The 60,948-nt window shown below is 41.1% G+C and overlaps 1 protein-coding gene across 1 annotated transcript; it reads right to left on the reverse strand.

Moving 5' to 3' along the window:
• Positions 1-21,272: 21,272 nt before the first annotated feature.
• LOC145395185 (SID1 transmembrane family member 1-like) lies at positions 21,273-46,612 on the reverse strand. Its single transcript, XM_080268874.1, has 15 exons — positions 46,008-46,612; positions 44,583-44,719; positions 43,248-43,418; positions 42,748-42,892; positions 35,885-35,968; positions 35,427-35,656; positions 34,856-34,974; positions 32,632-32,746; positions 30,652-30,799; positions 30,027-30,224; positions 28,545-28,662; positions 27,403-27,642; positions 26,338-26,573; positions 25,554-25,778; positions 21,273-21,536 (listed from the first exon to the last, which is right to left on the reverse strand). The coding sequence occupies exons 1-15, from the start codon at positions 46,587-46,589 to the stop codon at positions 21,474-21,476; spliced, it is 2,811 nt and encodes a 936-aa protein (XP_080125000.1). The 5' UTR covers positions 46,590-46,612; the 3' UTR covers positions 21,273-21,473.
• Between the last annotated feature and the right edge of the window lie 14,336 nt (positions 46,613-60,948).

Below are 60,948 nucleotides of genomic sequence, written 5' to 3' on the forward strand. Positions count from 1 at the left end.
ACAAATTGTACCTGTTTCTGAGTTGACGATTCATTTGTTATGATTTGAAGATAGAAACGGAGTCGATGGTTCTTTTTTTATGATTAGAAGATAGGTGGTATTCTAAGTCTATGGGACACTTCTTAATGCCTATTCCTCGGCGATCTTTTTTGTACATTACACTTCCATATCCTGTGCTTTATTGATGCAAACTATGTTGATATAAAAACAACGTATACTGTACAAGAAAATATGGAAGTGTAATGTGCTCAGTAAATCGCCAAACAAAAGGTCGTAAGAAGCCTTCTGTGCCACCTAGAATACGCGCCGAAGAACTGAGTCGATGGTCCTTTTGTTACGATTTGAAGATAGAAAAAGAAGGCAGTTTGCAGTAGTTTGCCCTCGATTGTTTTCTCCAGGGCAATTATGATAACAATAACGCCATGTCTTTCCATTCTCATCTGCACTGGTCTTAAACAACTGATTAACCTTAGTTCTGCCCAGTAACTTTTTGAATCAGGTGACTTTTTAAAATTCAAGTTTTTGCCGCAACCAGATGTTATTCAGCTTGGGAGAACACCGCGGTAATGAAGGGCTTAGTGAAGGCTTTATCTAACCCTTGCTGTTAGGAAAGTCACTCCTGAGTTGAATAAAATCGTCTGGACTTAGCAAAAAGGTTATTTTAAAAAGGGCATTGTTTTGAAAGGGTTAATTCAACTCTCACCTACCCACCCCCCACTGCCTGGGTTCTGCTCTCACCCTACTCCCTGGGCCCGGATTCGTAAACAAATTTATGGTCAGTTCTTTGCTGTTACTGTGGTCTTTGTTCTCGCAGGAAGAACATGGAGAATGCAGATGTCCACGTCCCTTGTTCTTCATGCAAAAAGTATGTTCAGAGGAAAGTAATGACTTTGTTTTCGTTATTCAGGAAAGACAAGGAGGGAAAGGTGCAGAAGTTTCCCTTGTTTCGTTTCCATCCTGTAAAACGAAGCCTGAGAGTTACGACACCTTAATTAGCGAGACCTTAATTTACGACATCTTAACTTACTCCTTTATGTACGACACCCATATTTACACCTTAATTTGCGACACCCTAACTTACACCTTAATTTACAACATGGAATAGGGCGTAAGTTTGTCTTTATCCAGGGCCTGGGTTCTGACTGTATTAGTTATCAGGTTTTACAATCTTAGCGTCGTATCCTAAGTGGCTGTTGGAGATTTCGTGTCACCCCTTCCATGGCGGTTTATTTTCTGCACATTACACCTCAGTACCGACTTGTATGTTACTGATGCAAACTATGTCGATATTTCAAAGATATAAATAACATACCGGGCAATACTGAGGTGCTGTAGGCAAAATAAATCGCCAAAGAAGAGGGTTTACGACGTCTACTATTGCACCGAGGATACGACCTTTATTCAGATGCCAAATGTTCTCGTAATAAATAGTATCCCATTATTAGATCCTTCCAAGGATGTTGAATTTGTACATTGTATGTACCATATCACCTCAAAAATCAAAGGACATATTTTTATATAATGAATTAAAACCTATGAGCAACCATGTTACGGCTGTAAGGGCACAAATGGGATCAGACATATCACTGACCACCGGATGCTACTGGAGATTTCGTCACTCCTCCTCCGTGGCGATTTATTTAGCACATTACACCTCTCTATCTTCTTTTATGTTACCGATATCAATATTAAGGCGATAAATATAGCATACAAGAGAATGTGAAGGTGTAATACATAAAATAAGTCGCTAAAGAAGAGCAGCTACGAAGTTTCCAAAAATGGCGCCGAGATGGAATGGGAGATTTCGCAACGACTCATCCTCGGCGATTTACGCAGCACATTACACCTTCCCATCCTCTTTTACGTTACTGATATCAATATTAAAACGATAAATGTAACGTACAAGACCATTTCAATGTGTAATACGTAAATAAATCGCTAAAGAAGAGGAGTTACGAGTCTTCCAAATGGCGCGTAGAGTCCGGTAGTCAGTAAGTTGGCCTGTTACAATTGACATTTTCTTCTTCAGCTAAGGGCCCTGATGCCTTCACGTAAGGTACTCATTTCTCAATATGTGATACTGTGTAATTTCTCTGATATTTGTGAATAAACTTTTATCTTTTAGTAAGTTTTGTGTATTATTTATAACCATCACCACTGCTGCTATTATTACTACTGCTATTACAATTACTACTACTACCACCACTAGCACTACTACTACTACCGCTGCTGCTGCTACTACACTACTGCTACTACTACTACTACTACAATTACTGCTACCACCAATAGTTATGATAATAATAATAATAATATAATTACACATCATTACTACTACTGCAACCAGTAGTAGTAGTATTACCATTACTACTACTAGGCTACTATTGCTACTCCTACTACTGCTACCATTGCTACCACTTTTTATATGATATTAGTCACGAAGAAGTGCTATGGATATGATGTAGAGCTGCAGTAGTGTCTTTTTCTGCCACTGAGCTACGTGAAATAAGAGTGACAAAAACCTGGGCCAAGTTAATGTGAAAGGAGTGGATGGAAAGTGTCAGCAGCCAACTCCTGACCGTCTTCCTTTGCTGATCTTTTTATTCGGTGTTTCATTAATACTGTGAGTAGCTTAGCCTCTCATGGATGTGTTCCTCCAACCATTTATATTAATCTACATGCATAATGTCATCGTCATCAGCATCATCACTCATCGTCGTCATCATGAGCATCATCGTCATTATCGCCATCATCATCCCTCACCACCATTAGCATCACCATCGCCATCATCATCATTATCATCATCATCATTCCGACCTCCTTTCCTACCTTAGGATGAGGAGAGAGAGAGAGAGAGAGAGAGAGAGAGAGAGAGAGAGAGAGAGCAGAACTTTCAAATCTGCGCAATTAAATGAACCACACACATTTTTAAATAGGCAAAGAATGATCGAATTGGCACTTTTAATAGCAAAATGGAGCTTGTTTCATCATACGCCTTCATGCAACTCTCATTATATCAGTTTAAGTCCAAAGATTGTTTTTAATTTGACTTGCAATGAAAAAATATGGACTTCACGCGAATTAGCTCTGCCTTTGGTGAAAAAAATGATGTTAATTGCAAAATATGTATTGTGCCATTGTATTGCATCATGCAAAGCACCCCATGCAACAAGTGTTTGGAAAAATGTGTGTGTGTGTGTGTGTGTGTGTGTGTGTGTGTGTGTGTGAGAGAGAGAGAGAGAGAGAGAGAGAGAGAGAGAGAGAGATGCAATAACCCCAGATCCAGAGTGCAACGGGGTCAAACGAAAGCTATTTTATGAAAAAGAGGAGAGAGAAACCCGTAGAGTTTACAAGCAGGTGTTAGCCCTATTCTACCTATGCCACCTCCAGGTCGAGTCAGACGTGGTTCCCCGTGATAGGTAAGATCTCGATTAATTACGGGTTTAACATAGAGACCAATACTTCCCTTGTTCAGTTCTGATATTCTCGTTTTCAGACAATCATCCATTACTTATTTCCCTTTGAAGGTTATGTAGTTTTCGAGATTTCTCAGTTTTCTGTTTTCAGGTCAGAATTTAAAAAGAAGGGATCAGATGAATACAGTGTATGTTAAGGTTTACAACACTCATAGTTTCCATTTATCAAATTTATCCCTTCTGTTACTAAACTATTATTATCAGGGTGAGACATGCAGTGTTGTCAGCTGCATAAAGCCTAGGGTGATGCAGCCGATTTTTTGGATCTGTCGGTCAGTGGGGTGTTTTTACTAAAGCATCACAAGTTGTAGGGTAACTGTGAGTTGCCAAAACCAAGAATAGAACATTTACCACTAGGATAGAAATGATGAAGGCTGCCATAAAAATAAGGAAAAACATTAAAATTTCAGTCAGTCCTTATTTACCAGAATGCTTCACGCTGTGACGGATTTCTTTTTTTCTTTTTCTTTTTTTTTTATTCGTATTATTATCATTATGTATTCGTGGTCTCGCCTTCATAATCTCTTTCTGGTGATTATACATGGTGGACTCTGTCAGATATGCTATCACCAAACAAAATAAAGGTCTGATGTAATCCAAACACATCGGTAAAATCCAAACCCTATTTCATAATGACCCCTTTCAAAATGTAGGTGGCCGAGACAGCTGGGAAGCATTCAGTTACATGTAAGTTAAAATTCCCCGAGACACCTCTGGGAGTTCACACTTCCGAAAGCAAGGCAAAATCGTAGCTAATGATTTCTAAGCACACCGCCACCATGCCTATGATAACTGTTTCTGAAGGGAACGTCAATTCTTTTACGCCATCTTCGAAAAGCTAAAATGTATACAAAACGCTTTGGCAAGACTTTTATTGTTTTACATAATTAAATTAATAATCTGACATTTTTCCGAGCCGCAGGGTAATGAGATTATGTAGGGCAATTTCGCTGTGTATAGAGCTGAACAGCGTGGAGGAGTTGGCAACACTTCACGGCAACACTGGTGACTGCATCCATGGCCGCACGGCTGGACGGAGGGTACGCCATGGCCAGGTGTGACGGGAATATCGCTGCTGCAATGCGAAGACCACTGAGGGTGAGTAGTGCTTTGTTTGTTTTACTTTATTGCCTTTTACTGCACCACATAACACCTTTGAGTAACGGTGTTATGACCTGTGGATGGTAGTGTGATGCTGCCTAGTTACGGTAAGTGGAAAAAATTTTGTGCCAATCGACTTTGGGTGATTGTCTTTTAAGTTTTCTCGGACAAAGTATGGGTTTGGGGAGCTCCCAGCCACAAAGTTTGGAAGTTTATGAGTGATATTAAGATTCGTTATCTGGTAGTTTTTATATGACACCTCAGTTGTGTGAAAATAACATCAGGATATGATTATGAACATTGTAGCGGACGAAGGTTGTTTACAGGGTTAGGTTAGGTTAGGTTCCATGAAGCGTGGTTTGCATGAAAAAATTATGAAATTCCATAATTAATGACAGAAAAAATTGTTACACATCCGCAGCTTTTTAAACATGATTCTCCGATAATCGTGTAATATTGAAACAAATATATACTGTACTAGTCCACAAATGGGAACTCCGAGAATTTCGCCATATATATATATATGTATATATATATATATATATATATCTATATATATATATATATAGATATATATATATAGATATATATATATATTATATATATATATATATATATATATATATATATATATATATATATATATATATACAGTATAAAACAGTAAACTTTTTTCTTTGTATTGTTTTCAGCAGTGTTCTACTTCAGTAGGGCAAACTTCCATCGTGTTTTCCCTCCAATAATTACTATTCCAATTGTATTTCATTATTGCTTCCTCGTGGGTTTTGATGCAAGAATTCTAAAGCCCGTCCGGTAGCCTACTGCACTTCGTCTGCATTCGCTGAGATTTTCGTGGTTTATCGTAACTCGGTGTCTAAAAAAATGTTGCGGCTCTGCATACTTTCCATAACACTTCATTGTGACCAGTAACCAATTCAAGAATGAGATAGCAACATTTTAAACCAAGTTGCAGTTAACCAAAGCTAGCCAAACTTCACATAGGTTGACGTATACCCAGGTTTAGTTAGATTTTGCTTTGGGATTCTGGATGACATAGGACACTTCAAAGCTTCTCTCCAGTCTTCGCTGCATGTCCTATAACTCAGCCCCTTCCATCAGAATATTTTTCTCCCTCTAAGTACCTGATTTGTGGGGCTGGCAGGCTGAATCTAAGGCATCTCACTTGCATTTCGTCTTTGAACGTGCCTCGTAACTAGGGAGCAGCCAGTTAGTAGGGTGAAAGAGGTGAGTAAGTCTAACCATGAAAGCAGATAGCCCACTTCCGCCCTAACCTTGCTGTCTTTGGCCCTAGACATGGTAAGGGAAAATTATATACAGGACGGACTCCTATCTTGCACTCTCTAATCGTGCGTGTCGCGAGGGTTGCCCATTTTATTTTTGTGAAGGGCGAAGGCAACTTGACTGCTATATGAAATTACTTATCATCTGTGTAATCAATGGACGTAAAAAGCAAAAACCACGAACCAAAATATGGGAAGCAGAAAAAGCAGAGTTGTTGCTTGACCCCGGTCCGCCATATAACAAGCAAACCCGTCAGCCGCAGCAGCCGTTCCTATGAATTTGTTCCTTAGTTTCCCTACACCTTTGATGCCGTGTCTGCGTCTTAGTTCTTACCTAATTGTTCTTACCTAATTGTATCTTTACAGGAATGAGTCAAGCTCGTACTGTCCCGTGTCTTAAACCATAATTATCGTACATATCCTTAAATTTGTGAATTGTTTTGGGCACACACTGTTTCATTCGGTAGTGCATTCCATTGATCAATTGCTCTGTTTGGGAAACTGAATTTCCTTACGTCTTTATCACCTCTCTTCTAATGCAGTTTTTTGCAGTGTTGTCTTGTTGATGCTTCTCCATATGTTAAGTAATCATTTATGTCTATTTTCTCCTTTCCTGATATGCACTTATATAGCATTATCATGTCACCTCTTTTCCTTCTCTCCTGTAGTGTTGGTAGATTCAGTTTATTTAGTATTTCTTCGTAGCTTAGGTCCCTTAAGCTTGGTATCCATCTTGTAGCGGCCCTTTGAACTTTTTCAATCTTGTCTATGTGCTTTTTGAGATGAGGACTCCAGACTACTGATGCATATTCCAGGGTTGGTCTAATGAATGATGTTATTATCCTTCTTAGCATGTCTTCATTTATGTATGTGAATGCTATTCTCATATTTGCAAGCAGTGTATACATGTTCCGTACCTTCTCGCTGATGTGGTCAGCCGGAGATAGTCTGTTATTGATAATCACACCTAGGTCTTTCTCTCTTTCTGATGTGTATAGGGTTTTATTTCCTAACTTATAATCCCAATCAGGTCTTTTTCCACTTTTACCAAACTTGATTACATGACACTTGTCCACATTGAATTCCATTTGCCATGTACTACTCCATTCATGAAGTTTATTTAATTCTTCTTGTAGCTCTTTACAAGAGTCTGTGTTAGTAATTCTCCTTTGTATTTTTGCTCTGGTTAGTACTTGGACGGGTGACTGCCTAGGAACACCAGATGCTGTTGGCATCCCTACGTCAAGTGGGGTTGGAGGAGGATTAGTGCCCCTCCCTGTAAAACAATTAACTCTAAGCCCTTGGCCACCCCGTTTGGGATACATGGCGTCTGGCAATGAATGAATGAATGAAATGAATTTTTACATCATCTGCAAACATATTCAGATAGCTCTCATTTCCAGTGTTACTGTTTATATCATTTATATACACTAAAAACATGATTGGTGCCAGCACTGAACCCTGTGGTACTCCACTAGTCACTTCTTTCCATGAGTAGTTTCCTCTTAGTACTGTTCTCATTTCTCTTTTTATGAGAAAGTCTTGCATCCAACAAAACAGTTTGCCTCGAATTCCTCCTTGATGGTACAATTTCCATAAAAGTCTTTGGTGTGGTACTGTGTCAAAAGCTTTCTTGAAATCTAAATTGATACTGTCCACCCATCCTTCCCTTTCCTGTATTGTGTTTGTTACTCTGTCATAGTAGCTCAACAGATTAGTAACACATGATTTTCCTTTTCTGAAACCAAACTGTCTTTCTGTTATCATACTGTGTTCTTCTAGATGATTTACCCAATCTTTTTTTATAAGCTTTTCTAATACCTTGCTTACAACACTGGTCAGTGATACTGGTCGGTAGTTGAGAGGATTTTGTCTATTTCCTTTCTTGAATAAGGAGACAATATTTGCTTTTTTCCAAATATCAAGTAGTTTACCTTGACTCAAGGATTTCTTGAAAATTAAAAATAATGGTTTACTTAACTCCTTTGCACATTCTCGTAATACCCAACATGAAATTTCATCAGGACCACTTGCTTTTCCTCTGTCTGATCTACTTAACTCCTCCTGTATTACTTTTTCTGCTATTTGTATATCTGGTAGTATGTGTGGACATGCATGTTCCACATAGTCCCTCTCAAAATTTTTTTCTTCTGTAAATACTAATTGGAAATTCTTATTTAGTGCTTCACAAATATCTTTCTCTTGTGTATAAGTGATTCCCTCGTCCGTAATGGATTGTATTATATCTTTTACTTTGGTTTTGCTTCTGATATAGCTATAAAACAGCTATGGTTGATCACTACTTTTATTTATTATATCCTCCTCAAACTGTTTTTGGGCTTCCCTCCTTATTCTTGTATAATCGTTTCTTGCCTGTTTGTAATTATTATACGCCCCTTCACTATTATGTCTTCTGTATCTATTCCACAACAAATCTCTTCTTTCTTTTGATTTTTTACATTCTGTATTGAACCATTTCTGTATTTTCTTATCTGCTTCTTTGTGCTGTGGGATGTACTTCTGGACTCCTATTTCATAAAATTCACAATTTTTTATATACAGCATTTAAATCTTGTCCTCTAAGCTCATTTTCCCATTCAGCTTCTAAGAAATACTTCTTTAGGTCTTGATAATTTTCCTTTTTATAGTTTAGGCTCTTTTTGTAACTGTCATTGCTGTTTACTATGTCATATGCTATCCTGAAGTTATAATTTAGTACTGCATGATCGCTTTTGCCGAGTGGAGGGTGATATATTTTCTTGCCTAGTAAATATTAGATCTAGCACTGAAGGTACATCAAGACCTCTTTTTCTGGTGGTTTCCCTCACATGTTGCGTTAGGAAGAACTCTTGTACGAGATCCAGGAGCTTTTGGTCCCAACAGCTTTCTTGGCTAATTATATCTAGAGTATTCCAATTTATATTTGTATTGAAATCCCCAGTTAGTATAATTCTTTCCGATTTCTGTTCCATTTTATGTAGTAATGATCTTAAACTCTGAATTGTACTCTCTGCCAGGTCCTTATATTCATCTCTTTCCCATGTGTTTGATCTAGGTGGCATGTACAAATTGGCTACAATTACTTTACCTTCAGATGTGTTGATCTCTACTGCAATCAGTTCTACTTGTGATGGTATATCTAGTTTTATTTCATTGGCTTTTAGATTTTTCTTAGTTAATATTATAATTCCTCCTCCTTTTTTTAAATTTCTGTCTCTTCTCCATATATTGTATTCCTCTGAGTTTAGTATGTCATTGGATATCCTTGGTGTTAATTTTGTTTCAGTTAGGCATATTATTTGTGGTTCATTTTCTCTGACATAATCATTCATCTCTAGTAATTTAGATACCATTCCATCCACATTTGAGTACATCAACTTTATCATCTTGTTTATATACTTGTCATGACATGGTTCTACTACCTTCCTCCTTTTTCTTCCATCCTGTTTGTGTACCACTTTCGTACCTGGAATCTTATTACTTTGTAAAAAAATTTCTTCTTCTCCTCTTCTGATCTTCCCTCATTTTTTGTTTTTGCTTCCTCCCTTTTCTCTTTCAGTAATTCCAGTTCCTCTTGTGTTAGGCATCTTTTTATCCATACATTTTTGAACTCCTCTTTTTCCATAAGATTCTGCATTTTTTAGTATCTCTTCCACAGTGTTTACACTCTGGAAAGTCACCTTTAGAGGTCTTGTCTTGCTTTTCTCATATTTCCCTAACCTTTTGTGTTCCTCTGTGTCTTTACTACAGATTTCCTCTGATACTTCTTTCAATAAGCTCATTACATTTGCCATCTCCTTTTTGTCTCTTGTGATCTTGTTTTTTAGATCTTCTTCTTCTATACCAGTGATTACTATAGATTTGTTTATATCTACTGAATCTCTGACTAACTTTGGATTGTTTTGGATTATTCTTTTCACTTCCTCTTTAATGCTTTTTTCCTCCACCTTTGTTTCTGTCTTTCTTTACTTTCACCATTTCAGCATACGTGGTTTCCACATCATTTTTGTAGCTTTGCACAGCTTCATTCACCTGTGTTATCTTCTCCTCAATATCACTGTTCTGGTCTATAAGACTGCTTAATTGCCTAATTGTCTCTGTGTCATTTTTTAAATCTTCCATAACACTCTCGTGATTGACTACTGTACTTGCCATTTCACTCACTTTTTTCCTAAGTGTACTCAATTCCACTGTTAGTTCACTGATGGTTGTGTCTTTCTTGTTGGCCTCCCTTCCAAGTTTTTCTATTTCTTCCTTTTGCAAGTGCATCTGCTTCTTTATTTCATCAGTTTCTTTTTTGAAAACCATTTCTAGTTTGTTTACACGTTCAACCAGTCTATTGTGAGTCTCCACTTCAACCAGTTCTTGGTAGAAATCATCATTTTGCCTTTTACCTTTACCCCTTTTCTTTTCCAAATTTGCTTTACTAAAGTATGTATCCATTTTGCAATACCAAAAGTGCAGAGTATGTACTGTACTTACAATCCCCGTGTTGTTGTAGTCTAAACAAACCTCAGATGATTTAGCGCATTCTTTCGTCTTGGTTCTCTTTCCTGTTTGAACAAGTCTTGTTTAAACTTTTTTTTTTTCCCTTTTAATAATGAAAAATCATTTAGTCTAACCTGGTACAGAGCTTGACTCATACATAGATACTAATTTAGGTAATGCCACTGGCCGTGTTGGTTCGGTACGGAGCGCCGATGTCGCACGTCCGCCTCGATTGACTCCCTCTGTGTAGCATGTGCTGTGCAATGCTCCATTATGAGTGTTGTAATGTGTTGGTTCAGGCACAGACACAAGTATCTTCCCAAAGTTTGACGAATACAAAGCGGAAAAATCGAAGCATCTCTGTACGCGCTGGTAAAGGAAGATTATTCACTGTATTTCGCAAGTTGTAAATATTCTTTAGACGGAGCTGGGAAGATATAATTGTTTCAGTAACTGTGTGTATTATGTCATTCCACCCATCTCAGTCTAGGCTGATTACTTAGGAAAGCCGGTCCTTGTCTAAGCTTAGCCAGGTGAAATTGATCGTATACAGTATGTTCGAGGATAACTCAGATGGGTGGATGTCGGGAGGGAGGTTCCCTTGTAGTATAAGCATAGTGTTGGTTGACGTGTTGTATTGTCCTGCATGTGAAGTGGGTATGTCAGTTATGTGTTTCATCATTGCCAGTGTTGTACTGGAGGTGGGATGTTTTTGAGGAGGGTTTGGTAATGTTTATGTGGTGATGCTTTTCTGTGCTTAAGTTGTGTTGCGTTGCTCTGACATGTGATGACTAGGGTGGTGTATGTTGGCACAGGTTGTCACTTAAAATTGTGTCTCTCTCATGTCGATATATTCTTGGACAGGGAGGACTAATGTTCGAGTAAAAGCAGGCAGCGGGAATAGTGCTGGTGTTGGTAGCTGTGATACATTGAGCGTTGTTCCGTATCGTGTGCAGGGTGTTGTGGTGGGTGTTAGGTAGGATGGGAACCTGCCGGAGAAGCACAGGACACCACTGTTTGTACGGTAGGGAGATTGTTTCTTTTTGTGGACCAGTATTTGTCTCTGTAAGTGCCCAAAGTTGCCTTAATTTGGAGGTGCTTCGCCTCTCTGTCATATAAGTGATCCTTGACGGTGTGTCATATGCCACTCCAAGGGTAGACATTGGTAATGACCGCAGCGCATCAGAACTGGGTTGCATAATATACGGACCATCCTGTCTGTGTTGCTGTCACGGTTAGGCTGGTATCTGTAATAGGATTAAATACAGAAGCGTAACTAAATTGAGAAGTTACCCAAATTTCCCAGTACTGATCAACTGCTAACATAACAGTTCCACGTACTTGGTGTTTTGGACTGTAATTTCTCTCTGGCTTGTCCCAGGAACCATCTTTGTCAGTTCTCGTTTGAGTTAAAATGTGCTGCATTTCTTCGCGAGCTCTCATTACCCAAGCATCCTTCCTTAGTCGGGTCAACTTTCCATTTGTTTCATCAGGGCACTAGGTTTGTTCCTCTGTCTAGTTTAGTTTGCGTTTTGCCATGAAAATATGGAAAATGGGAATAGATGTTAGCAGAATACGTAACTGGAATGTATTTTTTGACGTTTTTTTTTTTGTTTACGTCTCACCATATGCTGATACTTTTCTGCCGTCACACTTCTGTCGGAAGTTAATTTCACCCCCTTGGGATGTTTAATTCCCCCCCCCCCTCTGTGGGGTCAATAATACTCCCACAGGCCATGCGTGACGGAGGTGTCATACAAGAGAAGTAATAGCAAATAATATACAAACAGAAAACACTTCAGAATACTTGAATTCTAGTTTCGCCTTCTGCTAACCATAATCCCCCAGAGTATTCTGTTACATGTAGATATAAACTTTTGTCAGATAACTTACAGGCACATGTGAATGAAAAATTAATTATTAACCATCAATTTAAGGAGTAGCAGGAGATTTGCAGTTGTCTTTATCATGTTCCAGGTTATTTCTTGTACGGTCTTACTCTTTTTTCAAGGCAGCTCTGTTTTTTTCTTATGTTTTCCTGATAGTCCAACAAATTTTCTCATGCGTTCTAGTCAACCAGAAGTTTGGGCTAGTCCTACTAAAATCTATCCGGATGCCTATAGCCAGCATATATATTGAATTATGCCCAGATTAGGTCAGATTTTCCTTCTTTTTATGCAAGGAAGAAGGAACCAAAGGCTAGAAGTCTGCCTGCATAGCCTAATTGTTCCCTCCATGAATTACAAAAACAAGACAGCAGAAAGCCAAATACAAATCTTGTATTCAAAACATTAATAGTCAATCGTTAGCTGCAATATTTAAATTCAATATAAACTGAAAATACCTTTGGAATAGCAATGTTTGGTTTTCAAGTACCACCTGTAGTGAATGGCAGCCTGCACATTTACGAGTTAATATAATACACAGCACATGTACACAACACTCATGCTGACGTTAACGTGCGCAAACCTCATGAACACAGCGTACGGAAATGATTTGTGTGTGTGTGTGTGTGTGTGTGTGTGTGTGTGTGTGTGTGTGTGTGTGTGTGTTATACATTATGTACCGGTATGCATGTGAAAAGGTGTTTGAGCGATTTGTGTGTGTGTGTGTGTGTGTGTGTGTGTGTGTGTGTGTGTGTGTGTGTGTGTGTGTGTGTGTGTGTATATAAATATATATTTGTGTAAAAAGTTGACACAAAATTGCTTATAAAGTCTATGGCCTGTCCTTTCCTCTTTCCATAAATCCTTCCTACTGAAGTGTTTTAAACCCACTCATGGAAGACTTCGAATCTCCCACAACAGTGCTAAGTGCCAGTCTGAACAGCAATAGACTCACCACTGGGACTTGACGCACACCAACACTGACCGGGAATTCCATGTCGCATTCTTCACCCATTCACACAGACGTAGTTGTCCATCATGCATTTTCATTACCAACCTGACAGTTATTTCATCAACTCTTAGCTTTCTTGTAGCCCATTTTACTATAGTTCATTCATTTTAACTTGGTCCAGAGGTTTGTCCTTTTTAAAGCTTATTCCACGCAGCCCAATGGCCGAAAAAGACGATACTACGGCTCTGTAACTTGTCCACAGCACTTCAAAGCATATTTCACATAGCCCAGCGGTCGAAAAAGACGATACTGCGGCTCTATTTTAGCATTAATCTATTGTCACAGCTCAACGATCAAGATGGAGAGATAGCAATTTTAGGCTAAGTAACAATGAACAGAGTATACCACCCTCGGGACTCTATCAAACACTTCTCCATAGAAATGTATTAATCTTGCACCTGATGATCAATGAGTATCGCGTCAGTCGTGCCTCTTCGTGGATTAAAGCAACTGCATTTCATTTATACTCACATTCTCTTACCAAGCTCTCATAACCTTTACTGTTTGATCTATAGCTTCGACTCTCTGTAATTACCTCAATGTACTGCATTACCTTTACTTTTCTATACAGTCACAGTAACACGCTTCATCCAGTCTTTAGATACTACTGTACTTCTTCCTTTACAGTTGTGTTTATCACCTCAGTTACGATATTCACACCTAAATTACCTATAACAGTTTTGAGCATCAAAACCTCTTCTGACACTCCAGCTGCTACACCCATCTTCAAACTGTGCTTTTCACTACTTCCTCTTTAATCGCAGGTGGTGGACTATATAGCCAGCTGGTTCACCATGTTCACGGCCCTTCCCTTTTCCAGTCAGACTCTTCATTCAGCAAATGACTGTGGTGTTCCTCCCTTGCTCTCTTTGTCTTCCTTTGCAGCACCTAACATTCGTGCATCACTAACCAATTCCTGATTTTCCCATACCGTTCACTGTGCCATCTGGGATATCTCAGCTGTTGCCTTTGAGCCATTTAACATGTCAAGTTATTTCTGTCTGTGCCTTTAGTCTTCGTCGTGTATGTCTTGGTTCTCGCCCTGCACTTGGCTGCCAGGCACTGTACATCCATATCTCCACAATTCTTCCATTCCACAAACCACTTCCTCTTTTCTGTACCAGCTGCTTCTGCTTAAATCATTCCGCCACAGTCCCTTTATGTATAGGGACATCCTTCATCCAGCCACCGGCTACATCTGTGCTGTATACTATACCAGTACTCTACCCCAGAGAGCACGGGCATTCGTTAGCAGTACCATATTCTGTGCATTACCTCCATAAGTCATTTTCTGCAACTCAGCTGAAGAAATTTCCTTAGCCTTTTTGCTTCATGGTTTCTACACCTTCCTCTGCCATTTTTTTTTTCCTACCAAATACCCCTAACATGTCACAGATAGGTTTGTGTTGTAATACACATTCCTTACCAAGTATAACTTTCACATCCTTAACAAACTTGTCGCTTCCGACAAGATTTTTTTTTTTTTTTTTTTTTTTTTTTATAACTAAATGTTATCAAATATTGTGTCTACTCTTAAACGGTGTTTCACACTAACATGTCTGAAGTAGCCTCAGATTGTAGAATCCTTTCTCATTCATTGTTTCTATCTGTCTATATATTGTCAGACGCCTTAATCCCGTAAGGGATGGCCACAAACAAATCGACTCCATGTCGCCCAGTCCCCCGCCATTTCACTCCTCTGCTCCAAGCTCATACCTCCCACTCTCATATACCTCTCCACTTCATCCCTCTCCATCGTATCCTTGGCCTCCCCATCCCTCTCCCCCCCCCCTCCACCTCACTCACATACTCTTCTCGTTAATCTCTCGTTCTCCATCCTCTCCACTTGGCCAAACCATCTCAGTGTATTTCTCATTACACTTTCAATAACATCCACATCCACACCACAACGCTTCTTCACTTCTTCATTTGTTCATTTGTAAGTCTGTCTTTCCATGAACTCCACAGTCTCGTCTCAAATAACTCATTTCCACTGCTCTCACTCGTGACAAGTGTCCTTTCAACAAGGTCCAAGCTTCACTTCCATACGTTAGAGTTGGTATCACAATACTGTCATGCAGCAACTTTTTTATGCTTCCATGCTCACTTCCCTGTTTCTTATCACTGCTTTCAAAGAACCAGCAACCTTTCTTCTTTTTTGTACCCTTTCAAGCACTTCACCTTCTAAACTTCCATCCTTACTCATCACACTACCCAAGTACTTAAATGCACTCACATTTTCCATTACCTCATCATCCAGCCTCACTGTGCATTCAGTGACTTCATTTCTCTCGAAGACCATAACTTTACTCCTCCCTACATTCACCTTTAGTTTCCTTTTCTTATAAACTCTCCCAAACTCATCCACCAAGCCCTGCAGTTCTCCTTCGTCTTCACTTAACAATATCATCTGCATACAACAGTACAGGAAGTTTCCAAATGTTGCCATTTCTAATTAAAGCTGCTCCAACACCCACTGCCCTACCTTGTATCTCTTTTATAACCCCATCCATATACAGATTGAGCAACCATGGAGACATGACACATCCCTGTTACAATCCAACAGATAGAAAAATTCACTCAATTCACAATCCACACCCACTGCAGACTTAGCCCCCTCATACGTACTCGTCACGGCATTTAACATATTCTTAATATTTTCCACATTCCACATTGTCTCTAGTACCATAACCGCAGCCACCATAGATTCTGAAAATCCCCAACTTCACCCTCCAACCTGTCCATTCAGGTCACCACCAAGCACTACAACACACTGATTATTCATTCCTGCCACATAATCCACAAGTTCGTCCCAGAACTCATTCTTTATCTCCTCACTCAGTCCACACAGAGGAGCATTTCAGAGACCACAGTCATAATGCTTCACTCAACTGCCGTCTTCAAAAGCATACTCAGGAAGTATCTCTTCATCTTAAGGGCATCTTCCATCCATTTCTCTGACAACACCCACGCCACTAATACCCACTCCAAGAAAACTTATTTCATGCCGTTTCCCACAATCATCCTTTGGCTACCTCTCATTCATCTAATCCTTGCATGCAGAAAACATCCCCTCACGTCCTCTCTGGTACCTTTACCACCTCCCCTGCTCATCTTCTCATTATACTAACATTACTGGATGCAATCTTCCAGGCCAACACCCAGAATGTTGGGTTGCTAAATTACTATTTACTGAATTACTGTTGTTCCATGGTGTACGTTTTTCCTCTTGGAACCTGATCATACCCTCAGTAGTTGATATAGCAAAGCTGAATTAATGGGATCCCATTCCACACAACTTTGCCCACACATGTAGGCTAGCTACAACCTGGCACAGTTTTCTCTACTCTTCTCCTGGCCAGGGGTGGGCACTGCTGCTGTCCTTGAGGCATCCCACTTTCCCAGCTGCAAGGATAAACTCCGAGCACACTGTACTGTATTTTTCATCAGCCAAAATGGCAGCCTTCTGGGGCAGCATGCTTAGGTTGAATCCACTGTGCTATCAGACAGGAACAGCAACCCATAAACTGCATGATCTGTTCTTTCTTGTGCTGGGAAGGCAAATAGATCAAGTGGACACCCAGACTCTGTTCATAAAGTGACCAGTCACCCCCCTTCCCCCACCAATTATTGTCATCAAGCAGTGGCTCAGTCGGTAGAGACGTGGCCTGCAGTCTTACCGGACCCTGGTTCAAATCCCCACTGGAGCAGGGAACAGTTTAAAGATTTGAATTTCATAATAGCAGGCTTTACTGATCTGCTAGGAGACTTGTCGACATGTCATAAAAATACCCCCGCTAATACCAATACACCAGTCCTGTATGAGACAGCCCTAGCATGTATTCAATATGGAGTGGGTGTTAGCACCAAAGTGGTGATATGTGGAGGTGTATGGTATGTAGGAGGACTACTGGACCTTGGGAACAGGCTGTGAAGCCTATGCCCAGAGTTGGACAAAAAAAAAAAAAAAAAAAAATGAGATGGTTCAAGAGCCTTATATCCTTATTGTAGCCCCAGGCCATAAGGTCAACAACTCTGACATGATGTTGTAAACAGTGATGATGGTCCCCATTCCTTTCCAGTTTAGGTGCATCCTTGACCCAAGTCAACCTGGGCCAGAAGTATGAGAGACAGTAAATTAAAGATACAGTACAAATAAAAATTACAGAAGGATATTCTATCCATATCTTCATCTCATTTTATTCAGTCAGCATATTCTTCTCCAGTATTTATGATTCAGCTTAAATTTACTCTAGGAAGTATGAACCTTAACCCCTTCACCATGATGATGTATTAACTTACTCTTGCTACTTCCACATAAATTTGATGCAACTGAAAGACCTCTCATACTAAAGGAATTAAAGGTTTTATGTAATCCCTCGTTTTAAAAAGCTTCCCATAAGATGAAAAAAATTATCTGGAGATAAAAAGAATATAATTAAAGATACCTCACCATAATGAAGAGGTCAGTACAGAGGATGTTTATCACAGGTTACAGATCAAAAATGACAATACAGTACATGTTTTCATTCTACAATAGCTATGGATCAACACTTTCATACCACAACTTTTATGGATCAACACTCATTCTACAATTGTTATGGATCATCAACTTGATTCTACAATTGTTATAGATCATAAACACTCATTGTACAACTCTTATGGATCATTGGCATTCATTCTATAATTGTTGTGAATCAACAAATTTATTCCACAATTGTTATGGATCACTGACACAATCAGCCAAAGAATACAGGCATCCCACACTTAACAATACAGGATGCGGGAAGTAACTCATCTTATGCATTGTTTGTGTTAAGCAGGTGCATAAGGTATACAGTGGTATTAAAGGTAGACTGCGAGATAATGCCAATTTCATGTGTGTGGTGTGTCATGGAGAGCACATTGAGATGGTCAGGCGTGAAAAGACTGATCTTGTTGGTGAGTCTCTTGAGTGTGTGGAAGAGTTTTTTTTATTTGAAGGACATGTTATGTGCTGAAAGTGGGGCTGGTGCAAGCTCTGTAGATAGAGCGAGGAGTGGTTGGAGGAAGTTCAGGGAGCTGTTGCCTCCCTTGACATTGAGAGGGCTCTCCCTCTGTGCTATGGGATCTTTTTATGTGGCTGTGTTAGGAGTGTAATGCTGTATGGTAGTGAGACGTAGGCAGTAAAGGAAGAGGATATTCACAGACTCAAATGAACAGAAATGACACTGGTTAGGTGGATGTACAGCGCGTCCTTGAATGCGAGGCCTGGGGGGGTGGGGGCTAGGTTTACGATGGAAGAGTTAAGAGGAAGGATGGAACTGGAGTGTATTGGAGTTGTGACGAGAAGGGACAGATTGAGATGGTTTGGGCATGTGGAGGATGGAGGATGACAATTGGGTGCAGAAAGTGAGAGGTGTTAATGTAAGAATAGGGCTGTGAAAGGCAGACCGAAAAAGACCTGGGACGAGATCATAGAGTGTGACCTCATGGATAATGGACTGAATAGGGAGGCTGGCAGAGATTGAGCAGCATGGAGGGCTGCCATTAGGTGACCAAGGTCAATGCATGCAAGCATGTTGGAGCAGCCTTTATAAACAGTACAAATGATACGAACTCTGAATTATTTTTACATCCTTTTCTCGTTAATGATGGCCAGTTTTCACTTTAACGATAACTCAGAGAAAAAAATATGATAATTACAGTGCATTTGTTCTCAACTGATGAAGAACTGTAACCTCTTTCAGTTTACTTGATGGCCAAGTGTAGTTGGACTGGTTGATTTTACATGTAATAATGGACACTTATTCCTACTTGATAGTTAAATACAGTATCATCAGATTTCATGCAACTATGATTTATGATTAAAGTTGTGAGTGACCCAGTTCTGTCAAGTGAAATCATGCTAACAGTAATGCTTTTTGAGCTATAAAAATGAAAATAATTGAGTTACATGAGTATGGGATAGTACTGTTGCTGGAAGTAAGTGGAAGAGTAAATTGGCCTGGTAAGGTCTTTTCATCACATTAGCTGGAGTTTTATTGTTTATGTTTGTTATTCATCAGCAGTGGTTTACAGTGGCAGAATGTGGCATTTTCAGTGATTATGAACTTTATTTAGGTTGGTTTTGGACTTAGTTAGGCAGAGGTATCCCAGAGAGCCAGTCTTGGTACCCCAGACAATTATTGAATACATATTGAGTTACTTGAGAGGAGCATGTGAAGTCATATGGAAAGACAGACTGACAAATAAGGATGTGAAGGAGCATTGTGGTGTGGATGTGGATGTGGTAGAAAGCATTAGGAGCAACACAATGAGGTGGTTTGGCCACGTGGAGAGGATGGAGAGTGAGAGACTGATGAGTGAGGTGGAGGGGGAGAGAGGGAGGGGGAGGCCAAGGATGAGATGGAGGGATGGAGTGGAGAGGTATATGAGAGGGGGGTGTGAGCTGGGAGCAGGGCAGTGAAATGACGGGGGACAGGGCAATGTGGAGGCAATTTGTTTGTGGCCATCCCTTATAGGATTAAGGCGTCTGTCAAAAGATAGATAGATATTAGTGTCTTTAATCAGTATTGGTAGTTTGCATAACTCCTTCAGTCCGGTAACATTTTCTTTTAGTTTAGTCGTGTTTCTTCCAGATTATTCAATTTAGGAAACATCTCTTGTATTGAAAGGGTTAATTAAGCTACATCTAACACTTCCAGTCCAAAAAAATCTCTCAAGCTGAGTAAAATTCATCTGAAAGTATCAACAATAAATTAAACACTGTCAATGTTGTAAAGTGGTTATTCATACAGTTCTCAGTAACAATCCTGCTGTTAAGTGAGGAATCCCTGTATTAATACAAGTAGCACTACTAAGGCCATGTTGTCTTCTATTAATGAATCATACACCTGAACAACTACAGATTACTTTATACAATCAACAACCTACTAAAAATATATTACACCAACATATAATACAGATATACATAAACACAAATCATACATACAAATGCATGAGGATTGTGAAAACGTATTTAAACCCTTCAGCCATATGACATGGTGCTGGAGAGATGCCTTCATGTGATGGCACTGATATAATTGGGTGGCTCCACTTCCTAGTTTGACAGATGTCCCTCAGTTCCATCACCAACCTCCTTTGGGAGGATAGGAAACGAGCTGAGGGATGTTTGTATAACCAGGCATCTCCACCATCCTGTTATATTGGTGCCACTGAATGAAGGAGTTCCATCCCAGCACTTGACTGAAAAGGTTCAACAGTCATCAATGCAGTACATGACTAAACATATGTATATATATTCATAGTATACACTGTTATGTATAAATGTACACTCAGCAAACAATGTCTCTGAACACTGAACCTTTGTAATCCAATAACGTTCTTTTCATTACTGTACATTCTTGTTATTACCTGAATATTTTATTTAGTTTAAGACAGACTTTATAAACTGGAGAGGTTAAATACAGCTTTAATAATCCCTTCACAACCAGGGTGTTCTCCAGTACAGCAGGTTCCGTCATGTGATCATCCGCTGTACAAGAAACCAATGATAAATGGGCAATTTAGATCCAAATTCGGCAGTTCGATGCATACGGGGTCGGTTAACCTCACCATATTTTTCCCATAAGTCATGCCCTCTGTTATACAAGTTTTGCAATCCTTCCACCCCCACCCGCCAATCAATTATACAAGTATCCGCTATGCAAGCAGGGTCAGTTCAGCCTAACCATATTTTTCCCGTAAGTTATGTACAGGTACTCTGTTATACGAGTTTTGCAATCCTCCTTTTTTGTTTTTTTTCTCGATCCGTTATATGAGTATCCGCTGTCCAAGAAGCCCTCCATTAACATATCCTACTCATATAACAGGACCTGCCTGTACTTAACAGTTGTCTGGCAGTAGCTTGAAAATAAAATAAAGAATAAACTGTACATCAATGGACTGAATTGCACCCAGGTGTTCAGATACATTTATTACTGAGTGTACACAATTCAAAAATCTCTTTTACACTGTACAATGTGACCTTCGTTTATACACTAATAACAAATATACGTATACAAAGCAGAGCGAGGATGAATTATCAGATATAAAAATCAGTGAGAAATATACATACATCAATATGTTTCTTTGTAGAAAAGTGAAAAAGATCAAATGAACACAAATAACACCAACATGGAATATAAATGATGAGTCATGGATGATCTCAGAATGCAGGAATTTCTGGGAGACCTTAAAAAACAGGAATCTTCTCCCGGGGTGTCTGATGCAAGTCATCGTCCAGGGTCAGGAGCAACTGTAACAAAATATGATAATAAACAACTCTGCAGTCTACACTATCATTATCATCACTATAATCATCACCGTAATTCGTTTCGTTTCGTTTTTAAAGGCTCCAACATACTTGCATGTGTCGGCCTTGGTCACCTAATGGCGGCTCTCCACGCTGCACGATCCATTGCAGCCTCCCTGTTCAGTCCCTTAACCCTAAGGTCACACTTAATGACCTCGTCCCATGTCTTTCTCGGTCTACCCCTCATAACCCCACCCCCAATATTAACACTTCACACCTTCCTCACCCAATTATCATCCCCCATCCTCTCCACATGTCCAAACCACCTCAATCTACCTCTCCTCATCACAACACCAATACACTCCAGTCCCATCCTACCTCTCAACTCTTCCATTGTAAACCCAGCCCCTCCAGGCCTTGGACGCAGGGACGCACTGCACATCCACCTAATCATTGTCATTTCTGTACGTCTGAGCCGGCGAATGTCTTCCTCCTTCACTGCCCAGGTCTCACTGCCATACAGCATTACACTCCTAACACATGCTGCATACAAAGACCCCTTAGCACGTAGGGAGAGCCCTCTCAATGTCAGGAGAGGCAAGAGCTCCCTGAACTTCTTCCAACCATTTCTCACCCTAGCCACAGAGCTAGCTCCAGCCCCACCTCCAGCACACAACATGTCTCCCAAATAACAAAACTCTTCCACACACTCAAGAGATTCACCAGCAAGTTCAATCCTTTCACGTCTGACGATCTCCACCTGCTCACCCCGGCACGCCGTACACATAAAATCAGCATTATCTCGCAGTCTACCTCTGATACCACTACATCTCTTATGCACCCATTTATCACACACACCGCACAAGATGGAATTACTTCCCACGCCCTTGTGGCAAACTGCACATGGCCACTCTCCCTCGTCTTTGACAGTACCGCCACCAACCCTAGATATCATCACTTTTGTTTTATCTGCATTTACCCTTAAACCCTTTTGCCCCATACCATCTCTCCACTTCCTAAACCTTTCCTCCGCCTCCCTTTCATTCTCTGCAATCAACACCAAATCATCAGCATACAACAACTCCCACGGGAGTCCGTTTCTAAAGTCACGTGAAAAGGCTTCAAGTACCATGATAAACAACATGGGACTCAAGACTGACCCCTGATGCACACCCCTGATGCACACCAACATTCACGGAAAACTCATCACTCAAATCTCCATTCACTCTCACCTGGGTGTGAGCACCCACATACATGGCCATAACCACCCTAACCAGCCACTCCTCCAAGCCAAGCTTTCTCATTGCCCACTTCACCACCTCTCCAGGGACTCTGTCAAAGGCCTTTTCCAAATCAACAAAAACAAAATAAAGATCCCTTCTCCTACCAATATATTTTTCCTGAAGCTGTTGAACAATGAATATGGCATCAGTGGTCCCCCAACCTGGCATAAACCCAAACTGCATCTCATCAATATTCACTCTTTCTCTAATCATACCTTCTAAAACTCTCTCCATTACCTTCATTATCTGATCTAAAAGCTTTATACCTCTATAATTTCCTCTTTCCAGGGCATCACCCTTCCCTTTATACACATTTACAATTACACTCTTCAGCCAATCATCTGGGACAACACACTCATAAATAATCCTATTTATCAGGTCAGTGACTAAACTCATCCCTATATCGCCTGAGGCCTTCAACATTTCGGCAGTCAACCCAGACACACCTGCTGCCTTCCCCACCCTCATCCTGCCTATTGCCTCACTCACAGTAGCAGTATCAATCAAAGGCCAAGGCCAGACACTGGATCTGCTGGCTCCAAACCTTCCCTGTCCCAGTCAAACTCCTCATTCAACAACCGGTTATAATGCTCTCTCCATGCATCTTTAATATCCTCACTGTTCACCACTACCCTTCCTTCATCATTCTTCACACACTGCTCACCTATGATATCCCGATTATCCCTCTTCATCTGACCTGCCACCCTAAATATATTTTTCCTTTTCCCATGATTTAGGTTATCAAGTACTTGTCTCTGTGACTCAGACTTTGCCCTGTATACCTCTCTCCTAGCCCTACGCTTGGCAGCCAAATATTCCTCTTTGCTACCACCCTTCTTCCATTCCCGGAAAAGCCTTCTTTTCTCCTTAACTGCAGCTTCTACACCCTCATCCCACCACCGAGTTACTTTATGTCTTGGTGGTCCTCTTGTCCAGCCGCATGTTACATCAGTAACTCTTAAGAAATTGTTCTTGAGGGCTCTGTACTGTTCATTAACGCCTCTGTCTACAGCTCCCTGTTCAGCCACCACTCTCCTCAACTCGCTATAGAAGGCATCCCTTACTACTTGGTTTTTCAGCTTCCATATTTTCCTCCTAGGTACATAGGTCCTCTTTTTCATCACTTGTTCTTTAAGCACCATATCACAAATCAATAGTTTGTGCTGCTGCACACACTCCTCACTTCCTATAACTTTAACATCCCTCACTAACCTCCTATCGGCCCTCCTAACCAGAAAATAATCTATCTGACTGCTATTTCCCCCAGACTCATACGTAATTAACCTACTGTCTCTTTTCCTAAAATATGTGTTGCACACAATCATGTCATAATCAACCTCATTATCATCGTCATCATCACCATAATCATCAACAGCACCTTCATCATCATCATCATCATCATCATCATGCAGACCTCTTTTCCCACCTAAGGATGGCGTGAGGTAAAGTTCAGAGGGCAAGAAAAAATATGACAGACAGAGAACTTGCAAAATTCTGCCCATTTAAAAAGCCACACTCTTATTTGCTAACCATTCAAGTTCCCAGAATCCTAACTTCACCTCTCAGGCATAAACATCCACATTTACATACCTATAAGCTAGAGTCAGTCAAAGTATCATCACTGCATTGGGAAAAAACAGAGGTACCAATGCCTTGTTGCATCATCACCATCATCATTATCCAGACCTCTTTCCCACCCTAGGGAAGGGTGAGGAGTAGCAATGTCCAGACAGCCCCAATTTGCCCTATCCAATGGGCCATGCTTCCATTCACTCATCATTCAAGCCCCCAGAATCCTGGCTTTATCGGATACGCCAAAAACATTCACCACGTTCTGTAGCTTCACATAAATGTATCCAACTGAGTCAATCCAGACGCTGCCATGGTAAAAATGGGTACCAAATCCCTGATCATGCACTTCTCCTCACAACATTCATCCTGCCAGCTCGATCTCTTGTCAGTTCCCTAGCCTCATCGACTTCCAAACCTCTCTTCCTCACACACTCATCCACCATATATCTCCACCTTCTCCTTGGCCTACCTCGCCTCCTCCCTCCTTCAAATTTGCTCAGATATACCTTTTTCACCACTCTATTGTTATCCATTCTCGCCACATGACCATACCATCTCAGTACACTCTTTGATTCTGGTGTCCACTGACTTCCTCACTCCACATCTTTCACGAATCACATTATTTTGTATCCTATCCACCCTCTGTACTCCATATTTCTTGTCAAGGCCTTCATTGCACCAGCTACTTTTCTTCCTTGTGTCACTCTGCTTTCAACTTTTTTGCACATTTTCCTCTCTTTTCTATCACTGTACCCAGGTATTTGAACTCTCAGTAGCTGAATAAAAGTCTCTGATGTCAGCTGAAACAGAATGTTAAGAGTTGTCTTCATCATGAAGAAGTTAAAAAAAAAGACAGGTGCACTAAGACTACTGCAGCTGCATTCACAATCCATTGTCAAGAATAACTGTAACAGGATATGAAATGGAACTGTACATAACTCTAGTATTTAACCACATGTGCCAGGGAGGGATACTTTACCGTGGTGACACTGATGTAACCAACTGGCTCCACTGTCTAGTTATCCAGCATCTCTCATCTCCCTCCCTACACCCAGAAAGGAGGATGGTGGACTGTAGGATAAGGGTAACTTTAGCCTGCAGCCCACTGGGTTCATGTCCTGATGAGCCTGAAGCCATAAGAGCAACATTTAACCTCAAAACCTACCATAAATCCAAAGAACATGGCCCCAGCTGAGAGGAAGTGCCAGATATCATGTGTGTCATAGAAGTGGAGCAGGACACACTCTTGATTGAACTGGCGTGAGTGTGCCGGGCTGAGCTCCCAGGTGGTGGTGTGCTGGGTGTAGAAGTAGATGGCCGCACCCCAACCAGCACCACATAATACCAGGTACACCACTGCCTGAAGCTGCAGTCTTTCCCCATGACGAAGCTATGAATAAAAAAGTTCTGTCATTATTAGCATCAGTATCAATATTATTATTATCATCATCATCATTATCTGCATCCCCCCCCCCCACTCCACACAACACCTGATAGCAGTCAGTCACTGTGACAAAGCTATACATACAAGGAGCTGCATTATCACCATCATTTATTATTCATCATCAACATAAATATCAACTTTACCATCATGACCTGTCATCCTGTCTTAGGATGGGATAAGACAGGATCTAGAGCAAGAAATGGGAAAGGACAAAACTAAGAAGGACCCACAAGGTGGCAATTCATCTGCAGCCACTCCTTCCTGGATTAAGGCGCCTGGCTACAGATACAAAAGACAGACGGTTCCACTACCTAGTTGAACAAATTATGAACATCCCTCAACTCCCTCCCTATCCCCCAAAAGGAAGAAGGTGGTCTGCAGGAAAAAGGCCAGTTCAGCTTACAAGTCTACCAGGATCATATTCTGATAAGCTGTAGCCAGAATAAGAGCAATTTAAAGTAGCATTTTGCCTGCACGCATGTTACTGAAGACTGACAATGCCTACCTTCATAATGATATAAAATGCTATGTAGAGGAGAAGGTTGGTGAGGAATATGATGAGAAGGTATGAAGCAAAGTCTTTGGGCGTTGACACCATGCCATAAATTGCCAGTGCCCAGTTGGCCGCATTTCCCAACAGCAGCAGCACCATGCGATCACAGTACATGGGGCGGCAGATCTGGCGCCAGTCACTCAGCTCACTCAAGCACCAGGTTTTCATTCGCTTTAGCACACCAAGATCTGTGCAAAGAAGGGTCAAGGAGTATAGTTTACACGTCAACTTCACTTCCATCACATCTTGTTTTTTGTATCACTCTTCCTACCTCCAGACAATCTGATCAACTCAGAGTAGACAGTTTGAACTGGATAGGTTAGACATAGCCTTCTGGCACCATGTCTTTATTTGTTTCACCATCCCAAGGTTGCGAAAAGGATAGCAAAAGTACCATTTCATTATCATTACATATTTCATTGTCATTACATCTTTTTTTATATTCCGTTACTGCTACTGCCAGACCATCTTTTCGAGTTTAAGAAAAACTTTCAAACTGGCAAGACTGATGGTTCCACTGCCCTGTGTAATATACCGTACACATATACCGAAAGAATTATACAAGGAGAGACTAAGAAGTTTGGGAGTGTTGTGGTGTTGATGTGGATGTGCTGGAAAGTGTTTCGAGGAGTATCCTCAAATGCTTTGGCCAGATAGAGAGAACAGACAGTGGGATTGACAAGAAGAGTGTATGTGTTTGAGGTAGAGAGGGAGAAGCAAAGTTGAGGATGAGACTGAGAGATGGGATGTAGAGCTATATAACTGAGAGTGATGTGGGATGAAGGGAGGACAGCCTAATGGAAGAAGACATGGATGTGATTTGTTTGTGGCTATCCCCCCTCCCCCAGGACTACGACATCTAGCTGTAGACAGGCAGTGGAGTGACAAATATTAGAGTATCAGACAGAAGAGTGACAGACAGGAGAGTACAAGGTAAGACAGAAGAGTATTAGACATCACAGCGAGAGAAGAGGAACAGACAGAAAATGATATACTGTATCAAAGAGTGATACATACCAAGTTTCCATCGTCCCATATAATATATATGACAGGAAAGCAGGAGGCATGAGGTGACATGGATAATGCCAAACAGTATCCAGAAGATCAAGGTGCCAGCCAGGACTCCTATGACTCCTAGCAGTACAGCCAATGCCAGCGCCACGTATGCATCTCCAGCCTTGGCATTGATGTCGGGATGCCGCGTCTGGTAGATCTTCAACATTGACAGCACTGACATCACGTACATAAACGATGTGTCTGCAAGAAATACCTGTATCAGTGATGTACAGAAAATTCTTGTTACGTCACAAGGACGTGTTTCAAATTACGACAAACAATTTCCACATAAATGGTGGCATACACTACGCGGGGAACTGGCAATTCGGCATTACTGATTTTTAAAAATGCCATTTCTGGACGGACTATGCTTCACTCTGCTCAAAACAAACAATTTATAAATCAACAGAGGGGCAAGTGCTTTAGCACCTGCAAAGATGCAAGAAAATTCTCCAAAACTCCCTGATGCATTCCAAGTGATGTGAAACCAATGGGAACACCCTTTTAGAAAATATTAATTGATATGAAATTGAAATGGGCTCATCTGTGACCATCCTGCCAAGTTTCATCAAATTCCTCTTTCTAATTTTGGCTACACACACACACACACACACACACACACACACACACACACACACAATCAGCCCAAAATTATAGTATATTAGATGGAACATGCAATTAGTCTGTAAATTACTGTCAACAGTAAAAACAGACATCAAAAATGCATCATATTACAAGGACTGCCAATACAAAAACTCCTTATTATAAGCAGCCTTTTTTGACACTCATTTTTGCTATTACATCCACAGTAATTAAAAATAAATAAATAAAAAAAGTTCCACTGCACAGTCAGTCCTCTTTTATGTCTCTCTCCACATGCCCCACAGGTAAATCATTTCCATCCCCCTCACCCCTGACTTTATCCATCCAACAAATTCCATGCTTCACAACTATCATGCAACAACTTCAGTACTTTCATTCTCATATCTCTATTCCTTATCAATGCCCTCAATGTACCAACAACCTTCCTTCCCTGCTGTACCTTTGCCTGCATTTCATCCTTTAAACACAATTTTGTTATTCAACTTGGCTGTTGTACTTACCAAATTGATAGTTTGCATTGTTGGGACAGATGTGGTAGCAAGCACTGAGCAGCCCTTCCATAATCAGTGACCCACCCATTGCGTAGAACAGCCCAAAGTGTTGTGGGATGCCATAGTACTGAAACAAACACATGGAGTTTATGTAAGTCATCGTTGTCATCTTCATCATCATCCATCATTGTCATCATCATCATTCATCATCATCATCGTCATCATCCATCACTGACATCATCATCATCATCATGACATTTTTCTCCCACCTTAGGATAAGGTGAGGTATGGTCCGAACAACAAAGTACTGGTAAGGCAAAGTACAAATCTGGAAGAACTATCAACAACATACCCTGTGAAACATGCCACACAGTCATATACATCTCATTCAACCCCCCACAATCCCAGCTCCACCTCACACAACCACATGCACACATTTTTCGATCCTTTTGTACACATCCATTTCACAAACACCTGCCTCACAGACTTAAATTATGAGTGTCAAACCCCTGTCTTGTGTTTCTCCTAATCTCAATAAAAGTGTCAACTGTCTGGAGGATGCATGAATAGAAAGTAATGGAAAATGTCAATGGATTCCAAGAGTTAAAATTAAGACTAACTCAGGAAACCTGCCAGGCTACCCAGCTATACTTTACTTTATTACTCATGTTTTTCTTTATTAATCAAACAGTAAGCTATGTAATAAAGACGTGATCTAGTGGTTAGGGTGCCCTAATCAGAGTGACTGCCTTCCTCACAAGCTCGATCCCCAGGAAGTGACTGAAGATGGTTAAATAATATTATGCCAGACGGAGAAGTAGCTAGTCATGTAACCTTAAATGTACTGGACTATGGTAGCCTCCCCACAGGCCCTTATACCTGAAGATGTAACTTTTTTTTTTTTTTTCCTCATAAGCAAAAGTCTGTCAACAATCCCCTACAAGAATTACTATCTGGTCTTCTATATTTCTCATTCCTCTCCAAATGTCAAAGAGCATCCTTCCTTATATACTTTTGTTGTAGGCTCCATACTGTTATCAAATAAAATCACTCTAAGTAACACCTTCCATTTTAAAGGCCAGCTGCGAAGTGTCTGCAAATTTTTGAGCAAGGTTATTGTTGTTGCTATTGTTTTTGCTATGGCCCCAGGACTATCTGGATCTGAACTCAGTGGAGTGTAGACAATAGGTCACTCGAGCCACACACTCCCAGAAATCTAATGTTATGCTGAAGGATTGTCTGTGTTGTGGTACTGTGGTGCATGAGGTGTGTTGTGGTGTGGAGGTGCATCAAAGTGTGGCCGAAGTGGATTGCCTGTGAGTTGTATTTTGTGTTGGTAGTGAAGCAGGGAAGGGTGATGGCCACAGCACAGCCTAGCATGCTGCTGCTGTCTCTCTGGGAAGGCTATTTCAGTGGTATGAGTGTCTGGTGGGGTTGGTTCATAATAGTACCATACACTTGTGACACCAACAAATGAACATTTCACCTCACCTTATCTATTTTATAATCTGCCATAACAGCCTGTTTATGTCTGTGGTTCCTACGGGCACACACAGCAATAAACAGGATGCCAAGAAGGATGTACCCGATGTTGGAGAAGACATGGTTGAAGTCACTTATGGAACCCAGAGGATGAGCACATCGGAAGTTGTAAAAGCACAAATCTTGATTTCCCGTCTCATCCAGTACCTAAAAAGAAAACGTTTACAGTTGTATTACAGTATTATCTCACTGAGCCCTGGGCCATTTAATTATTTTTTATTCATACCATCCCAAGATAATTTCATCTACACCTGGAAAGTTTTCAAACTGGAGGGGTTACATGTAGCCTTCAATAATCCCTACTATGGGAGGCATTTTATAGGCTAAATTAAACTACCTGGTGGTAGGCAGATTGAAATAAAAGACACATTATCAGACTGAAGGAGGTGAACTTGGGATCAGGAAGGAGAAGGCAGGATCAAATTTTTTATAAGTTTCTGAAGCACATAAGGATGTCTGATGATTCTTCTCTCCCTATAATGTTGTGGACAGCACTCTGTAATGTGAAATCATGAGTCACGACTCACTATGGAGAAAAGTATTATTACTAATGAAAGACACCAATATACTTTACCCTCTGATACGTGATAACCAGCTGAATAACAGGCACTGCATAGAAGATTCCGACAGTGATCAGACCCCATATGTAAAGCCGTGACTTTTTGGTTAGCACCCGCATATCCTTCCGAGCAAGATCACTAACGTACAAGAACGTTTTGGTTCTGAAAAATAAAGCATACAGTACAAATAAGACATCATCATCACAATTTTGTTCTGAAAAATAAAGCATTCAGATAAGACATCATCATCATCATCATCATCATCATCTCCTCCATCATCATCTCCATCATCATTGTCACTGTGACCTTTTTTCCCTCCTAAGGAAGGGGTCAGGCAGGATCCAGAGATAATAGGAGAGAGAATGAAAGTGAGTGAACTTTCATCAACACACTCAATGAAATGGGCAAGACAAGCATTCACACTTCATTCAAGCCCTCAAATGCTGACTCCACCTCACAGGCCTAATCATTTGCACATATTCTGGGAGAATTTCTTTACAAATGCACTTCACATACAGTTACCAGATGCTCCACCAAATGTCAAGTTAAAGAAGAGGTGCCAAAGACTTTCATTTACTGGCAGTTCCCACTGTGTCATGATCTTGAGTTATTCCTTGCTCAGTCCCCTGGCGTACAAATCTCCACACAGAATCTCACCCAACATGTTCCTCAGTCTGCCTTTAAGGATTCTTCCCTCCACATCTAAGACCATCCTTAGCCAGTTATCCTCCTCCATCCACTCAACATATTCAAACATCTCAACCTTCAAGTCAGCATATCCCTCTGACATTTCTATTACCAAATTTCTCTCTCACAGCACACTGTTCTCAGCTCTGTCACCCAGTGCAGTCCTACTTATCCATCTCAACATTCTCATTTCCATGTGTTCCAATCTGCATGCATGGTATTCTTTTTTAGGCAAAGTCTCTGCCATACGACATGATGCATCTCACACTGCTGTATGAGGTGCTATCCAAAATTATCCAGACTGGGATCGCGACTCCTAAACAGGTTGGAGTAACGCAATGTGCCTCTAGGTGGCAGTACTAACATGCATTGTGAGTCAGTGTGCCATACGGCGTGGAGCTAGGCAGGCGTTAGGATTAGTGACGTTCGCTTGTTTGCTGTCGTGCACGTGTCATCTGGCAATTTTCAAGATAGATATAAAAAAAGAAACCGAATTTGCATCAAATTTTGTGCAAATTTCAGGAAAAATGCAACAGAGACCCTGGCAATGATTCAAGAAGTGTTTGGTGAGCAGTCTCTTGGTTGAGCAGCCTCAAAAGACCCAAAAGACCAGACAGGTGAAAAGCAATGTCAAGAGAATGCTGATCGTTTTCTCTGACATCAAGGGGATTGTGCACAAAGAATTCATCCCAGCTGGCCAAACTATCAACTGCATCTTCCACTGTGATGTTTTGCGGTTACTGCACGAAGATGTAAGAAGGCGACGCCCCGACCTTTGGCAAGACAACTGGCTGCTTCACCATGACAATGCCCCAGCTCACAGTGCACTCAATACCAGGCAGTTTTTGGCTGTGAACAACATGCCTGTTGTCCCCCATCTTCCTTACTTGCTGGATTTGGCCCCCTGTGACTTCTTACTGTTCCCAAAAATGAAGATCAGGCTGAAAAGGCGTCGTTTTGATACCAATGAGGACATCCAGGAGGAATAGCCGACGGTGCTTGACACTCGTTGAAATGGACTTCCAGGGAGTGTTCCAGCAATGGTGGAAGTGCTGGGACTGGTGTATCAGTGTGCAAGGGAACTACTTTGAGGATGATGGTGACCAATAGGAGCTATGGTGAGTTTTCAGTTTTAATATGGCATTCGTCTGGATAATTTTGGACAGCACTTCATATAGCAGTACTGTAATACTTGCACTTGAAGAGAAGAGAATACAAGCTGATGTCACACTGAAGAAGCTAACAGGGAACTGCAGTATATAGGCTACTAGTAACACGTGTCTTAATACAATGAACTGTTTGCTTACCTGAATATGTCCTTGTCACTCTCTGCATCGGTAAGCATGTCAATATCGTCCTCATCTAACGAGGAGTCAGACACAGTGCGTGACAAGGGTGGATGATCTTCCTTGATGCAGCTCTCTGAAAATAAGGAAACACCAAGTTTTCTCTGTCTGCTTAAAAAAAATAAATAAATAAATAAACTCAAATGATACCATCCTTCCTCTTAAGGAATCCCCAAACTGAGGTTGGCCATGGTGCACCTGACTTTTTCTATGAAGTGGAACCTAAACCAAGTGCCAAAATTAGCTAATTACTTATAAACATTTCCTAGAAACTGTTGGGAAAAAATCTAAGGTTTGTAATAAGAGTTATGACAATGTGTGTGTCAGCCTGGACTCTGACTCTTTGTTTGTGACTGAATGTTTCCTGTCAAAGAGTGATGACTGTGAGGCATGCTGCCAAGCTTGTACCCACATTTCACCCTCACAGTAGAACCTAACAGGGTCAATGATAGCCAGTCGTCTACTACAGCCAATCCCATACCATCCCCTTTGTGGTGTAGGGGTCCCAAGACAAGGTTATTGTTATCCACTAGATGACCAGCTTACTTCCCTTGATGGCATTACATGACAGAAAAATCTCCCGTCGCTTCTTGGGAATCATACCTATGCAAGGCTATTACTCCAAATGGGGTGTTCTAACCACTACACCTCCACTTTACCTTGGCCTAAAATTGCCATCTTAAATGATGAGCTGTAACATGGGATTAACATAACAAAATTACAACAGTTATGAAGCGGTGTTATTGAAAGGATATAGAGAAGCAGTATTGTCTTATTTTGCCACTGAACTGTAACAAAATTAACAGAAGAGTATGGCACTAATCATGGAGAACTGCTATGAAATGGAAACACTGTAGTCATAGTATCCATCCATCCATCATCCAATCCTACATTGCCCCACGAGGAGCGTAAAAGCCCGGGGCTAGGCAGTTGGTCCCGACATTTAAGATGAGAGTGACCAGCCTCACTCATCCCTGAGTGGCATTACATGAGCAATCAACCCCAACCACCCCTTGGATATAAACCTTCACTGGCTCAATCCAACTGGAGTGCAATAATTACCAACTAAACCACCAGGCAACAAAATTTGGTTATATGGTTACCACCCAGTGTAGTAAATGGTTTCCTGGTGTTCAGGAAACCACTTGGCTTGTCACTCAGTGTAGAGTCACCAACAGGCAGAAGGAAGAGGAAAGAATGAAGGAAAGAATGAAGAGGGAGTGTAAAGTCACCCGCAGGCAGAAGGACAAGGAAAGAATGAAGGAAAGAAAGACAGAAGAGGATGGAGAAGATTGTCATATATATATATATATATATAGCCTTCACTAAGTCCTTCACTATAATAGATTTCCCTTACGATGAATAAAATTATCTAGAGTTGGCAAGAAGAAATTAAAAGGAGACATCCTTGGGCTGATGTGTTTATGTTGCAATGGCTGCTTGCACACACCTAACACTGGCAGGCAGCTCTAATATACATGTTCCAGCTGTGTTTTACGGGTCCTAAAGGGCAATTAATCCACAGGACTAAAAATACTACTTTTCGTTACTGTGGAAGTGTCCCACCTAAATCCAATGCTTCATGCACAGGCACAGGTGTGGAAGACTTTATGAAGTGTAGGGTTCTTGTTGTTGTTGTTGAGTAACCCTGGTCCGTCTAGCCAATGAGACCCATCTATTGTAGGCAAGCCATCACCCCTCCAGGGCCATCCTGTGCAATGAATCAACGTTCCCTCACAGTGGACAGCATCACGCCACAGCAAGGTGCGGAGAAGAGTGTGGAGGTTCAGTTCCTGGCACCAATGTAGGCTCCACATCACCCAGTTACTTGTATTTGGTTACGTGGTTGCCATCTAGCATTGTACTCGTACATGGTGTCCAGGGTTACAGGAAACAATTACAGGTAGGCTTGTAACTCAGTATAGGACCACTTGAAGTGGAAAGAAGATTATCAGTAATAAAATGTGGCAGGAAGGATGGGTGAAATAGAAGGAATGGAAAGTAGACAGAGAAATGGAATAATAAAGGTGAAGAAAGAAAGCAGGGTGCACTACATCAAGTGAGTGGATGATGGTTGCCACAACCTACCACAGAAATGTTGAGTGAGATGTGCATGTAGAAATTTATGCTGGAAAGGTTGTGGTCAGGAGTGAGAAGATTGGTTAAATAAATGCCAATGACTGACCTGGAGTGGCAGCAATGGCCCCATATGACTGTGATGGCCCCTGTGAACCCAAGTCCTCTGGTGAAGACAGTACTGAGTCATCCAGAAGGCTACGTGCTCGAGGCTGTTTGCGTTTTGCTCTGCAATGTATGTTTCATATAAGAATCAAAATCAGAATCTCTCTCTAGCATATATACAGTATATACTTAAAAAGTAAGGTTTTCTGCTGCTCCTAATATTAAAGCCAGACCATGTACAAAGAACTGCAACATGGACATGGTCTATATAGCTATGTAACTGCAGTATGGGCTTATTGACAAAAAAAAAAAAATGTTAAAAACCTCTACTTATAACAAGTTCTTAAATGGGGGCTCTATTTATACTGCTTTATCTTTTATCGCTTCAATATGAATATAAGGCCTTTTAGCTACGCTACTCAGAATGGATATTGTGAGAGTTCAGCCACTCTTCCCTGAATGGCATTATGTGAGCAATAACTCCTAACAACCCCTCAAATTTAAACCATTGTGGATCACAGCTAATTATGTACTGTATTTAGTACTGTCTGAAGTAAAAGAACGTAAGTTCTCACCTGATATATGAAATGCAGGCAAGAAGGAGAGTGACCACATAGAAGAGAGCACAGTATCCCAGACCAGCAAAGATGGCACTAAGATACTCGAGCTTGGTGATCTTTTCTTCTATGGTGAGTGTGATGGTCTTCCTGCGTGTTCGATAGACATGTTGGAAGGATGATGAACACGCCTCATCCGTTGACATCACCACAAAAACAATATATAGGCCACTTGGGTAGTCCATTTTCTGTTGGGCGGTTTTCACTGATCAATTACTTCACTCCAATTACCGGTATCATTTTTTTATTTCCCTACCTCTACAAACTTTGGGGAAAAGTCTTATGGCAAGGGAGTTACTGGAGGTTATATGTAACCACAGCAGTTCAGTCTCTCCTAAGCTGAACAAAATAATATGGAGACAGCAAGAAAGAATTAGAGTGCATCATGGCACTGAAGAGATTACTGCATAACTCACCCTCACTGTGATGCCAGCTTGGTAGGTCATAGTTTGGTAGTAGTTGCCATACTGCACATTCTCTTCACTGTCAAACACAGGGCACTGAAAAAACAAACAAACAGTGACTGAAGTTATAAAAGCACAGAAGTTATGAAATGTTGCTCATCCACCCATTCACCCCTTTTTTCATAATCACTGTAGTCATCATGACTGCCATCATCTTGACCTCTTTCTCCCACTTAAGAAAGCATGAGATGTGGTCCAGAACACAAACAAGGAAGAGCAAACATGAGGGAGGACTATCAACAGCACGCCCAGTGAAATGAACCAGATGTTCATTCGCACACCATTCAACCCTTTGAATCCTAGCTTCACCTCACAAGCTTCATCATATGCAAATGCTGTTTTGGGAATGTTTAATCACAGATGCACTTCACATTAGAGTACTTGCAATATTTTACATTACCGGTATATATAAAGCATTAAGGAACTAGAATGTTGCTCATACATCTATCCTCCATTATTTTACTACCCCATAAAGTGTAGGGTCCTGGGATTAGGCTACTCAGTCTAGACATTTAAGGCTAGAATGACCTGTCACATTCCTCTAAGTGGCATTATGTAAGCAATAAACCCCAGCCATCCCTTGGACTTAAATCCTTATAGGCCAATACGCACAGTGTTATTTACCCAGGGAGGGACTTTCTTCCTAAGTAACTAAAGCTCTGTACACAAAATTCTTTGCTATATACTCTATGGTAAAGATAACATGCAGTGAATGGAAATACAGGACTGTACTCAAGACCCCAATTATACTGTAGGTCAGACTGAAAGTGATCTATTCTGCACCCTTGCTGTGGAGTCTCCTGAATATGTGTGGAGGATTCTGTTATTAGGGGGACATGATATGTGCTGAAGGTTGGGCTGGAGCTAGCTCAGTAGCAAGAAGTGGGAAGTGGCTGAAAAAGTTCAGGGAGCTGTTGCCCCTTCGAAAATTAAGAGCATGCTCCCTCCATGCTGAGGGGTCCTTGCATGTAGAATGGTTAATGCTGTATGGTAGTGAGATGTGGACACTGAAGGAGGCTGATATTTGTAGGCTCAAACATACAGAGATGGTAATGATTAGACAGATGTGTCGTGTCCACAAATGGCAGGCTGGGGGGGAGGGGGCTAAGATTACATATGAAGAGTTGAGTGGAAGAATGGGACTTAAATATATTAGTATTGTAATAAGAAGAGGTAGACTGAGATGGTTTGGGCATGTGGAGAGGATTGAGGAAAGCAAGTGGCTCCAGAGGGTGAGAGTTGTAAACACTGAGGGTCAATTTGAGAGAGGCAGCCCCCCAAAAAACAGGATGAGGTCACAGAATATGACTTTAAGGATATGGGAGTGAACAGAAAGGCTGCTAGTGATCCAGGAGCTTGGAGAGCCACGGTCAGATGATCAAGGTCGATGCATGCAAGCATTTTGGAGACTTTATAAACAAATGAGCGATCGAACAAACACCTGAACATCCTCTTGAATATTATTGATGCAAACTATATCGATATTAAAATGAGATAAACAATATACAAAGGAGTGCCTAATGTGTAATATGCAAACTAAATGACTAAGGAAGTTTTTTTTTTTTTTTTTTTTTTTTTTTTTTTTGAGGAAGAAGGAACCAAAGGCCATGAGCCCGCAAAACTGTTCCTTCCAAGAGAAAAACAAAATACAAGAGAGATCCAAATTCAAGATCCATTCATTTCGAGATACCTGGACACACTGCATTTGAAAGACTGGAGATCATAGGAAGCAGGAAATACAGACAGAGGGAGACAGTTCCAGAGTTGAGCAGTTGCATAAATGAAGGACTGGGAGTAACGGTTAACTCTTGCATGAGAGAGTTGGACAGAAAAGGGGTGAGAGTTTGCTGCTAGACGGGTGCTACACGCCCGTCGTAGAAGTGGAGGAATGCATGCAGACAGTTCAGAGGAACAGTGACCATTGAAGTAGCGATAGAAAAGAGGTAAAGATGCAACATTGCGGCGAAGAGACAGAGGTTGAAGGGAGTCAGTAAGAGGGGGAGAGTTTTCATTCATTCATTGCCAGACGCCATGTATCCCAAACGGGGTGGCCAAGGGCTTAGAGTTAATTGTTTTACAGGGAGGGGCACTAATCCTCCACCAACCCCACTTGACACGTAGGGAGAACGTTATGCCAACAGCGTCTGGTGTTCCCAGGCGGTCACCCATCCAAGTACTAACCAGATCCGACGAGGGGGAGAGTTAATGAGACGAAAAGCCTTTGACTCCACCCTATTGAGACGAGCTGTATGTGGGGAGCCTTCCCACACATGAGAGTTGTACTCCACACAGGGGCAGATAAAACCCCTGTATAGAGTCAACAATTGTGCAGGGGCAAAGAAGGAACAGAGTCGGCTTAGCACACCCAATCGTTTGGAAGCAGATTTTACAAGAGATGTAATATGATCTTTCCAAGACAAGTCCCAAGCAAATGAAACCCCAAGCATGTTCAAGGATGGTGCAGGATTAAGTTGAGTATTATTAAACATAAGTGGGTACACCTGTGGAAGATTTTGTCGGGTTGATAGGTGCAAAAACTGAGTCTTTGATGCATTAAAAACAACCAGATTATTTTTACCCCAGTCAGAGATACAAGCCAAGTCAGACATTAGGTGTGCCATAGCCTCATCCCTTGCCTGCTGAAGTAACTGCTGAGATGGACGTTGTGGGAATCGAATGGAAAGGTGAAGGGTGGAGTCATCAGCGTATGAGTGGATAGGATTAGATGTACAGCTTAGAAGGTCATTGATGAATAAAAGGAAGAGAGTTGGTGATAGGACAGAGCCCTGAGGAACGCCACTGTTAATAGATCTAGGAGAAGAACAATAGCCATCTACAACAGCAGCTATAGAACAACCAGAAAGGAAGCTAGAGATAAAGGCACAGAAAGAAGGATAGAAACCGTAAGAGGGCAGTTTGGAAATTAAAGATTTATGCCAGACTCGATTGAAAGCCTTTGAGATGTCAAGTGCAGTGGCAAAGTTTTCACCAAAGTCCCGAAAGGAGGATGACCAGGAGTCTGAAAGGTAGGTGAGAAGATCGCCTGTGGAGCGTCCTTGATGGAACCCATACTGACGATCAGAAAGAAGGTTGTGATAGGAAAGATGCTTTAAAATTTTTCTATTAAGAATAGACTCAAAAACTTTTGAGATACAGGATGTTAAAGCAATTGGGAGATAGTTAGAAGGTTGGGAATGGTCACCCTTCTTTGGGACTGGCTGAATGAGAGCAACTTCCAGCAAGAAGGAAAGGTACAAGCTGAGAGACAAAGGCAAGAGTTTGCCTAGGCAGGGTGTAAGCACAGTTCTTGAGAACAACAGGAGGGACCCCATCAGGCCCATATGCCTTATTAGTACTGAGGCCAGCAATGGCAGAAAATACGTCACCTGAAGAAATTTTAATGTTAGCCATGAGGAAGTCAGAGGGGGGAAGTGATGGAGGAACAGCACCGGAATCGTCTAAGGTGGAATTGGAGGAGAAAGTCTGAGCGAAGAGATCTGCTTTATCAGTAGTAGAAATAGCTACAGAGCCATCAGAGTAGAAAAGAGGAGGGAAGGATGATGAGGTAAAGTTGTTAGAAAGGTTTTTGGCAAGGTGCCAGAAGAAGCGGGAAGAGTTTGAGTTGGAGAGTTGAGAACATTTTGTACGGATGAAATTATTTTTAGCAGAGCTAAGAACAGACTTAGCACGATTCCGGGCAGAAATGTATAAAAGATGTGATTCAGGGGTGGGTTGGCTCCAGTACCTTTTATAAGCCCTCTCCTTGTTGCGGACAGCATTAGAACAAGCGTGATTAAACCAAGGCTTTCTTGCGTTAGTCAAAGGATATGAGAAAGGAACGTATGCTTCCATCCCCGAGAGAATAACCTCCGTAATGTGCAAGGCACACCCAGATGGCTCATGGCCATGAAAGCAATAATCATTCCAGGGAAAATCAAAGAAGTACTGCCTGAGGGCCTCCCAATCCGAAGCTCCAAAGTGCCAGAGACGACGTTTTTTAGGAGGGTCCGCAGGCCGTACTGGAGCAATAGGACAGGTTAAGGTGATAAGGTTATGATCGGAGGAGCCCAACGGATAGGAAAGATTAACAGTGTAAGCAGAAGGATTAGTTGTAAGGAAGAGATCAAGTATGTTGGAGCTCTCTCCAAGGCGGTCAGGGATACGGGTAGGGTGCTGTACAAGCTGCTCTAGGTCATTAAGGATAGAAAAGGTGTACGCTTGTTCACCAGGTGGATCAGTGAAAGGAGAGGAGAGCCAAAGGTGGTGGTGAACATTGAAATCTCCAAGAATGGAGATTTCAGAGAAAGGAGAGATAGATAGAATGTGTTCCATCGTAGAAGTAAGATAGTCAAAGAATTTTTGATAGTCAGTAGAATTAGGAGATAAGTAAACAGCACAGATATATTTAGTCAGAGAATGACAGGAAAGCCGAAGCCAGAGTGTAGAGAATTCAGAAGAATCGAGTTCAGGAACACGAGAGCAAGATAAGTTGTTGCGTATATGTACACAACAGCACCTTTGGCTTTGAAATGAGTATAGAGAAAGTAGGAGGATACAGAAAAGGGTTTGCTGTCAGTTGCCTCAGACAGCTGAGTCTCAGTTAGGAAAAGAAGGTGAGGTTTAGAGAAGGAGAGGTGGTGCTCAACAGAGCGAAAGTTAGAGGAAAGGCCACGAATGTTGCAGAAATGAAGAAGAAGAGAGTCAGACAGTGGTTCCAGGCACCTTGAGTCATCACCGGGAGAGGGGCTGAAGGTGGGGATATTTATGGTCCCCCCCCCCCCTGGGGACTCCGAGGCTATGTTTTTCAACGCCATTTTTGAAAATTTTGAAAAGGAAGTGTGGAGTGTACTATGCATGTAGTTTGGTGTTGATATTTGGAGAAACTTGTATTGGAGAGCATGCTGGTCTACTCTCTGTGCTACTGAGACACTGAAAAAGTTCAGCAAAGGGGGATGGTCGGGACCTAGTCCCGAGGGCTGATGAAACGGGAGCTCCAGCTCTCCCTGTCATCATTTCCATCCACCTTGCGAGTACTGCCCTGCTCGACTGGTGCTACAGTCTACTCCACATGATGTGCTATATACCCTCCTACACTACTATAAATTAAGAGCAGGGTATTCACTAACAACTTTAACTGAGCCCACTTCCAAAGAGAGCCCATCATTTTACTAATTTATCACCATTCACTGTAACTTACACTGAACGACTGATACTACAACTAGTTACACCTCACACACCCCTAGCCCCATCACAACATGGCTTTAGGCTGCTGCACTCCACAAACACCCTTCTTACAGAAACTTACACAGAGAGTTTTTGATGGCATGAATTCAGCTAGGCCACCACACAGAACACTCCTAGTCACACTAGACATTAGCAAAGCTTTTGATGCCATCCACCGCCACAACCTCACAAACAAAATACTCAACACAAACATGCACAATAACACAAAAAGATGGCTGGCAAACTACTTAGCAGGCAGATGTGCACATGTTACATTTGCCGGTCAGTCTTCGAACATCAGAAACTTCACAAATGGCGTCCCCCAAGGATCTGTTTCGTCCCCTACACTCGTTAACCTACACATGCACGACATACCCACACCCCACATACCACGGATACACATAGCTTCCTATGCAAATGATATAACACTCATGTACACACCAAAATGCAAACACAGCTGCACACATCCTCCAACCCTACCTCAACACAGCTGCACACATCCTCCAACCCTACCTCAACACACTACACGAATGGTTTACCACAAACAGGCTCAAAATAGCCCCCGCCAAATCTACAGTGACCCATCTCTCAAACTGGACAACAGAACACAGTCACATTCCACATCCCACCATAAACAACACCTCCTCTACCACATACACACACCCAAAATCCTTGGTGTAACATACAATACATCAATGTCTTTTAAACAATACATCACAAACATTATAAATAAAATAACACCAAGACTCAACGCCCTGAAGTCACTTCCCCACACAACACTTGGACACAACAAAGAAATCACCACCACAGTATACAAACAATATATATGTTCAGTGACAAACTATGCAAGCCCTGCTTGGGCTTCTAACCTGACCAAAACACACTACAACACTCTACAGACCATACAGAACAAGGCCTTAAAAATAATCACAGGCTGCCCAGCTACTACACCCACAAACCACCTACATCAAGAAACCAAAGTCCTTAAAGTCAAGGATCACCTAGACATGAGAGGCACCCAAATTCTCACTGCAGCCTCCACAAACCCACAACATCCACTACACTACATGGCAGCACACCCACACACACCAAGGAGCATCAAAACAACACCCAGCACACGATATCATACACAAATACTGTCATCTCTCCCCCCCTCACCTGCCTCAGACCAGCCTCCAAAACCATATCCATACTCAAATCACTCGCCGCTCCATTCAGTCACTTAAAGACAACACACAGCTGCATGCAAGGCCTCCTGATATCCACCCCTCCAAATCCTATCTCCCCTGTGAGGACAGGGTCCACCTGGCCAGGCTGAGATATGGGCATCATCCAGCCCTCTTAAGTTACCAAACGAGGCTGGACGACTCCGTCGCTGATGCCTGTCCAGAATGTAATACAGCACCCCATACTATTAAGCACATTATGGAAGACTGCATTGCACACAATCACCTACGCCAACAACACAACACACACTCCTTGAGAGCTCTGTGGGAAAGCCTGGTTTCGGCCATGGCCTTCCTTAGGGACTCGGGGCTGTTCAGCCAGACTGCTTAGGGAACAACTACTACTGTACTACTGCTACTACTTACACTGATGTTTTGTATGGCTACCATAGCACAGAAATCGTCTTCAGCATCTGCCTTCACCAGCACCATATCCACATCCTTGGGGAACCGGAACTCATAGAACATTGGTTGTGAAGGTGTTACATCAAACACCCTTGATGAATGTAATCTGGAAATTGAAAGCCAATTAGCAAAGAATGTTGTGGGTATATGTAACTGAGGTCAATAATTCCTTTGCATCATAATCCTGACTTCTTTTTTCCAGCTAAGGATGCGGTCAGGTAGGATTCAGAAAACAAGGGAAGAGAAAGTACAAAAATGGGAGAATTATCAACTACATGGCCAGTGAAATGGGCCAGACACTCATTCACAATCACTGAAGTCCCCAGAATCTTGGCTCCACCTCACAGGCTTAACCATGTCATTGTCATATGTTTCAATTTTCTTCACTGATGCACTTCATGTACACTTGCCACAGCCATTTTTACATCGGTAAAGCAAGAACTCTTCCAAAAAATACTTACTCAGTCAGAAACTTCCTCTCAAACTCAGCAATGACGTTAAAACTGATGTTGGTTTTGGATGACGTTGACACATCAACAAAGAGGCGCTGCGTTGGGTCCAAATCCCCTCTTAAAGACACTTTGTAGTTTGTGACGGGGCATAAGGTATGGGACACAGTGTAGTATTCCTCCCTGAGGATATGGTAATTCTTCATTACTATCTATTCTATCTACGGTATCCCAATTCTCTATTATCATATCAGGAGTCCAGGACTTCTGAGCCCAGATACCTGAGGCAAGCATGACCAGTCACTATTCCCCTGAATGGCATTATGATGTGTTTAACCCACTAGCCCACCAAGGATCCACTTGGTTAGATGATTACCATCCAGTACAGTAAATGGTTTCTTATGCTACAAGAAACCATTTGGTTTAGTATTCAGTATATAATCACTATGACAATGAGTGAACAGATACAGGGCAGATAGTTGAGAATGGCTGTGAGTAAAATGTTACTTGTAATGAAACTACTGTACTGTACTCATACAATAAGCATGCTTCCGGTTCAAGGCTGAGGGGTTGAAAACATGTCGACATAAAATAAAAATCAATAATTTCTGACTTCAAGATAACTTTATAGGCTACTGAATCATGTGCAGCTTTACATGAAACACAAGGGATACCGTACCTCATCAGCAACTTAAAATCAAATACCATACACTGAAACAAACCTGAATGAAGATCAACAGTAGCACTAGGACTAAAAAGACAGTATGGCACAGTGCAACCACCTCCCCCCGATTAAACCTTCTCATGGTCAAAACAACTCTAGTATTATACACCAATTAATACCAGACAATTTTATTCAGCTGAGTGAGTCATAACAGCCTGACAGAGTTAATATTATTACCATTTACACTGTAATCCTATACTCCTGATGGATGGAAGGAAGGAAGGAAGGAAGGATGGATGGATGGATGGATGGATGGATGGATAGATGGATGGATGGATAGATGGAAAGGAAGCAAGCAAGCAAGCAAGGAAAGAAAGAAGCAAGTAAGCATGCAATGATGGATGGATGGATGGATGGATGAAAAGGAAGGAAGGAAGGAAGAAAAGGTAGGAAGGAAGGATGGATGAAAAGGTAGGAAGGAATGAAGGCACGAAGGATGGAAGGAAGAAAGGAAGGATGGATGGATGGAGGGAGGGATATGGAGGGATGGATGGAGGGATGGATGGGTGGATGGATGAAGCAAAGAAAGGATGGCTGGAGGCCCAGACAGAAAAGGAAAGGAAGGAAGGGAGGACAATGAGGACAGCGCTACTCAAAATACCGTAGTAGAGGGTAAAACTCACAGTATTTGAGTATTAGGTGGAGGTTCGAGGGGCAGCTGCCAAGACAGAACCCCTCGCTGCTGCCGGGCCACCACAAGCAGAGGGTAGGTGTAGCCCTTCATGGGACTGATGGCCACCGTCACACGAACAGCATTACTCTGAAAATAAGTGTTGGATGATAGCATGGCCCATATGTTGTGCCCCCTATCCTTTAACTCTGTCTCTTCACCGCATTGTTGCATCTTTATCTCTTTTTTATCGCTACTTCAATGGTCATTGCTCCTCTGAACTGTCTGCCTGCATCCCTCCACCTCTACAACCGGTGCGTACCACCCGTCTAGCAACAAACTCTCATCCCTTTTCTGTCCAACTCTTTAATGCAAGAGTTAACCATACTCCTTCATTTATGCAACAGGTCAACTCTGGAACTGCCTCCCTCTGTCTGTATTTCCTACTTCCCATGATCTCCAGTCTTGCAAACGCAGTGTGTCCAGGCATCTCAAAATGAACGGATCTTGAATTTGGCTTTTTTTTTTTTTTTTTTTTTTTGAAGGAATGGTTTGTGGGCTCCTGGTCTTTGGTTCCTTTTTCCTTGCATAAGAAAAAAAAAAAAAAAAAAAAGTGCCTATTTCACCACCCATATGCTGTGCCCCCCTATCTTTGAACTGCTGTCTTTGAAAATAGTTGTAGCATGATACAGGGTGGTCCATAAATTGTGCACCCCTATTTTTTAATTGTCTATATTTTAAGCTACGATACGAGTAAATGTGTGTGTTTGGATGAGGATTTTGGTGAGTGTGTCATTCTGTCTTGACTACCCCCTGTTGGAGGGGAAACAGCCTAAGTATATGGATAGACAGACAGATAGATAGATATTTGAAAACAGGTGTAGCATGATACAAGGTAGTCCATGTACTGTGTCCCATCACTTAACAGCGTTTGCTACTCTGAAAATAACTTGCATTATGAGGTACCTAAGGATCATTAAATTTCATACAGCAACTTGGTATTGAAGTTGTGGGAGACCCAGTTCCATTAGGTGAAAAAATATAACCACAGCATACTTGCGTCTTAACTTATTTTAACACGAGAAAATAATAACATCACAAAATAAAAAAGGGGATAGTGTTTAACAAGCCACAACTGGAATTCAAGCGTTTTGAAGTGTTTTCTATTTATATCATCATCTACTACCGGTAGCCCTTTTCTTCTATGATACTTCCTTTGTGAATGACCCTTAGGGATATTAATAACCCCCAGGGAGGATTAATGACCTCAAGGAGGGATGGGGAGAATTAACAAGTGTCATAGAAGAAAATTGTTAGCAAATGATGAGATATAAACAGAAAATAATTAAGTTGTAGTTTCTGCTAATTTAAAAAAAAAAAAAGTTTTTATTTTCTGAAGCTCTAATGTTACTTACCAAGCAGTGTAATATAAATTTACCTCTAATTCTGATGCATTGTAAACAAACTCGATCAAGTACTCTGCAGTCTTGTTAATGTACTCTGTTATTTTTTCTCCAAACTTCCCTTCGATGACAATAGAGTTAATGACATTCTCTGGACTGATCTTCGAGGTAGACAGGGCACGCACTAGGGTCCCCCGAACCCCAGAGCGTTCTTTGTGGCCTGAATTCTCCCATGGCAGTATTGTATCGTGCTTTAATTTGTGGATTTTCTTTCTTAGGTGATTGTTTTCATATTGCCTTATGCCAAAAACCTGAGCTTGATCTCTTGCACTGCCAGAATCATGGCTCTGAATGGCGTTTGTGGGGATTTCCAGAGCGTCATATCTTGTAATTTCAGAATCATGGCTTTGAATGGCATTTATGTGGCTCTTAATTGTGTCAGATTTATTATGTCTCACCCCATTTCTCAACTGGTCGTAATTCTGTACATGTAGAACCTGTGGATAATTTTTTCCAGGTTTCCATTTGTGTGCATCTGCTTGAACGATCACCAAAATCCAAACCACAACACAAGCTTCCAGGAACTTAATTAATTGGCATTTCAGTGGCAGAAACATTTTTTTCTGCGTTGCTTTGGTTCTTATCTAGCACCTTACAAGCACCACTTGCCCCGAAAACTGCCTCGAGCCCCTGGTAAGATAACCATTGCTGTCAAGATTTCCTTTATCAGCCAAGGAAGTGTTTTACTGACGTAGTTTCAGTGCTGCCAAGTCCAACTTTGCAAGCGGCGCTAACCTTGCACCAAAGAAGCGCTAGAATGTCGCCAGGTACAAATAATGCAGAAAATATCAATAAAAATGCTTTAAAGTTCTATAACAGTGTTAACACTGAAGAAGTATCCATGATAGCACTAAATTTCTGGCGGCTGATTGTTATAAATTTTCAGTAACTGAAATATCTGGGTCTAGGAAAATTAGAGCTAAATTAGGAACTATGCTGACGTAGATTGTCAACCTTTAGTGTTTATGCATTTCTCAACGGATAACAATAACATTATCAGAGGTCACTTCCAGCCAAGGATGGGGGTCCCATATCAGCAACGCAGAATTTCGGAATTTCGTTGGTATTCATCACAATCGAACTGATCAACTGCAGCACACTTATTTACAGACGACTTTAACAGTCTGACAAAAGTGCCATGATCTGAGGGACACAAAAACTTGAATGGAAGGCTTTGCTTTTTCCATACCTTCCAACGTATATCATTCTTCTCACATCGTTCATACTTGGTCATGCCTGGTGAAAACTGAGCGAGAAATTCTTAAGTTTTGCAAGGACAGGTTGTGGACAAATGCACATTTCAGACTTGAGAGGCTGTAGCTGTCCTTTCCTACTTATACAAATAACTAGCAACAGGCACTGAAAGCCACATTATGGGCCTGAGTCCATTGATCCCCCCCCCCCACCCACTGTATATGGCAGAGCATCATATAAATGAATCATACTGGCAGACGTCGGCAGAATATGCATTCTAAGTGCACGTAGCCGACAGTAGCTCTGGCAATCTGGGAAAAATAACAAGTAACCTATGAAAAACTTATTTCAATTAAAAGTATGAAAAAGCTGCTTTGTGTGTTTGGTAACGAATCAATGAAAAACTATACTAACACCAAGCTTGATTCCTTTATGGCATAAATTAATGTGTACTACTGTGTGACAAGAATGTGGGGCAGTCCTGTCATGGAAGGCGGTAGGTGGACACAGGCAGAGTTGAGTCACAAGCAGCTGCAATCCTTCACTCCTGAAAATCATCCACACCACATAACTCATGGATACGTAAGAGAAAATGTGGTACTCGAGAGTGTCTGGCAACATACATTTTATATACGGTTCAGTGATCTTTGCTAATCGCACAGAATTGGTACCGAGCGTGGTGCGTGATAAGGAACTTGCACTTATATTGAGATGTTGTACCACGCTGCAACCGAAATCAAGTTCGAGACAGCCACCTTCAACATGAGTGGTATGAGGAATGGGGAAAAGATGCAGGTGATGCTTAGTAACAAATTATGAAGGTGATGACCAACGGGAGAAATACGGGAACCACCAAGTGACAAATGAGAGACACTGAAATCACCCAGGTAGGAGATAGGTGAGGAGCGGCGGGTAGGTAAAGTGGCGGGGTAACCTCCAGCTGGATTGAGATAAACACTACATATGTTTTAAAGGGCATTATTGACACTGAGACCAAATATGTGAAAGAAACGAGAAGAGGCTGACTAAAACTTACTGGTATGTGGTTAATAGTTTATTTTCTTTTTTATGTTCTGATACAGCACACGAGAGAGAGAGAGAGAGAGAGAGAGAGGAAGGAATGGTGATTTTTCATAGGCAATAGTAGCACCAGAAATACACACACACACACACACACACACACATACACTGAAACAAAAAGAAGGAATCACCAAACTGAAAGTAGAAGGAGAGGTCTGTAAAGATGCAGCAATGCAAGCAGAAATAATGAACAAATGTTTCCAATCAGTTTTCACTAATGAAAAGAAGTTTGTGGAAGGGGAGGGAGTGACTAGAAATGTAGTGATGAAAGATATAAAAGTGGAAGTACAGGAAGTGTATAAATTACTGGAAACTCAGTATGTAAGGAAAGCCCCAGGACCACATAGAATCTCTAATTGGGTACTCAAGGAATGCAGAAAACAACTGGCGGATAAGATTCACAGTTTAATTGTTCACTGGAAGAGGAAAAAGTGCCTCAAGAATGGAAGAGGGCAAATGTGGTACCAGTTTATATAGGAGAAAACAGGGAAGAACCCCTGAATTATAGACCAATGTCCCTAACCAGCATGGTCGCAAAATTGTGCGAAAGAATTCTGAAAGATAGATGGATAAAATATCTGGAAGAGATGAATATTTTGGCTGATAGTCAGTTTGGATTTAGAAGTGGAAGGTCGTGTGTTTCCAACCTGTTGAGTTTTTACTCAAGAGCGATTGATGTGCTGCAGGAGAGAGATGGTTGGGTGGATTATGTGTATTTAGATTTGGAGAAGGCCTTCGACAAGGTACCCCATAAGAGACTAATGTGGAAACTAGAACATATAGGAGGACTGAAGGGGAACCTCCTGGAATGGATGAGAGACTTTTAGAGAGACAGACAAATGAGGACAGTAATAAAGGATAGGATGTCTGGATGGAGGGAAGTAACAAGTGGAGTCCCTCAAGGCTCAGTGTTGGCTCCAGTAATGTTCCTGATTTATGTAAATGATATGGTAGATGGGGTGAACAGTTATGCAAGTCTGTTTGCTGATGATGCAAAGATCTTGAGGAAGGTAGAGTTTGAGGAGGATTGTGAAATGCTGCAGGAGGATCTGGATAGGATACACGATTGGAGCCGGATGTGGGAAATGAAATTCAGTGCAAAGAAATGTAAAATACTGGAAATGGGTAAAAGTACCAAGAGGCCATCATTGAATTATTTGGTGGGTAATGAACCAATCACAAACGTGAGAGAAGAGAAAGATTTGGGAGTGCTGGTCCAGGACAGTTTGTCACCTGAAAAACACATTAACAAGGCAGTTAGAGAGACGTATAAACTCCTGATTAATATAAGAGTAACTTTTCAGTACATGGACGAGGAGATGATGAAAAAATGGATAGTGGCCATGATTCGCCCCAGGTTAGAGTATGCAGCAGTAGTGTGGTCCCCACACACACACACACACACAAAAGATATAAACAAGATTGAGAGAATACAAAGAACAACCAAAATGGTCCTCAGTCTGGCAGATCTGTCGTACAGAGAGAGGCTGGAAAAGCTGGATTTGCCTTCCTTAGAAGAAAGGAGAAAGAGAGGCGACATGATTGCAGTGTTCAGGACCATGGTGGGTGTAGATAAAATTGACAAAGAAGATCTGTTTTTATGGGATAAGAGAGTAACAAGAGGACACGGAATGAAACTGAAGAAACCAAGCTGCTTGAAGGATATCAAGAAATATAGTTTTCCTTACAGATGTATAGACCTGTGGAATAACCTGGACAAAGAGATCGTCCAGTCTAAAAACTTAAACGAGTTTAAAGCTAAATTTGACTTATTGAGGAATAGAGACGGGACCCCACGAGCGTAGCTCATTTCCCTGTATATCACAATTAGGTAAATACACACACACACACACACACACACACACACACACACACACACACACACGCGCGCGCGCGCGCGCTCAGGCCGCCCTGCCTGCGTTAACGTGTTTGAGGTAAGCTTTCGCCTGTCAAGACGCCATAATCTTGTAAGTGTAAGGGATGTGTTCCCTACGTGCCAATAAGTGGGTCGGTGGAGGGTTAATGCCCCTGCCCGTAAAACAACTAACTCAGAGTCAAACGGCCACCCCTTGCCTCACTTAACAACGTAAACAGGCGCGTTGTGGTGGAAGACCTGTAAGGGTTTCAAAGCTCAGAGGGGAAAAGATTAGGCGGTCTGTCCCCTTGTGCCTATGAGAGGGGGAGGGGGTGGAAGAAGTGAGAGGAGGGAAAGAGAGGGGAGGAGTGGAGGAGATGAACATGATTATGGAATTTTTAGAGAGCAAGCAAATTGAAATCTACTCAATCTACACTTTATTCAGTTAAATACAGTCAAAGAAACTATTCCAGTTACACGCCATATTTTTAATTTCTTTGACTCTACTGTAATGCCTTTCCAGCCTCTCCCCACCTAATGACAGATGTGACCTCTTTTAACCTTTAATCCCTCCCTTCTTCCTTCTCAATTACCTTCTTTCCTTGTTTCTCCCTTGCTGCACTTTATCTGTCTATCTATAACCAGACGCCATAATCCTGTAAGGGGTGTGTGTACTACGTGTCAACAAGTGGGTCGGCGGAGAGTTAGTGCCCCTACCCGTAAAACAACTAAAACGCCCACCCCTTGCTTCACCTAACAACGCACAAATTTATCTATGTAAGAGGATGATTATCACAAACGCGCTCGAGCGCATCCATACATACATACATATATACATGCATACATACACGCACAAAACAGCTTATAGAAAAAGAACTGAAATGAGAATATCATAGACGTGGAAACTGAAAAGGAAAGATATGAACAGTGAAGTGGCTGATGAAAGAACTCCTCTCTCTCTCTCTGTGTGTGTGTGTGTGTGTGTGTGTGTGTGTGTGTGTGTGTGTGTGTGTGTGTGTGTGTGTGTGTGCTTACCTAATTGTATCTTTACAGGAATGAGTCAAGCTCGTACTGTCCCTTGTTTTGGCCCATGTTTATCATACATATCCTTAAATTTATGAATAGTTTTGGCACATACTATTTCAGATAATGCATTCCACTGACCAATTGCCCTATTTAGGAAGCTGAGTTTCCTTTCTTTTTGTACAGTTTTCTGCAGTGTCCTCTTAGTATTGCTTGCCCATAGGTTATATACTCATTCACATCTATTTTCTCTTTTCCTGTGATGCATTTGTATAACATAATCATGTCTCTTCTTTTCCTTCTCTCCTGTAATGTTGGCAGATTTAATTTTTCAAATCTTTCTTCATAGCTTAGGCCCCTTAAACTTGGTCCCCATCTTGTAGCTGCCCTTTGTACCTTGTTAGTCTTATCTGTGCTTTTTGAGATGTGGATTCCAGACTACTGACGCATACTTCAGAGTTGGTCTGATGAACGATGTTATTATCTTTCGCAGCATGTCTTCATATATGTATATATATTGAATGCTACCTTCATATTAGCAAGCAGTGTATACATGTTCCTTACTTTGACCATTTATGTGGTCAGCCGGTGATGGTCTGTTATTGATAATCACTCCTATATCGTTTTCCCTTTCTGGTGTGTGTGGGGTTGAACTTCCTAACTTATAGTCCCAGTCTGGTCTTTTTTCACCTTTACCAAATTTTATTACATGACACTTGTCCACACTTAATTCCATTTGCCATCTATTGCTCCATTCATAAATCATATTTAATTCCTCTTGTAGCTCTATGCAAGAGTCTGTGTTTGTGATTTTCATTTGTATTTTTACATCATCAGCAAACATATTTAGGTAGCTTCCATTTCCAATGTTGTTGTCTATGTCATTTATATATACTAAAAACATAATTGGTGCCAGCACCGAGCCCTGTGGAACTCCGCTTGTCACTTCTCACCGTGATGAGTAATTTTTCCTTAGCCTTTTACTGAGAAAATCCTGCATCCAGTCGAACAGATTACCTGGGATACCTCCTTGATGGTACAGTTTCCATAAATGTCTTTTGAGTTTCCATAACAGTGTATGTTCTTACCTAATTGTTCTTACCTAATTGTATCTTTACAGGAAGGAGTCAAGCTCGTACTGTCCCGTGTCTTAAACCATATTTATCGTACATATCCTTAAATTTGTGAATTGTTTTGGCACACACTATTTCATTCGGTAGTGCATTCCGTTGATCAATTGCTCTGTTTGTTAAACTGAATTTCCTTACGTCTTTATCACCTCTCTTCTTATGCAGTTTTTTGCAGTGTCCTCTTGCTGATGCTTCTCCATATGTTAAGTAATCATTTATGTCTATTTTCTCCTTTCCTGATATGCACTTATATAGCATTATCATGTCACCTCTTTTCCTTCTCTCCTGTAGTGTTGGTAGATTCAGTTTATTTAGTCTTTCTTAGTAGCTTAGGTCCCTTAAGCTTGGTATCCATCTTGTAGCGGCCCTTTGAACTTTTTCAATCTTGTCTATATGCTTTTTGAGATGAGGACTCCAGACTACTGATGCATATTCCAGGGTTGGTCTAATGAATGATGTTATTATCCTTCTTAGCATGTCTTCATTTATGTATGTGAATGCTATTCTCATATTTGCAAGCAGTGTATACATGTTCCGCACCTTCTCGCTGATGTGGTCAGCCTGAGATAGTCTGTTATTGATAATCATACCTAGGTCTTTCTCTCTTTCTGATGTGTATAGGGTTTTATTTCCTAACTTATAATCCCAATCAGGTCTTTTTCCACTTTTACCAAACTTGATTACATGACACTTGTCCACATTGAATTCCATTTGCCATGAACTACTCCATTCATGAAGTTTATTTAATTCTTCTTGTAGCTCTTTACAAGAGTCAGTGTTAGTAATTCTCCTTTGTATTTTTGCATCATCTGCAAACATATTCAGATAGCTCTCATTTCCAGTGTTACTGTTTATATCATTTATATACACTAAAAACATGATTGGTGCCAGCACTGAACCCTGTGGTACTCCACTAGTCACTTCTTTCCATGATGAGTAGTTTCCTCTTAGTACTGTCCTCATTTCTCTTTTTATGAGAAAGTCTTGCATCCAACAAAACAGTTTGCCTCGAATTCCTCCTTGATGGTACAGTTTCCATAAAAGTCTTTGGTGTGGTACTGTGTCAAAAGCTTTCTTGAAATCTAAATAGATACTATCCACCCATCTTTCCCTTTCCTGTATTGTGTTTGTTACTCTGTCATAGTAGCTCAACAGATTAGTAACATGATTTTCCTTTTCTGAAACCAAACTGTCTTTCTGTTATCATACTGTGTACTTCTAGATGATTTACCCAAGCTTTTCTTATAAGTTTTTCTAATACCTTGCTTACAACACTGGTCAGTGATACTGGTCGGTAGTTGAGAGGATTTTGTCTATTTCCTTTCTTGAATATGGGGACAATATTTGCTTTTTTCCAAATATCAGGTAGTTTCCCTTGACTCAAGGATTTCTTGAAAATTAAAAATAATGGTTTACTTAACTCCTTTGCACATTCTCGTAATACCCAACATGAAATTTCATCAGGACCACTTGCTTTTCCTCTGTCTAATCTACTTAACTCCTCCTGTATTACCTTTCTGCTATTTGTACAGTATATCTGGTAGTATGTGTGGACATGCGTGTTCCACATAGTCCCTCTCAAAATTTTTTTCTTCTGTAAAAACTAATTGGAAATTCTTATTTAGTGCTTCACAAATATCTTTCTCTTGTGTATAAGTGATTCCCTCGTCCGTAATGGATTGTATTATATCTTTTACTTTAGTTTTGCTTCTGATATAGTTGTAAAACAGCTTTGGTTGATCACTACTTTTATTTTTTATATCCTCAAACTGTTTTTGGGCTTCCCTCCTTATTCTTGTATAGTCGTTTCTTGCCTGTTTGTAATTATTATACGCCCTTTCACTATTGTGTCTTATGTATCTATTCCACAACAAATCTCTTCTTTCTTTTGATTTTTTACATTCTGTATTGAACCATTTCTGTATTTTCTTATCTGCTTCTTTGTGCTGTGGGATGTACTTCTGGACTCCTATTTCATAAAATTGACAAAAAATTTTATATACAGCATTTAAATTTTGTCCTCTAAGCTCATTTTCCCAATCAACTTCTAAGAAATACTTCTTTAGGTCTTGATAATTTCCCTTTTTATAGTTTAGGCTCTTTTTGTAACTATCATTGCTGTTTACTATGTCATATGCTATCCTGAAGTTATAATTTAGTACTGCATGATCTCTTTTGCCGAGTGGAGGGTGATACATTAAACTGTCAATATCATTTTCTTGCCTTGTAAATATTAGATCTAGCACTGAAGGTACATCAAGTCCTCTTTTTCTGGTGGTTTCCCTCACATGTTGCGTTAAGAAAAACTCTTGTACGAGATCCAGGAGCTTTTGGTTCCAACAGCTTTCTTGGCTATTTATATCTAGAGTATTCCAATTTATATTTGTATTGAAGTCCCCAGTTAGTGTAATTCTTTCCGATTTCTCTTCCATTTTATGTAGCAATGACCTTACACTCTGAATTGTACTCTCTGCCAGGTCCTCATATTAGTCTTTTTCCCATGTGTTTGATCTGGGTGGCTACAATTACTTTACCTTCAGATGTGTCGATCTTTACTGCAATCAGTTGTACTTGTGATGGTATATCTAGTTTTATTTCCTTGACTTTTAGATTTTTCTTAGTTAATATTATAATTCCTCCTCCTTTTTTTTAAATATCTGTCTCTTCACCATATATTGTATTCCTCTAAGTTTAGTATGTCATTTGATATCCTTGGTATTGATTTTGTTTCAGTTAGGCATATTATTTGTGGTTCATTTTCTCTGACATAATCATTCATCTCTAGTAATTTAGATACCATTCCATCCACATTTGAGTACATAAATTTTATCATCTTGTTTATATACTTGTCATGACATGGTTCTACTACCTTCCTCCTTTTTCTTCCATCCTGTTTGTGTACCACTTTCGTACCTGCAATCCTATTACTTTGTAAAAAAATTTCTTCTTCTCCTCTTCTGATCTTCCCTCATTTTTTGTTTTTGCTTCCTCCCTTTTCTCTTTCAGTAATTCCAGTTCCTCTTGTGTTAGGCATCTTTTTATTCATACATTTTTGAACTCCTCTTTTTCCTTAAGATTCTTTTGCATTTTTTAGTATCTCTTCCACAGTGTTTACACTCTGGAAAGTCACCTTTAGAGGTCTTGTCTTGCTTTTCTCGTATTTCCCTAACCTTTTGTGTTCCTCAATGTCTTCACTACAGATTTCCTCTGATACTTCTTTCAGTAAGCTCATTACATTTGCCATCTCCTTTTTGTCTCTTGTGATCTTTGTGTTTAACTTCTTCCTCTTGTATACCAGTGATTACTATTGATTTGTTTATCTCTACTGAATCTCTGACTAACTTTGGATTGTTTTGGATTATTCTTTTCACCTTTTTAATGTTTTTTTCCTCCACCCTTGTTTCTAAGTCTTTCTTTACTTTCACCATTTCAGCATACATGGTTTCTGCATCATTTTTGTAGCTTTGCACAGCTTCATTCACTTGTGTCATCTTCACCTCAATATCACTGCTCTGGTCAATAAGACTGCTAACTTGCCTAATTGTCTCTGTGTCATTTTTGAACTCTTCCATAACACTCTCGTGATTGACTACTGTACTTGCCATTTCACTCATTTTCTTCCTAAGTGTACTCAATTCCACTGTTAGTTCACTGATGGTTGTGTCTTTCTTATTGGCCTCCCTTCCTAGTTTTTCTATTTCTTCCTTTTGCAAGTGCATCTGCTTCTTTATTTCATCAGTTTCATTTTTGAAAGCCATTTCTAGTTTGTTTACACGTTCAACCAGTCTGTTGTGAGTCTCTACTTCAACCAGTTCTTGGTAGAAATCATCATTTTGCTTTTTACCTTTATCCCTTTTCTTTTCCAAATTTGTTTTACTGAAGTATGTATCCATTTTGCAATACTTAAAGTGCAAAGCATGTACTTACAATCTCCGTGTTGTTGTAGTCTAAACAAACTTCAGAGATGACTCAGCGTATTCTTTCGTCTTGGTTCTATTTCCTGCTTGAACAAAAGTCTTGTTTAAACTTATTTTTTTTTTTCCTTTTAATAATGAACAATCATTTAGTCTAACCTGGTACTGAGCTTGACTCATACAAAGATACTATTTAGGTAATGCCACTGGCCGTGATGATTTGGTACAGAGCGCCGGTGTCGCACGTCCGCCTAGATTGACTCCCTCTGTGTGTGTGTGTGTTTGTGTGTGTGTGATTCCTTTTACAGTACTTTTAATATTTATCTATCTATCGTCAGACACCTGAATCCCGTAAGTGGTAGCCATAAACAAATCACCTCCATGTTTCAGTCTTCTGCTGACAGGCTGCCCTCTCTCCAGCTCATACCCACATTTCATATATGCCTCCACCCCATACCTCCACATCAACCATGGTCTCCCACTCCCCACCACCTCAGTCACACACTCTCCTAATCAGTCTCACATACTCCATCCTCTCCACATGGCCAATATCTACACCTCTTGAAACCCACATCTAGCACCTATACTCCCACCTCATCTGTTTTTTATCTATCTATCTATCTATTGCCAAGCGCCTTAATCCCGTAAGGGGTGGCCACAAACAAATCGCCTCCATGTCGCCGTGTCCCCCGCCATTTCACTGCCCTGGTCCCCGATCACACTCCCCTTTCTCATTATATACCTTTCCACTCCATCCCTTCATCTCATCCTTGGCCTCCTCCTCCTTCCTCCCCTCCCTCTTTTATGCTGGATATAATCATCTGAGCCTAACAAGTGAGGATACCAACAAAACCCTATTTTATATTGAAGTAATGACCTCCTAAAGCACTCAAACACCTGTCTTTATTAGCCACACCACCTGTTACCTGTAGATCTTTTAGCATGTAATTAACCTGAGCACACCTGAGACATCGCTGTAGCAGTAGTAATAATAGTAGTAGTAGTAGTAGTAGAGTGACCACCACAAGCTCATCTGAAAAGTGAACCCAGTGGTAAGTTGCCCTTCTCCAGCAGTCCACTATCCTACTTTCAGGGGATAGGGAAGTAGTTGAAGGAAGCTTGTCTGACCGAGCAGTAGAGCCGTATGGTTATATTTGTACCACCACTTGAAGGCGCCCCTCTTCAGCTCTATTATCGTAACTACACCTGGGATACACGATACCTTTATCAATAGGTAATGAGTTATAGTGTTTCTGGCCAACAAGAGGCATGCCTTGACTAAAAGACTTTTTAATCAAGGATGTGTGAAGTGTGGTAAAGAAGTGATCACAAGAACCAGACTCAGAATATGCCATAGCATTCACCAAGTAGGCAGAAGCAATGGACAAGCCCAAGGAACTAACTTATGCAGCACTTGAAATACATCAGACAGAGGATGACAATTACCAGTAACGTCCCACTCAAGATACTGACATGGAACACCAACGGAGTAAAGCACAGGCACTGTACATGGAACTACAACAGTTTGCACTAGAAAACAGAATTGATATTGTCTGTTCAGGAAACCAAACACGCAAAGGACGACACGCTACACCTGTCTGGCTACCAGCAGTTCACTATCGGTCGTTTCGTGAGATTGTGTATCGGCCACTACTTGGTGGTGGCCAGAATTATGATTCAAATAAGATGGAGGAATAGAAGAAGGGAAAGACGAGAGGAAGTAGTTGCAAGGAGAGTGGAGAGGTTACAAGAGGATGAGAAAAAGGCAGAGTATAAGAGAGAAGTGGAGGAACGATTAGGCAAATATGAACTGGAGCAGATGGGAGACATGGAAGGTGTGTGTAGGATATTTACAGAAGAAATATGTGCAGCATGTGATGTGGTGTGTGGAAGGAAGAGAAGACGGAGGGGGAGTGCAGCAAGGAACAGCGTGGTGGACTGAAGAGGTGAGACAGGCTGTGGCACAAAAGAAGAAAGCATACAATGAATGGATGAGAAATAGGGGCGTGGAAGAAGTTGAGAGGCGGAAGAGAGAGTTATATGTAGAAAGAAAGAGAGAGGTGAAAAGATTAGTAAGAGAGAGTAAGAAGAGAGTGGATGAGGAATTTTGAAGGAATCTGAGTGTAAAGTGGAGGGACTGTAAGAAAATGTTCTGGAAAGAGGTGAAAAGAGTAAGACAGGGTTGAAGTGAAGTTAGCAGGGGAGTGAAAGATAAAAATGGTAGATTACTAGTGGAGAAGGGAGAAAAAGTGAGCAGATGGAGAGAACACTTTAAGGGATTGTTGAACATAGAGGATGGAAGTAATGCGAGTATAAGTGGCTGGGGAATGGCTGGGAGAAGGAGGGAGGTGAGAAGACAGGAAGAAATCAGTAGGATAGAAGTTGTGGAAGCAATGAAGAAAGTTAAATCGGGGAAAGCCCCAGGAATTGATGGAGTGTGTGGTGAAATGCTGAAGCATGGGGGAGAGATAGTAGTAGAATGGATGTGGAAGATGTGCAGATTGGCGTGGGAGGAAGGTAGAGTCCCGGAGGATTGGAAGTCAGGTATAATTATTCCCTTGTACAAAGGAAAAGGGGAAAAAGAAGTGTGTGGTAATCATAGGGGCATTTGTCTTCTTAGTATAATAGGAAAAGTGTATGGTAGAATACTTATTGACAGAGTTAGAGAAAGAACAGAGAAATTAGTTGGAGAAAAACAGGGAGGCTTTAGGAAGGGAAGAGGTTGTGTACATCAGATATTCATTCTTAGATCTTTAGTGGAAAAGTTTCTGTAGAAGGGAAAGAAGTTGTATGCGGCTTTCATGGATTTGGAGAAAGCATATGACAGGGTGGATAGACAAGGATTGTGGAAAGTGTTAAGAATATATGGAGTAGATGGGAAGTTGTTGAATGCTGTGAAGAGTATGTACGATGGTGTGAAGGCTGCAGTGCGTGTGGATGGTGAACTAAGTGAATTTTTCTCTTTGAAAGTTGGGTTGAAACAGGGATGTGTCATGTCTCCATGGTTGTTCAATCTGTACATGGATGGGGTAATAAAAGAGGTACAAGGTAGGGTAGTGGATGTTGGAGTGGCCCTGGTGAGAGAGGATAGTGTTTGGAAACTCCCTGTACTGTTGTTTGCAGATGATACTGTGTTGTTGAGTGAAGACGAAGGGGAGCTGCAAGGCTTGGTGGATGAGTTTGGGAGAGTGTGTAAGAAACGGAATCTAAAGGTGAATGTAGGGAAAAGTAAAGTGATGGTCTTTGAGAGGGGTGAAGTCAGTAAATGTACAGCGAGGTTGGATGGTGAGGAATTGGAAAATGTGAGTACGTTTAAGTACTTGGGTAGTGTGATGAGTAAGGATGGAGGTTTGGAGGGTGAAGTGCTTGAAAGGGTACAGCAGGGAAGAAAGGTTGCTGGTTCTTTGAAAGCAATGATAAGAAACAGGGAAGTGAGCATGGAAGTGAAAAAGTTACTACATGACAGTATTGTGATACCAACTCTAACGTATGAAAGTGAAGCTTGAACGTTGTTGGAAGGACACAAGTCAAGAGTGAGAGCAGTAGAAATGAGTTATTTAGGAGGTGCCTGTGGAGTCACATGGAGAGACAGGCTGACGAATGAGGATATAAAGGAGCGTTGTAGTGTGGATGTGGATGTGATAGGAAGCGTTATGAGGAACACACTGAGGTGGTTTGGCCATGTGAAGAGAATGGAGGGTGAAAGACTGACGACGAAGAGAGTGTATGTGAGTGAGGTGGAGGGAGGAAGAGGGAGGGGGAGGCCGAGGATGAGATGGAGGGATGGGGTGGAGAGGTATATGAGAGAGGGGGGTGTGAGTTGGGAGCAGGGCAGTGAAATGGCGGGGGACAGGGCGACTAGGAGGCGATTTGTTTGTGGCCACCCCAAACGGGATTGAGGCGTCTGGCAATAGATAGATAGATAGATAGACTCCTATATCAGACATAGAGGTCTCATCACCTACGTCAAGAACATGATACCAACCAAGCTAAACACTACCTTCTCTCGATAATGATAAGCAAATACAACTATATACATCAGTGTGTGTGTGTGTGTTCTTACCTAATTGTATCTTTACAGGAATGAGTCAAGATCCTACTGTCCCGTGTCTTAAACCATATTTATCGTACATATCCTTAAATTTGTGAATTGTTTTGACACACACTATTTCATTCGGTAGTGCATTCCATTGATCAATTGCTTTGTTTGGGAAACTGAATTTCCTTACGTCTTTATCACCTCACTTCTTATGCAGTTTTTTGCAGTGTTGTCTTGTTGATGCTTCTCCATATGTTAAGTAATCATTTATGTCTATTTTCTCCTTTCCTGATATGCACTTATATAGCATTATCATGTCACCTCTTTTCCTTCTCTCCTGTAGTGTTGGTAGATTCAGTTTATTTAGTCTTTCTTCGTAGCTTAGGTCCCTTAAGCTTGGTAGCCTATCCATCTTGTAGCGGCCCTTTGAACTTTTTCAATCTTGTCTATATGCTTTTTGAGATGAGGACTCCAGACTACTGATGCATATTCCAGGGTTGGTCTAATGAATGATGCTATTATCCTTCTTAGCATGTCTTCATTTATGTATGTGAATGCTATTCTCATATTTGCAAGCAGTGTATACATGTTCCGTACCTTCTCGCTGATGTGGTCAGCCGGAGATAGTCTGTTATTGATAATCACAACTAGGTCTTTCTCTCTTTCTGATGTGTATAGGGT

The sequence above is a fragment of the Coenobita brevimanus genome, chromosome 30 (assembly GCF_032717465.1).
Source record: "Coenobita brevimanus isolate Jiangsu-jjx chromosome 30, ASM3271746v2, whole genome shotgun sequence".
NCBI classification, from domain to species: domain Eukaryota; kingdom Metazoa; phylum Arthropoda; class Malacostraca; order Decapoda; family Coenobitidae; genus Coenobita; species Coenobita brevimanus.

What these genes read in the sequence shown, in the direction of transcription:
- LOC145395185 (XM_080268874.1), bottom strand. Translation starts at nt 46,589, where the DNA reads ATGTTTCTGCCACTGAAATGCCAATTAATTAAGTTCCTGGAAGCTTGT. An exon ending in GGCCATTGCTGCCACTCCAG is followed by an intron (nt 32,747 to 34,855) that starts GTCAGTCATTGG and finishes CCTTATTTTCAG; the next exon opens with AGAGCTGCATCAAGGAAGAT. An exon ending in CAATGCAAACTATCAATTTG is followed by an intron (nt 27,643 to 28,544) that starts GTAAGTACAACA and finishes TATTTCTTGCAG; the next exon opens with ACACATCGTTTATGTACGTG.